This window comes from Ambystoma mexicanum, chromosome 7q (genome assembly GCF_040938575.1).
Source record: "Ambystoma mexicanum isolate Mex_15411 chromosome 7q, UKY_AmexF1_1, whole genome shotgun sequence".
Lineage (NCBI taxonomy): Eukaryota > Metazoa > Chordata > Amphibia > Caudata > Ambystomatidae > Ambystoma > Ambystoma mexicanum.
In genome coordinates, this window is record NC_090941.1 from 1,094,539,249 (window position 1) to 1,094,611,337 (window position 72,089).

Sequence of the window (72,089 nt, forward strand, 5' to 3'; positions counted from 1 at the left end):
TGCGGATTATTTGGTGCTGTTGTCTCGCACCCCGACAGGCCTTCAAAAACTATTAGATGGTTTGGCACAATATACGGATTTGAATCTTTTGTCTGTGAATCAGAAAAAAACTCAGATATTGGTGTGAAAAAGGAGACCTAAAAACCGATTCATGAAATATAATTGGCATATACATCAAAAGGTCCTGAAGATTGTCCCAGATTATAAGTATCTGGGCATGCATGTCCAAGATTCTGTATCCTATGTGAAACACCTGCACAGTCTCGATTGTAAAATAGCAACCTTGATTTCCCAAGCAAAAATCTTGGTTTACAAAGATGGCAAATTTTCTCACAAACATATACTGGTTTTCTATGAGCAAAACGTTGTGCCATGTTTGGTGTATGGAATGGAAGTATTGTTAGAAAATCAACATCCATTATGGCATGTTCTTGAAGCACGATTTTGGAAAAAGGTTTTGAGACTACCAATATGTACGCCAATGACAATTTTGCAGTATGAGCTGGGCTCATTGCCTTTGTCAGTATATGTTGTATGGAAAAAATGTGCCTTTTCATGCAAATGCTTATTGAGTTTACAACTAAATAACATCTTAGGGGCAGTAGCACACTATTTGATTACTTCTTCTCATGATTTTCTGTGATTATGGCATCAAGAGGTGTTTAATAACATGTCAGATGCTAGTATTACTCTGACATTTTTACTTGAAAATCCAATGCAAGCAAAAAGGAAATTATATCAGTAAAATTGGAGTTCCTACAGAGAGAAATGTATGTTACACAAGGATTTTACTCCCATGTTGTTTGGACACAAGAGACACCGCCAAATGTCTGATTACTTGGTTAAATGTCCTTCTGCACACATAAGAAATAAATATCTTAGATTCAGGTTAAACTTATGGCCTACTAATGACTTCTTGGCCAGGAGGAAACTGATCCCTAAATATTTGAATTTCTGCCGTTTCTATAACAACATCACGCAGAAAGAGACTTTAGAAAAATATTGTAGACTCTTGTCCGAATCTGGTAACAATGTGAAATGTATTTTTCTCAAAGATATTATGTATCTTCAAACCACTTGAGCATGAGGACTTATGGCGGCGTATCTTGTCCAGTACAAAAATATCTCTGAGGAAAGCAATTGTTCATTTTCTTGATCAGCTATTTCCTGATTCGTTCCCAAACTTTTATGAGAATAATGTGTATGATGTATTATTCAAAATCTATTGTAATTTTAATAATTTTTGTACAATTTATAAAAACTCTAAATGTTAATGAAATTCACATTTTTGTAAATATGAAGATATGAGACAGATGAGTATGTATGTAACACTTTTTGAAACCTTTGAAATAGACAAAGCTTAATATTTGAAAGGTTGATGTAATTCAGCGAAACAAATAAAAAATAAAAATAGTCCTAGTTGTTAAACCAGATCGGTTGTGCAGATTCTTTATTGACTTTTGCAAGCTAAACTCAATCTCCCGGAGAATTGAATACATCCCCATCATTGATCTAACAAAGGGCTATTGGCAGGTTCCTTTGGACCCCTCCAACAAGGAAAATATGGCTTTCATTACTCCCTGGGGGTTGTTTCAATTTCCCTTCAGGCTGCATGGGGCTCCCACTACCTTCCAGAGGTTGATGTATAAGGTATTGCAACTTTCCCCCCAGTTTTATTCTTCGATGAAATTCTGATCCATAGCTAGACTTGTGAAGAACATCTTTTCTACTTGTATGAGATTCCAAGAGCCCTAAGGAAGGTTGACTGACTGCCAACCCCAAGAAATGCCATCAGGCACAGACAACTGTTAAGTACCTTAGGCTTTTTGTAGAGAATAGTTTGGTGCAATCCCAGTTGGAAAAATTAAACGCCATCGAGGAAACATCTCCCACTAAAACAAAAAGGGAACTCTGAGCATTTCTGGGGCTCACAGGGTATTACTAGAAACCTTACTATAAAATCATGTCTAACTGACACATTTAAAAATTCAGAACCCCAGAAACCTTGGTGTGGTAAACAAGATCAGGATAGCTTTAATATGTTAACCATATATTGTGCAGCAAACCTGTCCTCCAGCTCTCTAATTTCAACCAGGAGTTTATCCTGTAGACAGATGCGTCCAAAGCAGGTCTTGGCGCTGTTCTTTCCCAAGAGTATGAAGGACTGATCATCACATTCTATATATTAGTAGGGAGCTTTTTCCTCCAGAGAATAACTATGCCGCTATTGAGTTAGAGGATTTAGCCATCAAATGGGCTATAACCTATTTAAAGTATAACCTTTCAGGTTGCAAATTCCAATTAGTGACTGATCACTCAACCTTTTATTTGACTAAGTTTAAGGAAATACACCTGTCCTGGGATCATGTGTTGGTTTTTAGATCTCCAAACATATTGCTTTTCTGTTGAACACAGAAAGGGAACGGAACAAGAGAACCTAGATGAGGGAGGCAATCTCATTAGGGGAAGGGTATGTGATGATTGATGGGATCTCGTCACTTCTCCCCAAAGGCAGGGAGGTGAGCGTGTTATGCAATATTCTCCCTAGCGGTGGCAGAAAGCGGGACTTCACAAACCTCCTCTCTTGGTGATAAGCACTCCTGTTCTGTGATGGAACTCCCTAACCATCTTACCCTTGAGACCATGAAATACCTACGGTCCCTAGAGAACCACCACAAAACACTAATGTTTGTTACTGTAATGTTCCCTCATTACCTCACATAAGACTTGACACCACTAAGATGAAGAAGGATGAAAGGAACATAGTAAGTGATAATAAGTAATCTCCCAAAAGTACTGAGAAGAGGAAGATTGCAGAAGTTATGCAAACTACTCCTTGTCCAGCTATAGACAGTTTTGGGAAGAGGTGGCCCTGAGGACTCATGATGAACACTCCATGGACACAAAAGAAAGACTGTAGCAATCCGCTGGGGAGGTCCCAGCTACAGGACATACAAATCAAGGAATGACTCCATGAAGGGTTAAGCCGGTGTGAAGCCTGTCAGGCCCGGGAAGTTATAACCTGTGAACGAAGAAGTCGGCGGAAGGAGCAAGTACTCAGTCATGAGGACACCAGGGAAAGACAGAGTAATCCTCAAGAGGGAGGCTTGACCTAAGCAGAAGCTGGAGAAAGGCTGATGGTGGTGTGACCTCAAGGAGGTGTACCATGTAGTCCTTCAACAATGCTGATACCGACAGGCCGGAGACCCTGCAGGGCCAAAGCAGTGCAGCAGGGAGCAGGGAAAGAGTCATGACGAATGCTCAGAGGGAACGAGTCAACCAACCTCCCAGAAATGTACCGGCGACATGGCCCCAGCAAACAGATTGTATCGGGATCTGCGGTAGACCCTGTACGGGCTTGGGGAAGAGTGAAAAGTGCATCAGGAGTAATCTCCGTCGACATAGTAACAGTGTTAAGGATACCAAGAGTGAAGAGTGCTTCGGGAGTAATCGCAGTCATCACAGTAACTGTGTTAAAGATACCAAAAGTGGAGAGTGGATCAGGAGTAATCTCCCCCGTCAGAATAATCACAAGGAAGAACTCAAGAGTGAAGAGTGCCTTGGGAGAAATCTCCCTTGTCACAATTAACACAAAAAAGACATTCAGAATAAAGAAAGTTACAAGAGTGGTCTCTCTAAGAATAGTGTTGGTAAGATTACTGGAAGAAGCCAACAACAACTCAGGAGTGTTCTCCCTTGTTTCATTAACCAGACAGAGTCCTGGAATATAAATAGTGCAAAGAAGGAAGTACTGTTGGACATTTGGTCAAGTAAGCACAAATGGTCTTTCCCCTTCTGTAATGGCTTGGCAGGCGAAGAACGATGGTCTGTAGGGTTGCCCAGAGCAATGCCAGAGGTTAAGATTCATTCTAAACTTTCCAGCCATCACCTCTTTTGTTTTGCTATTGTCACCCCGAGTGGGACGGTATGCCCAGACATGGGTCCCGTGCCTGCTGGGCCTAGAGACCCAAGCTACTCCTCACTGATGATGCTCAACAAGGCTGAAACATGTCTGGGGATGCTTGTGGTCTCGTGCAGGAGGGATGTGACCAAACAGTTTGGGCTGGACTACCCCTTTGGGGGTGGGACCAAGCCTGATTTGCATATGGTCTTTCCCCTTCTGTAATGGCTTGGCAGGCGGAGAACGATGGTCTGGAGGGTTGCCCAGAGCAATGCCAGAAGTTAAGATTCATTCTAAACCTTCATGCCATCACCTCTTTTGTTTTGCTATTGTCACCTCGAGTGGGATGAGCATGCCCAGACGTGGGTCCCATGCCTGCTGGGCCCAGAGACCCAAGCTACTCCTCACTGATGACGCTCAACAAGGCTGAAACATGTCTGGGGATGCTTGTGGTCTCGTGCAGGAGGGATGTGACCTAACAGTTCGGGCTGGACTACCCCTTTGGGGGTGGGACCAAGCCTGATTTACGTATTGGCTTTCCCTTTCTGTAATGACTTGGCAGGCGAAGAAGGATGGCCTGGAGGATTGCACAGAGCAATGCCAGAGGATAAGATTCATTCTAAACCTTCCAGCCATCACCTCTTTTGTTTTGCTAATGTCATCCCGAATGGGACGGTATGCCCAGACATGGGTCCCGTGCCTGCTGGGCCTAGAGACCCAAGCTACTCCTCACTGATGATGCTCAACAAGGCTGAAACATGTCTGGGGATGCTTGTGGTCTCGTGCCGGAGGGATATGACCTAACAGTTCAGGATGGACTACCCCTTTGGGGGTAGGACCAAGCCTGATTTGTATATGGTCTTTCCCCTTCTGTAATGGCTTGGCAGGTGAAGAACGATGGTCTGGAGGGTTGCCCAGATCAATGCCAGAGGTTAAGATTCATTCTAAACCTTTCAGCCATCACCTCTTTTGTTTTGCTATTTTCACCCCGAGTGGGACGGGAATGCCCAGACGTGGGTCTCGTGTCTGCTTGGCCTAGAAACCCAAGGTACACCTCACTGATGACGCTTAACAAGGTTGAAACATGTCTGGGGATGCTTGTGGTCTCGTGCAGGAGGGATGTGACCTAACAGTTCAGCCTAGATTACCCCTTTGGGGGTGGGACCAAGCCTGATTTGCATATGGTCTTTTCCTTTCTGTAATGGCTTGGCAGGTGAAGAACGATGGTCTGGAGGTTTGCCCAGAGCAATGCCAGAGGTTAGGATTCATTCTAAACCTTCCAGCCATCACCTCTTTTGTTTTGCTATTGTCACCCCGAGTGGTACGGGTATGCCCAGACGTGGGTCTCGTGTCTGCTTGGCCTAGAGACCGAAGCTACTCCTCACTGATGATGCTCAACAAGGCTGAAACATGTCTGGCGATGCTTGTGGTCTTCCACTAAAACAAAAAGGGAACTGTGAGCATTAATAGGGCTCACAGGGTATTACTAGATACCTTGCTGTAACATCATGTCTAACTGATACATTTAAAAATGCAGAGACCCAGAAACCTTGGTGTGGTAAACAAGATCAGGATAGCTTTAATATGTTAACCATATATTGTGCTGCAAACCTGTCCTCCAGCTCTCTAATTTCAACCAGGAGTTTATCCTGTAGACAGATGCGTCCAAAGTAGGTCTTGGCGCTGTTCTTTCCCAAGAGTATGAAGGACTGATCATCACATTCTATATATTAGTAGGGAGCTCTTTCCTCCAGAGAATAACTATGCCGCTATTGAGTTAGAGGCCTTAGCCATCAAATGGGCTATAACCTATTTAAAGTATAACCTTTCAGGTTGCAAATTCCAATTAGTGACTGATCACTCAACCTTTGATTTGACTAAGTTTAAGGAAATACACCTGTCCTGGGATCATGTGTTGGTTTTTAGATCTCCAAACATATTGCTTTTCTGTTGAACACAGAAAGGGAACGGAACAAGGGAACTTAGATGAGGGAGGCAATCTCATTAGGGGAAGGGCATGTGATGATTGATGGGATCTCGTCACTTCTCCCCAAAGGCTAGGAGGTGAGCCTGTTATGCAATATTCTCCCTAGCGGTGGCAGAAAGTGGGACTTCACAAACCTCCTCTCTTGGGGATAAGGACTCCTGTTCTGTGATGGAACTCCCTAACCATCTTACCCTTGAGACCATAAAATACCTACGGTCCCTAGAGAACCACCACAAAGCACTAATGTTTGTTACTGTAATGTTCCCTCATTACCTCACATAAGACTTGACACCACTAAGATGAAGAAGGATGAAAGGAACATACTAAGTGATAATAAGTAATCTCCCAAAAGTACTGAGAAGAGGAAGATTGAAGAAGTTATGCAAACTACTCCTTGTCCAGCTATAGACAGTTTTGGGCAGAGGTGGCCCTGAGGACTCATGAAGAACACTCCATGGACACAAAAGAAAGACTGTAGCAATCCGCTGGGGAGGTCCCAGCTACAGGACATACAAATCAAGGAATGACTCCATGAAGGAGTAAGCCGGCGTGAAGCCTGTCAGGCCTGGGAAGTTATGATCTGTGAACGAGGAAGTCGGCGGAAGGAGCAAGTACTCAGTCATAAGGGCACCAGGGAAAGACAGAGAAATCCTCCAGAGGGAGGCTTGACCTAAGCAGAAGCTGGAGAAAGGCTGATGGTGGTGTGACCTCATGGAGGTGTACCATGTAGTCCTTCAACAACACTGATACCGACAGGCCGGAGACCCTGCAGGGCCAAAGCAGTGCAGCAGGGAGAGAGTCATGACGAATACTCAAAGGGAACGAGTCAACCCACCCCCCTAGGATGTACCGGCGACGTGGCCCCAGCAAACAGAGTGTATCGGGATCTGAGGTAGACCCTGTACGGGCTTGGAGAAGAGTGAAAAGTGCATCAGGAGTAATCTCCGTCGACATAGTAACAGTGTTAAGGGTAACCAAGAGCGAAGAGTGCTTCGGGAGTAATCGCAGTCATCACAGTAACTGTGTTAAAGATACCAAAAGTGGAGAGTGGATCAGGAGTAATCTCCCCCGTCAGAATAATCACAAGGAAGAACTCAAGAGTGAAGAGTGCCTTGGGAGAAATCTCCCTTGTCACAATTAACACAAAAAAGACATTCAGAATAAAGAAAGTTACAAGAGTGGTCTCTCTAACAATAGTGTTGGTAAGATTACTGGAAGAAGCCAACGACAACTCAGGAGGGTCCTCCCTTGTTTCATTAACCAGACAAAGTCCTGGAATATAAACAGTGCAAAGAAGGAAGTACTGTTGGACATTTGGTCAAGTAAGCACAAATGGTCTTTCCCCTTCTGTAATGGCTTGGCAGGCGAAGAACGATGGTCTGAAGGGTTGCCCAGAGCAATGCCAGGGGTTAAGAATCATTCTAAACCTTCCAGCCATCCCCTCATTTGTTTTGCTATTGTCACCCCGAGTGGGACGGGTATGCCCAGACATGGGTCCCATATCTGCTGGGCCTAGAGACCCAAGCTACTCCTCACTAATGACGCTCAACAAGGCTGAAACATATCTGGGGATGCTTGTGGTCTCGTGCAGGAGGAATGAGACCTAACAGTTCAGGATGGACTACCCCTTTGGGGGTGGGACCAAGCCTGATTTGTATATGGTCTTTCCCCTCTGTAATGGCTTGGCACGTGAAGAACGATGGTCTCGAGGGTTGCCCAGAGCAATGCAAGAGGTTAAGATTCATTCTAAACCTTTCAGCCATCACCTCTTTTGTTTTGCTATTTTCACCCCGAGTGGGACGGGTATGCCCAGGCGTGGGTCTCGTGTCTGCATGGCCTAGAGACCCAAGCTACTCCTCACTGATGACGCTCAACAAGGTTGAAACATGTCTGGGGATGCCTGTGGTCTCGTGCAGGAGGGATGTGACCTAACAGTTCGGGCTGTACTACCCCTTCGGGGGTGGGACCAAGCCTGATTTGCATATGGTCTTTCCCCTTCTTTAATGGCTTGGAAGGTGAAGAACGATGGTCTGGAGGGTTGCGCAGAGGAATGCCAGAGGTTAAGATTCATTCTAAACCTTCCAGCCATCACCTCTTTTGTTTTTCTATTGTCACCCCGAGTGGGACGGCTATGCCCAGACATGGGTCCCGTGCCTGCTGGGCCTAGAGGCCCAAGCTACTCCTCACTGATGACGTTCAACAAGGCTGAAACATGTCTGGGGATGCTTGTGGTCTCGTGCAGGAGGGATGTGACCTAACAGTTCAGGATGGACTACCCCTTTGGGGGTGGGACCAAGCCTGATTTGCGTATGGTCTTTCCCCTGCTTTAATGGCTTGGAAGGTGAAGAACGATGGTCTGGAGGGTTGCGCAGAGCAATGCTAGAGGTTAAGATTCATTCTAAACCTTCCAGCCAACACCTCTTTTGGTTTGCTATTGTCACCCCGAGTGGGACGGGTATGCCCAGGCGTGGGTCTCGTGTCTGCATGGCCTAGATACCCAAGCTACTCCTCACTGATGACGCTCAACAAGGTTGAAACATGTCTGGCGATGCTTGTGGTCTCCCACTAAAACAAAAAGGGAACTGTGAGCATTAATGGGGCTCACAGGGTATTACTAGATACCTTACTATAACATCATGTCTAACTGATACATTTAAAAATGCAGAATCCCAGAAACCTTGGTGTGGTAAAGAAGATCAGGATAGCTTTAATATGTTAACCACATATTGTGCAGCAAACCTGTCCTCCAGCTCTCTAATTTCAACCAGGAGTTTATCCTGTAGACAGATGCGTCCAAAGCAGGTCTTGGCGCTGTTCTTTCCCAAGAGTATGAAAGAGTGATCATCACATTCTATATATTAGTAGGGAGCTTTTTCCTCCAGAGAATAACTATGCCGCTATTGAGTTAGAGGACTTAGCCATCAAATGGGCTATAACCTATTTAAAGTATAACCTTTCAGGTTACAAATTCCAATTAGTGATTGATCACTCAACCTTTGATTTGACTAAGTTTAAGGAAATACACCTGTCCTGGGATCATGTGTTGGTTTTTAGATCTCAAAACATATTGCTTTTCTGTTGAACACAGAAAGGGAACGGAACAAGGGAACCTAGATGAGGGCGGCAATCTCATTAGGGGAAGGGTATGTGATGATTGATGGGATCTCGTCACTTCTCCCCAAAGGCTAGGAGGTGAGTGTGTTATGCAATATTCTCCCTAGCGGTGGCAGAAAGCGGGACTTCACAAACCTCCTCTCTTGGGGATAAGGACTCCTGTTCTGTGATGGAACTCCCTAACCATCTTACCCTTGAGACCATGAAATACCTACGGTCCCTAGAGAACCACCACAAAGCACTAATGTTTGTTACTGTAATGTTCCCTCATTACCTCACATAAGACTTGACACCACTAAGATGAAGAAGGATGAAAGGAACATACTAAGTGATAATAAGCAATCTCCCAAGAGTACTGAGAAGAGGAAGATTGAAGAAGTTATGCAAACTACTCCTTGTCCAGCTATAGACAGTTTTGGGAAGAGGTGGCCCTGAGGACTCATGAAGAACACTCCATGGACACAAAAGAAAGACTGTAGCAATCCGCTGGGGAGGTCCCAGCTACAGGACATACAAATCAAGGAATGACTCCATGAAGGAGTAAACCGGCGTGAAGTCTGTCAGGCCTGGGAAGTTATAACCTGTGAACGAGGAAGTCAGCAGAAGGAGGAAGTACTTAGTCATGAGGACACCAGGGAAAGACAGAGAAATCCTCCAGAGGGAGGCTTGACCTAAGCAGAAGCTGGAGAAAGGCTGATGGTGGTGTGACCTCAAGGAGGTGTACCATGTAGTCCTTCAACAAGGCTGATACCGACAGGCTGGAGACCCTGCAGGGCCAAAGCAGTGCAGCAGGGAGAGAGTCATGACGAATACTCAAAGGGAACGAGTCAACCCACCCCCCTGGGATGTACCAGCGACGTGGCCCCAGCAAACAGATTGTATCGGGATCTGCGGTAGACCCTGTACGGGCTTGGGGAAGAGAGAAAAGTGCATCAGGAGTAATCTCCCTCGACATAGCAACAGTGTTAAGGGTAACCAAGAGTGAAGAGTGCTTCGGGAGTAATCACCCTCATCACAGTAACTGTGTTAAAGATACCAAAAGTGGAGAGTGGATCAGGAGTAATCTCCCCTGTCAGAATAATCACAAGGAAGAACTCAAGAGTGAAGAGTGCCTTGGGAGAAATCTCCCTTGTCACAATTAACACAAAAAAGACATTCAGAATAAAGAAAGTTACAAGAGTGGTCTCTCTAACAGTAGTGTTGGTAAGACTACAGGAAGAAGCCAACGACAACTCAGGAGGGTTCTCCCTTGTTTCATTAACCAGACAAAGTCCTGGAATATAAATAGTGCAAAGAAGGAAGTACTGTTGGACATTTGGTCAAGTAAGCACAAATGGTCTTTCCCCTTCTGTAATGGCTTGGCAGGCGAAGAACGATGGTCTGAAGGGTTGCCCAGAGCAATGCCAGGGGTTAAGAATCATTCTAAACCTTCCAGCCATCCCCTCATTTGTTTTGCTATTGTCACCCCGAGTGGGACGGGTATGCCCAGACATGGGTCCCGTGCCTGCTGGGCCTAGAGACCCAAGCTACTCCTCACTGATGACGCTCAACAAGGCTGAAACATGTCTGGGGATGCTTGTGGTCTTGTGCAGGAGGGATGTGACCAAACAGTTTGGGCTGGACTATCCCTTTGGGGGTGGGACCAAGCCTGAATTGCATATGGTCTTTCCCCTTCTGTAATGGCTTGGTAGGCGAAGGCGAAGAACGATGGGCTGGAGGGTTGCCCAGAGCAATGCCAGAGGTTAAGATTAATTCTAAACCTTCCTGCCATCACCTCTTTTGTTTTGCTATTGTCACCCCGAGTGGGACGGGTATGCCCCGAAGTGGGTCCCGTGCCTGCTGGGCCTAGAGACCCAAGCTACTCCTCACTGATGACGCTCAACAAGGCTGAAACATGTCTGGGGATGCTTGTGGTCTTGTGCAGGAGGGATGTGACCTAACAGTTCGGGCTGGACTACCCCTTTGGGGGTGGGACCAAGCCCGATTTACGTATGGTCTTTCCCTTTCTGTAATGGCTTGGCAGGCGAAGAACGATGGCCTGGACGATTGCACAGAGCAATGCCAGAGGATAAGATTCATTCTAAACCTTCCAGCCAACACCTCTTTTGTTTTGCTATTGTCATCCCGAATGGGACGGTATGCCCAGATATGGGTCCCGTGCCTGCTGGGCCTAGAGACCCAAGCTACTCCTCACTGATGACGCTCAACAAGGCTGAAACATGTCTGGGGATGCTTGTGGTCTCATGCAAGAGGGATGTGCCCTAACAGTTTGGGCTGAACTACCCCTCTGGGGGTGGGACCAAGCCTGATTTGTATATGGTTTTTCCCCTTCTGTAATGGCTTGGCAGGTGAAGAACGATGGTCTGGAGGGTTGCCCAGAGCAATGCCAGAGGTTAAGATTCGTTCTAAACCTTCCAGCTATCACCTCTTTTGTTTTGCTATTGTCACCCCGAGGGGGACGGGTATGCCCAGACATGGGTCCCGTGCCTGCTGGGCCTAGAGGCCCAAGCTACTCCTCACTGATGACGCTCAACAAGGCTGAAACATGTCTGGGGATGCTTGTGGTCTCGTGCAGGAGGGATGTGACCAAACAGTTTGGGCTGAACTACCCCTTTGGGGGTGGGACCAAGCCTGATTTGCATATGGTCTGTCCCCTTCTGTAATGGCTTGGCAGGTGAAGAACGATGGTCTGTGGGGTTGCCCAGAGCAATGCAAGAGGTGAAGATTCATTCTAAACCTTCCAGCTATCACCTCTTTTGTTTTGCTATTGTCACCCCGAGTGGGACGGGTATGCCCAGACGTGGGGCCCGTACCTGCTGGGCCTAGAGACCCCAAGCTACTCCTCACTGATGACGCTCAACAAGGCTGAAACATGTCTGGGGATGCTTGTGGTCTCGTGCAGGAGGGATGTGACGTAACAGTTTGGGCTGGACTACCCCTTTGGGGGTGGGACCAAGCCTGATTTGCGTATGGTCTTTCCCTTTCTGTAATGGCTTGTCAGGCGAAGAACGATGGCCTGGAGGTTTGCACAGAGCAATGCCAGAGGATAAGATTAATTCTAAACTTTCCAGCCATCACCTCTTTTGTTTTGCTATTGTCACCCTGAGTGGGACGGGTATGCCCAGACGTGGGTCTCGTGTCTGCTTGGCCTAGAGACCCAAGGTACTCCTCACTATTGACGCTCAACAAGGCTGAAACAGGAGGCCACCAGGGGACGTGCAGGTGATGGCTGCCTGAGCGTTGCTCTCCCGCCGTACGTGGCCAGTTGACAGGGATTGAGCCCCCCCCGGACGCAACACAGTGCGGGATTGGCAACCGGACTTCCCCCCCCGCAGCCCCTGCTCGAAAGAGCGGACTCCGGGGACTACGAGGAGCCGGAGAACGGACTTCGCGGTCCGAGACGAGGTAACGCCGAGGGGGCCTGGCGACTCCCTCGGCTGCGGCATCACAGGCGACAGGACGAGCTCTCCCTCCGGAGGGTGAGGCCCGCTCGGAGAGCCCTCAGCCCATCCCGCGGGAGGACGCGAGGACCAGGGACACAGGTCCCGAGCGGGACAAGGACGCGGGTGACCACGCCCCCGGGCAGACTCGAGCGCGGACGGGGAAGCCGCGGACGGCCCCCCCGCAGTGGCGGAACTCGGGCGAGTGCTCCGCCAACCCCCGCGGTGTGGAGTACGGGAGGCGCCGTGACAAGGGCGGACCCCGCTGCCCAGTGGAAGCCCAAAGCTGCCCGCCCAGGGCCAACACAGCACGGCAGGGCCGGAGACGCAGCGAGGCCCGGGGAAAACCCCTCCCCCCAGTGAAGTGCCCTCTGGTCCCCCCGAGGCCTGGAACCGAGGGAAAGACAGACGACGGCGGCGAGGCTCGAGGACCTGGAGGGCTTCTGACAACGGCCCTCCCCTCCCCCCCTGGATCCAGAGGTACAGCGCCGCCACGCCGACGGAACCATCTGATGCTCACCCCTGGTAGGTGGAGGCCCCTGCTTTAACTCGCAGGGCGTGTGCCCGCCAACAGCCCCCCAGGAGCCGACAGAACTAGGAAACGGACCCAGGTGTGAGGCCCCCACCTGGCCCTCGTGGGGCGTGTGCCCGCCTGAAGGTCCCCTTCAACCGCTCAGGCCCACCTGAGGGCCCGATTCCGGCCCCCACTGCTTGGGCCCGGAGGACAATCCCTTTGGCCCCGAGCTAGTGGTAGACAACGAAACAGGTGCGTGGAATGCCTGTATGAACTGGCGGGAGGCCTTGCAATCTTTTCGCTACAAAGGGGTTGGAAACAATAGCGAGAACCCCACAATCCACGGGGCCATGGCCCACCCGGAAACCCCAACGCATTCCGCCACGGCCATGGAGAAGGGATTTGCATCCATACTCCAGGAGATCCGGGATATGCGATCAGACATCGCGCAAAAGCTGGAAAAAATGGACAACAGGGTGGATAAGGTGGAGGACAGGCTCCTGCGGGTGGAGACCAACCAGTCGACCTCAGCCATGCAGGAAGTGCAAACGGAAATGCGACTGGCTGCCTTGGAAAAGAGGGACGAGGAAAGGCCCAGACAAATGGATGACTACGAAAATAGGGAAAGGAGGAACAACCTTAGATTTTTTGGGGTTCCGGAAGTGGAGGGGGAAACGGAGAGAGACTTAATCCGTGTGGTACGAGATATAATCACCCTTCTCTTTGCCAAAGAAATGACCACGGAATTGACATTCGACCGTGTGCACAGAGCGGGCGGCAGAGCGGGAAACCCCCGATCGATCCTTGCGCGATCCCACTACTATACAGACAAGGCTAAGGTCCTGGAGGAGGCAAGGAAAGCAGGGGTGATTTCTTATAACGGTGCAGAGATCTTGATATTCCAAGACCTCTCAGCCTACACCCTGGCGAAGCGGAGAATGTGCCGCCCCCTCACGCAATTACTGAAGGATAAAGGAGTGCGTTACAGGTGGGGGTACCCATTTTCCCTGACCTTTGAATACATGGGCCAACGGACGTCGCTAATCTCGGAAGAGGATATAAGAGGGGCCATTCAGGACTACGTGACTGAACCTACCACCAGAAGAGGCCCGGTGGGCCCGGCGAGATTGGGGGAGGGGCCTTCAGACCGTCCTGGGCCCAGGAGGAGGAAAACCGGCTCGAGGAAATACAGGAAGCTCAACACCCCTCCGGCTGCGAGGGATGGGGAGCGCAACGACACAGATGACTGAGAACAGGGGCGACTGGCCCACTGGAGACTCAGCGCAATGATGGTCCGGTTGAATAAATATTTCCCCAGGACAGCAAGTAAGGTGGGGGCGAAGGTGGGGGAAAAATGGGGGGGGGGGCTCACAACAATGAGCTTAGCTCAGCGTGCCCGGCCGGGTAGGGCAGACTGGTGGTCCGGCCTAATGCCAGGAATGGTGGAACTAAATGGCTGGACGCCGGGTAGGGGGGAGGTGGGGACGAAGTTACCAGAGGGTTGTTGGTGGGGGAAGGGGTTTGGGGAAAAGTTGAGGGAATGTCCGAATAATGTCCGACCAGTGCGACTACGGGAGCAAATAACGAACAGTGATGTTAAGCAGGTGTCCAACAGCATTGATGACTTAGATTATGGCTGACTGCCAACCGGCCCTGGGAGTGGGCACCCTGAACGTGCGGGGCTTGAACACACCTACCAAGAGGTCCCTGGTTTGTCGTGAATTCAGGAGGACGAAGCTGGACCTGCTGTTCTTACAAGAGACACATTGGGCGAGAGGGAAGGAACCCAAAATGAGAGGGGGAGGTATAGAGGAGGTCTTCCATGCATCCCATAAGGGGAAGAAAAGAGGGGTGGCTATCCTGGTCGCCAGGGGACTCCGCTTCACTAATGAGGCTACCATGCAGGACCCCGAGGGTCGCTTTCTATTGGTGAGGGGCACCCTACAAGGAGCCCCCCTGACACTGGCAGTGGTGTATGGTCCGAATGATGGCCAGGCCCAGTTCTGGGAAGAGGTAAAGGAGAAGCTTAAATTATTCGTAAGGGGCACGTTAGTGGTGGGAGGAGATTTTAACATGGTGATGGTCCCATCCATGGACAGGAAGAGGGTGGGCCCTCAGAACCCCAGACCCGCGGAGGAATCCACGGCGCGAACCTTCCGGAGAGTGAATGAGGAGCTGGGCCTGGTAGACTCAATCCCGTCCCCCAGAGCAGGTGTCCCCTCTTTTACGTACTACTCGGCCATCCATGCCTCGTTCTCGAGGATAGACTATATCTTGGTGGATGAAACCCTTCGCCCGTATGTTACGGGCTATAGGGTCGATCCTGTACCCTGGTCCGACCATGATATGGTAAGGGTGACAATATCGGGGGGATGGTGTGAAGAGCGCAGGGGTCGTTGGAGATGCAACGATGCCCTACTGAAGAACGAGGCTCATGCCCAGGAGATTGCAGACGCCATAACAGAATTTTTTGAGTTAAACGACAATGGGGAAGTGGGCACGCACACGCTCTGGGATGCTTTCAAGGCGACTCTTCGAGGTATCCTCATCCAAAAAGGTGCAAGGGTAAAAAGGGAGAGGGAGGCCCAGGAGAGGACCCTGCGGGAAAAAATTGCCCATCTCCAACCGAGGGGTTCCCCAGACCGGGTCCCGGACCGCGATCGAGTGGCCGCACTGGAGGATTACAGGCTCCAGTTGAAAGACTTACTTATCCACAAAACGGAGAGAAGTCTTCAGATGGTAAAGCAAAAGTATTACGAGAAAGGGGACAAAGCGGACAGGATCTTGGCATGGAAGTTGAGGGAAGTCCAGAGGAGCAGAATGGTGAGGGAAGTGAGGGACGCTCATGGAACTTTGGGTTGCGAGTCCTCCCATATCGGAGGGGCCTTTCGCCAATATTATAAGACCCTGTACTCATCCGAATACGACGAGGGAAATGCACCGATAGAGGATTTTTTGAGCTCCGTCCGGCTCCCAGCTCTGTCCAGGGAGATGTCCGAGGGGCTGGAAGGGCCAGTGACCGAAGATGAGGTGGACAAGGCCATAGGTGGGATGAAAGCGGGTACCTCCCCCGGGGACGATGGGTTTTCTGTCTATTTTTACAAAAAATTCCGATCTTCCTTAATCCCATACTTGGTGAGGGTTTTCAACTCGGTGCTAGAGGGGGGAGCCCTCCCCGACACCATGATGGGGGCTATCATTGCGGTATTACCTAAGGAGGGGAGAGACCCCACAGAATGTGCCTCCTACCGCCCCATATCACTGCTTAACACTGACGTTAAGATACTGGCCAAGGTGGTGGGGAGGCGGATAGAGGGAGTACTGCCGAAACTAGTCCATGGGGACCAGGTGGGGTTCATCAGTGGGAGACAGGGTTCGGATAACATACGCAAGACCATAGATCTATTCCACTTTGCGCAACAGTCGGAGCTTAACGCAAGTGTCCTCTCTCTGGACTCAGAGAAGGCGTTTGACAGAGTCGAGTGGCGGTACATGGATCTCCTCCTGAGGAAGATGGGTTTTGGGGCTCACATTATGAGCTGGGTAACGGCCCTTTACAGAGCTCCCACGGCAAGGGTCCAAGTGAATGGGGAGTTGACCGATGCTTTCCCCCTCTCCCGAGGGACAAGACAGGGGTGCCCTCTCTCCCCTCTGATATACGTCCTCACGATAGAAGCCCTGGCTATAGCCATCAGGGCGCACCCAGGAATTAAGGGGATTAGCAGGGGGGAGGTGGAATTTAAACTCTCCTTGTTCGCAGACGACATTCTGGTCTACCTGGTAGACCCTAGCTCCTCGCTCTCCCCCCTACTGGACCTGATAACTGAATTTGGACGCTTCTCGGGCCTGAAGATCAATGCCTCGAAATCGGTCCTGCTCCCTATGAGACTCCGGGACCCGGGGCTAGACCCCCTGGATAGACTTCACGGGATTGCAATGGGGAAGGTTGAAATTCGATACCTGGGGGTTCTCCTCACACGGGACTTAACTAAACTGGCCACCGCGAACTATGACCCCATAATAGAAGGGATCACATCAGACTTGAGGAGGTAGGGAGGGATGATCCTCTCTTGGTATGGCAGGATGATGGCGGTTAAAATGAATGTACTGCCACGGCTCTTATAGCTTTTCACGGCACTTCCAACCAATGTCCCACAGCAGACTTTCAGGGTGTTACAGAACTCCACCCAGGACTTCATATGGCAGGGGAAAACCCCGAGGACCAGGAGGACTACGCTGACGCTGCCCAGGGAGGAGGGAGGGTTTGGACTGCCGGACTTCTGCCTGTATTTTCGGGCTGCTCAGCTACGGGTCCTCCTGGAACACATGAAGGAGGGAATGGGGACGTACTGGTCGTATCTGGAGGATATGGATACCCACCCCCTGAAGGTTCGCGACCTCCTGTGGGCCCCACGGAGAATAATCCCGAGTCACTTGAAAGCCCACCCGACCTTGGGAGTCCTCTGGGACATTTGGAAGGAGGGCCCTCAGACGGCGCACCTCACTACATGGCCATCCCCGATGTCTTCCCTCTGGGGGCATCCCCTTAACCTGGTTAGCAAAGGGTTCAGGTTCTCCCAAGTCTGGTCGGACAAAGGATTGGAATGGGCGGGACAGCTTTTCAGGGAGGGTGAATTCCTGCCCTACGAAGAACTGAGAGACGCACTCGGCCAGGGATCCCTGTCCATCTTTGAGTACCTCCGTTTGAAGGGCATACTATGTGATCAATCGTGGGGCTCCAGTCTGAGTAGACAGCTAACTCCCTTTGAAAAGCTTATAGATGCAGCGACCTCGAGGAAAGGGGTGGTTTCTAGCATGTATAAAATTCTCAATACGTACGACCTCCAGGGAAGGAGAACCTTTCGCAAGTTCTGGGAGGAGCTGGCGGGAGAGGAGATTTCAGAGGACTCCTGGTCCAGAATATTCAAAATCGCCTTCCGTGGGAACCTCTTCACAGCCGATATGGAACACAATTTCAAGGTGCTGCAAGGGTGGCATAAGGACCCAGTGAAACTGTCTAAGATGTTTTCGGGGGTGTCCCCATTGTGCCCGAGGGGGTGTGGGCAAGCAGGCTCCAGGAGTCATATGTGGTGGCACTGTCCAAAGGCACAGGTATACTGGTGGTTGGTGAGGGGCTGGATGGCGGAAGTGATAGAGGAACTCTTACCTCTCAATCCTCTGACGATGCTGTTGGGCCTCCCCCCAGAGGAAATAGAAGTTCACCGGTACCCGAGGATGTGGGAGACAATGTTGCGGGTGGGCAGAGTAGCCCTTGCACAAAAATGGAAAAGCCCGGAGCCCCCCTCCAAGGAAGAGTGGATGAAAAAGGTTAAAAACATGTTTATAATGGATAAACTGACTGCCATGGTGAACAATGACACCAGCGCTTTCTTTACAAACTGGTATGGAATACAACAATCCTGGGGATGGGAGGTCCATTGAACCTTCCGGTGAGAGAACTCGGACCCAGTGGGGCGATCCAAGCGGAGAGCAGTACCTCAGTGGACGGGGATGCCCAGCACCCGGGGCGAGACGGCTCCAGGCCTAACGGCGTTAAGGGCACCAGCTGCATCACATTTGGAGGGAGAACACGCTGCGAGTCTCCCGGCACAACAGACTTGGCTTGGACACAGGACAGGGGGGGTGGGCACAAGTTGGGGTGGTGGGGGTGCGGGGTGGGGGAGACATGGGGAAACTGTTCTTTCTGTAAACCTGAATAAAAATTGAAGTTTAAAAAAAAAAAAACAATGCTGAAACATGTCTCGGGATGCTTGTGTTCTCGTGCAGGAGGGATGTGACCAAAAAGTTTGTGCTGGATTACCCCTTTGGGGGTGGAACCGAGCCTCATTTGCATATGGTCTTTCCCCTTCTGTAATGGCTTGGCAGGCGAAGAACGATGGTCTGAAGGGTTGCCCAGAGCAATGCCAGGGATTAAGATTCATTCTAAACCTTCCAGCCATCACCTCATTTGTTTTGCTATTGTCACCCCGAGTGGGACGGGTATGCCCAGATGTGGGGCCCGTGCCTGCTGGGCCTAGAGACCCAAGCTACTCTTCACTGATGACGCTCAACAAGGCTGAAACATGTCTGGGGATGCTTGTGGTCTCGTACAGGAGGGATGTGACCTAACAGTTCGGGCTGGACTACCCCTTTGGGGGTGGGACGAAGCCTGATTTGCGTATGGTCTTTCCCTTTCTGTAATGGCTTGGCAGGCGAAGAACGATGGCCTGGAGGATTGCACAGAGCAATGCCAGAGGATAAGATTCATTCTAAACCTTCCAGCCAACACCTCTTTTGTTTTGCTATTGTCATCCCGAATGGGACGGTATGCCCAGACATGGGTCCCGTGCCTGCTGGGCCTAGAGACCCAAGCTAATCCTCACTGATGACGCTCAACAAGGCTGAAACATGTCTGGGGATGCTTGTGGTCTCGTGCAAGAGGGATGTGATCTAACAGTTCGGGCTGGACTACCCCTTTGGGGGTGGGACCAAGCCTGATTTGCATATGGTCTTTCCCCTTCTGTAATGGCTTGGCAGGTGAAGAACGATGGTCTGGGGGGTTGCCCAGAGCAATGCCAGAGGTTAAGATTCGTTCTAAACCTTCCAGCCATCACCTCTTTTGTTTTGCTATTGTCACCTCGAGTGGGATGAGCATGCCCAGACGTGGGTCCCGTGCCTGCTGGGTTTAGAGACCCAAGCTTCTCCTCACTGATGACGCTCAACAAGGCTGAAACATGTCTGGGGATGCTTGTGGTCTTGTGCAGGAGGGATGTGACCAAACAGTTTGGGCTGGACTACCCCTTTGGGGGTGGGACCAAGCCTGATTTGCATATGGTCTTTCCCCTTCTGTAATGGCTTGGCAGGTGAAGATTGATGGTCTGGAGGGTTGCTCAGAGCAATGCCAGAGCCAGAGATGAAGATTCGTTCTAAACCTTCCAGCTATCACCTCTTTTGTTTTGCTATTGTCACCCGGAGTGGGACGGGTATGCCCAGACATGGGTCCCGTGCCTGCTGGGCCTAGAGGCCCAAGCTACTCCTCACTGATGATGCTCAACAAGGCTGAAATATGTCTGGGGATGCTTGTGGTCTTGTGCAGGAGGGATGTGACCTAACAGTTCAGGATGGACTACCCCTTTGGGGGTGGGACCAAGCCTGATTTGTATATGGTTTTTCCCCTTCTGTAATGGCTTGGCAGGTGAAGAACAATGGTCTGGACGATTGCACAGAGCAATGCCAGAGGATAAGATTCATTCTAAACCTCCCAGCCAACACCTCTTTTGTTTTGCTATTGTCATCCCGAATGGGACGGTATGCCCAGACATGGGTCCCGTGCCTGCTGGGCCTAGAGACCCAAGCTACTCCTCACTGATGACACTCAACAAGGCTGAAACATGTCTGGGGATGCTTGTGGTCTCATGCAAGAGGGATGTGCCCTAACAGTTTGGGCTGAACTACCCCTTTGGGGGTGGGACCAAGCCTGATTTGTATATGGTTTTTCCCCTTCTGTAATGGCTTGGCAGGTGAAGAACGATGGTCTGGAGGGTTGCCCAGAGCAATGCCAGAGGTTAAGATTCATTCTACACCTTTCAGCCATCACCTCTTTTGTTTTGCTATTTTCACCCCGAGTGGGACGGGAATAACCAGACGTGGGTCTCGTGTCTGCTTGGCCTAGAGACCCAAGGTACTCCTCACTAATTACGCTCAACAAGGTTGAAACATGTCTCGGGATGCTTGTGGTCTTGTGCAGGAGGGATGTGACCTAACAGTTCAGCCTGGATTACCCCTTTGGGGGTGGGACCAAGCCTGATTTTCATATGGTCTTTCCCCTTCTGTAATGGCTTGGCAGGTGAAGAGTGATGGTCTGGAGGGTTGCCCAGAGCAATGCCAGAGGTGAAGATTCATTCTAAACCTTCCAGCCATCACTTCATTTGTTTTGCTATTGTCACCCCGAGTGGGACGGGTATGCCCAGATGTGGGTCCCGTGCCTGCTGGCCTGCTTGGCCTAGAGACCCAAGCTACTCCTCACTGATGACGCTCAACAAGGCTGAAACATGTCTGGGGATGCTTGTGGTCTCGTGCAGAAGGGATGTGACCAAACAGTTTGGGACGAACTACCCCTTTGGGTGTGGGACCAAGCCTGATTTGCATATGGTCTGTCCCCTTCTGTAATGGCTTGGCAGGTGAAGAATGATGGTCTGTGGGGTTACCCAGAGCAATGCAAGAGGTGAAGATTCATTCTAAACCTTCCAGCCATCACCTCTTTTGTTTTGCTATTGTCACCCCGAGTGGGACGGGTATGCCCAGACGTGGGGCCCGTGCCTGCTGGGCCTAGAGACCCAAGCTACTCCTCACTGATGACGCTCAACAAGGCTGAAACATGTCTGGGGATGCCTGTGGTCTCGTGCAGGAGGGATGTGACCAAACAGTTTGGGCTGGACTACCCCTTTGGGGGTGGGACCAAGCCTGATTTGCATATGGTCTTTCCCCTTCTGTAATGGCTTGGCAGGTGAAGATTGATGGTCTGGAGGGTTGCTCAGAGCAATGCCAGAGGTGAAGATTCATTCTAAACGTTCCAGCCATCACCTCTTTTGTTTTGCTATTGTCACCCTGAGTGGGACGGGTATGCCCAGACGTGGGTCTCGTGTCTGCTTGGCCTAGAGACCCAAGGTACTCCTCACTGATGACGCTCAACAAGGCTGAAACATGTCTGGGGATGCTTGTGGTCTCGTACAGGAGGGATGTGACCTAACAGTTCGGGCTGGACTACCCCTTTGGGGGTGGGACGAAGCCTGATTTGCGTATGGTCTTTCCCTTTCTGTAATGGCTTGGCAGGCGAAGAACGATGGCCTGGAGGATTGCACAGAGCAATGCCAGAGGATAAGATTCATTCTAAACCTTCCAGCCAACACCTCTTTTGTTTTGCTATTGTCATCCCGAATGGGACGGTATGCCCAGACATGGGTCCCGTGCCTGCTGGGCCTAGAGACCCAAGCTAATCCTCACTGATGACGCTCAACAAGGCTGAAACATGTCTGGGGATGCTTGTGGTCTCGTGCAAGAGGGATGTGATCTAACAGTTCGGGCTGGACTACCCCTTTGGGGGTGGGACCAAGCCTGATTTGCATATGGTCTTTCCCCTTCTGTAATGGCTTGGCAGGTGAAGAACGATGGTCTGGGGGGTTGCCCAGAGCAATGCCAGAGGTTAAGATTCGTTCTAAACCTTCCAGCCATCACCTCTTTTGTTTTGCTATTGTCACCTCGAGTGGGATGAGCATGCCCAGACGTGGGTCCCGTGCCTGCTGGGTTTAGAGACCCAAGCTTCTCCTCACTGATGACGCTCAACAAGGCTGAAACATGTCTGGGGATGCTTGTGGTCTTGTGCAGGAGGGATGTGACCAAACAGTTTGGGCTGGACTACCCCTTTGGGGGTGGGACCAAGCCTGATTTGCATATGGTCTTTCCCCTTCTGTAATGGCTTGGCAGGTGAAGATTGATGGTCTGGAGGGTTGCTCAGAGCAATGCCAGAGCCAGAGATGAAGATTCGTTCTAAACCTTCCAGCTATCACCTCTTTTGTTTTGCTATTGTCACCCCGAGTGGGACGGGTATGCCCAGACATGGGTCCCGTGCCTGCTGGGCCTAGAGGCCCAAGCTACTCCTCACAGATGATGCTCAACAAGGCTGAAATATGTCTGGGGATGCTTGTGGTCTTGTGCAGGAGGGATGTGACCTAACAGTTCAGGATGGACTACCCCTTTGGGGGTGGGACCAAGCCTGATTTGTATATGGTTTTTCCCCTTCTGTAATGGCTTGGCAGGTGAAGAACAATGGTCTGGACGATTGCACAGAGCAATGCCAGAGGATAAGATTCATTCTAAACCTCCCAGCCAACACCTCTTTTGTTTTGCTATTGTCATCCCGAATGGGACGGTATGCCCAGACATGGGTCCCGTGCCTGCTGGGCCTAGAGACCCAAGCTACTCCTCACTGATGACACTCAACAAGGCTGAAACATGTCTGGGGATGCTTGTGGTCTCATGCAAGAGGGATGTGCCCTAACAGTTTGGGCTGAACTACCCCTTTGGGGGTGGGACCAAGCCTGATTTGTATATGGTTTTTCCCCTTCTGTAATGGCTTGGCAGGTGAAGAACGATGGTCTGGAGGGTTGCCCAGAGCAATGCCAGAGGTTAAGATTCATTCTACACCTTTCAGCCATCACCTCTTTTGTTTTGCTATTTTCACCCCGAGTGGGACGGGAATAACCAGACGTGGGTCTCGTGTCTGCTTGGCCTAGAGACCCAAGGTACTCCTCACTAATTACGCTCAACAAGGTTGAAACATGTCTCGGGATGCTTGTGGTCTTGTGCAGGAGGGATGTGACCTAACAGTTCAGCCTGGATTACCCCTTTGGGGGTGGGACCAAGCCTGATTTTCATATGGTCTTTCCCCTTCTGTAATGGCTTGGCAGGTGAAGAGTGATGGTCTGGAGGGTTGCCCAGAGCAATGCCAGAGGTGAAGATTCATTCTAAACCTTCCAGCCATCACTTCTTTTGTTTTGCTATTGTCACCCCGAGTGGGACGGGTATGCCCAGATGTGGGTCCCGTGCCTGCTGGCCTGCTGGGCCTAGAGACCCAAGCTACTCCTCACTGATGACGCTCAACAAGGCTGAAACATGTCTGGGGATGCTTGTGGTCTCGTGCAGAAGGGATGTGACCAAACAGTTTGGGACGAACTACCCCTTTGGGTGTGGGACCAAGCCTGATTTGCATATGGTCTGTCCCCTTCTGTAATGGCTTGGCAGGTGAAGAATGATGGTCTGTGGGGTTACCCAGAGCAATGCAAGAGGTGAAGATTCATTCTAAACCTTCCAGCCATCACCTCTTTTGTTTTGCTATTGTCACCCCGAGTGGGACGGGTATGCCCAGACGTGGGGCCCGTGCCTGCTGGGCCTAGAGACCCAAGCTACTCCTCACTGATGACGCTCAACAAGGCTGAAACATGTCTGGGGATGCCTGTGGTCTCGTGCAGGAGGGATGTGACCAAACAGTTTGGGCTGGACTACCCCTTTGGGGGTGGGACCAAGCCTGATTTGCATATGGTCTTTCCCCTTCTGTAATGGCTTGGCAGGTGAAGATTGATGGTCTGGAGGGTTGCTCAGAGCAATGCCAGAGGTGAAGATTCATTCTAAACGTTCCAGCCATCACCTCATTTGTTTTGCTATTGTCATCCCGAGTGGGACGGGTATGCCCAGATGTGGGGCCCGTGCCTGCTGGGCCTAGAGACCCAAGCTACTCCTCACTGATGACGCTCAACAAGGCTGAAACATGTCTGGGGATGCTTGTGGTCTCGTACAGGAGGGATGTGACCTAACAGTTCGGGCTGGACTACCCCTTTGGGGGTGGGACCAAGCCTGATTTGCGTATGGTCTTTCCCCTTCTGTAATGGCTTGGCAGGTGAAGATAGATTGATGGTCTGGAGGGTTGCTCAGAGCAATGCCAGAGCCAGAGATGAAGATTCATTCTAAACGTTCCAGCCATCACCTCTTTTGTTTTGCTATTGTCACCCCGAGTGGGACGGGTATGCCCAGACGTGGGTCTCGTGTCTGCTTGGCCTAGAGACCCAAGGTACTCCTCACTGATGACGCTCAACAAGGCTGAAACATGTCTCGGGATGCTTGTGGTCTCGTGCAGGAGGGATGTGACCAAACAGTTTGTGCCGGATTACCCCTTTGGGGGTGGAACCGAGCCTCATTTGCATATGGTCTTTCCCCTTCTGTAATGGCTTGGCAGGCGAAGAACGATGGTCTGAAGGGTTGCCCAGAGCAATGCCAGGGATTAAGATTCATTCTAAACCTTCCAGCCATCACCTCATTTGTTTTGCTATTGTCATCCCGAGTGGGACGGGTATGCCCAGATGTGGGGCCCGTGCCTGCTGGGCCTAGAGACCCAAGCTACTCCTCACTGATGACGCTCAACAAGGCTGAAACATGTCTGGGGATGCTTGTGGTCTCGTACAGGAGGGATGTGACCTAACAGTTCGGGCTGGACTACCCCTTTGGGGGTGGGACCAAGCCTGATTTGCGTATGGTCTTTCCCTTTCTGTAATGGCTTGGCAGGCGAAAAACGATGGCCTGGAGGATTGCACAGAGCAATGCCAGAGGATAAGATTCATTCTAAACCTTCCAGCCAACACCTCTTTTGTTTTGCTATTGTCATCCCGAATGGGACGGTATGCCCAGACATGGGTCCAGTGCCTGCTGGGCCTAGAGACCCAAGCTAATCCTCACTGATGACGCTCAACAAGGCTGAAACATGTCTGGGGATGCTTGTGGTCTTGTGCAAGAGGGATGTGATCTAACAGTTCGGGCTGGACTACCCCTTTGGCGGTGGGACCAAGCCTGATTTGCATTTGGTCTTTCCCCTTCTGTAATGGCTTGGCAGGTGAAGAACGATGGTCTGGGGGGTTGCCCAGAGCAATGCCAGAGGTTAAGATTCGTTCTAAACCTTCCAGCCATCACCTCTTTTGTTTTGCTATTGTCACCTCGAGTGGGATGAGCATGCCCAGACGTGGGTCCCGTGCCTGCTGGGTTTAGAGACCCAAGCTTCTCCTCACTGATGACGCTCAACAAGGCTGAAACATGTCTGGGGATGCTTGTGGTCTCGTGCAGGAGGGATGTGACCAAACAGTTTGGGCTGGACTACCCCTTTGGGGGTGGGACCAAGCCTGATTTGCATATGGTCTTTCCCCTTCTGTAATGGCTTGGCAGGTGAAGATTGATGGTCTGGAGGGTTGCTCAGAGCAATGCCAGAGCCAGAGATGAAGATTCATTCTAAACGTTCCAGCCATCACCTCTTTTGTTTTGCTATTGTCACCCCGAGTGGGACGGGTATGCCCAGACGTGGGTCTCGTGTCTGCTTGGCCTAGAGACCCAAGGTACTCCTCACTGATGACGCTCAACAAGGCTGAAACATGTCTGGGGATGATTGTGGTCTCGTGCAGGAGGGATGTGACCTAACAATTAGGGCTGGACTACCCCTTTGGGGTGGGACCAAGCCTGATTTGCGCATGGTCTTTCCCTTTCTGTAATGGCTTGGCAGGTGAGGAACGATGGCATGGAGGATTGCACAGAGCAATGCCAGAGGATAAGATTCATTCTAAACCTTCCAGCCATCACCTCTTTTGTTTTGCTATTGTCATCCCGAATGGGACGGTATGCCCAGACATGGGTCCCGTGCCTTCTGGGCCTAGAGACCCAAGCTACTCCTCACTGATGACACTCAACAAGGCTGAAACATGTCTGGGGATGCTTGTGGTCTCGTGCAAGAGGGATGTGATCTAACAGTTTGGGCTGGACTACCCCTTTGGGTGTGGGACCAAGCCTGATTTGCATATGGTCTTTCTCCTTCTGTAATGGCTTGGCAGGTGAAGAACGATGGTCTGGAGGGTTGCCCAGAGCAATGCCAGAGATTAAGATTCGTTCTAAACCTTCCAGCTATCACCTCTTTTGTTTTGCTATTGTCACCCCGAGTGGGAGGGGTATGCCCAGACATGGGTCCCGTGCCTGCTGGGCCTAGAGGCCCAAGCTACTCCTCACTGATGACGCTCAACAAGGCTGAAGCATGTCTGGGGATGCTTGTGGTCTTGTGCAGGAGGGATGTGACCTAACAGTTCAGGATGGACTACCCCTTTGGGGGTGGGACCAAGCCTGATTTGTATATGGTTTTTCCCCTTCTGTAATGGCTTGGCAGGTGAAGAACAATGGTCTGGAGGGTTGCCCAGAGCAATGCCAGAGGTTACGATTCATTCTAAACCTTTCAGCCATCACCTCTTTTGTTTTGCTATTTTCACCCCGAGTGGGACGGGAATGACCAGACGTTGGTCTCGTGTCTGCTTGGCCTAGAGACCCAATGTACTCCTCACTGATGACGCTCAACAAGGTTGAAACATGTCTCGGGATGCTTGTGGTCTCGTGCAGGAGGGATGTGACCTAACAGTTCAGCCTGGATTACCCCTTTGGGGGTGGGACCAAGCCTGATTTTCATATGGTCTTTCCCCTTCTGTAATGGCTTGGCAGGTGAAGAATGATGGTCTGGAGGGATGCCCGGAGCAATGCCAGAGGTGAAGCTTCATTCTAAACCTTCCAGCAATCACTTCTTTTGTTTTGCTATCGTCACCCCGAGTGGGACGGGTATGCCCAGACGTGGATCCCGTGCCTGCTGGGCCTAGAGACCCAAGCTACTCCTCACTGATGACGGTCAACAAGGCTGAAACATGTCTGGGGATGCTTGTGGTCTCGTGCAGGAGGGATGTGACCAAACAGTTTGGGCTGAACTACCCCTTTGGGTGTGGGACCAAGCCTGATTTGCATATGGTCTTTCCCCTTCTGTAATGGCTTGGCAGGTGAAGAACGATGGTCTGGGGGGTTGCCCAGAGCAATGCCAGAGGATAAGATTCATTCTAAACCTTCCAGCCATCACCTCTTTTGTTTTGCTATTGTCATCCCGAATGGGACGGTATGCCCAGACATGGGTCCCGTGCCTTCTGGGCCTAGAGACCCAAGCTACTCCTCACTGATGACACTCAACAAGGCTGAAACATGTCTGGGGATGCTTGTGGTCTCGTGCAAGAGGGATGTGATCTAACAGTTTGGGCTGGACTACCCCTTTGGGTGTGGGACCAAGCCTGATTTGCATATGGTCTTTCTCCTTCTGTAATGGCTTGGCAGGTGAAGAACGATGGTCTGGAGGGTTGCCCAGAGCAATGCCAGAGATTAAGATTCGTTCTAAACCTTCCAGCTATCACCTCTTTTGTTTTGCTATTGTCACCCCGAGTGGGAGGGGTATGCCCAGACATGGGTCCCGTGCCTGCTGGGCCTAGAGGCCCAAGCTACTCCTCACTGATGACGCTCAACAAGGCTGAAGCATGTCTGGGGATGCTTGTGGTCTTGTGCAGGAGGGATGTGACCTAACAGTTCAGGATGGACTACCCCTTTGGGGGTGGGACCAAGCCTGATTTGTATATGGTTTTTCCCCTTCTGTAATGGCTTGGCAGGTGAAGAACAATGGTCTGGAGGGTTGCCCAGAGCAATGCCAGAGGTTACGATTCATTCTAAACCTTTCAGCCATCACCTCTTTTGTTTTGCTATTTTCACCCCGAGTGGGACGGGAATGACCAGACGTTGGTCTCGTGTCTGCTTGGCCTAGAGACCCAATGTACTCCTCACTGATGACGCTCAACAAGGTTGAAACATGTCTCGGGATGCTTGTGGTCTCGTGCAGGAGGGATGTGACCTAACAGTTCAGCCTGGATTACCCCTTTGGGGGTGGGACCAAGCCTGATTTTCATATGGTCTTTCCCCTTCTGTAATGGCTTGGCAGGTGAAGAATGATGGTCTGGAGGGTTGCCCAGAGCAATGCCAGAGGTGAAGCTTCATTCTAAACCTTCCAGCAATCACTTCTTTTGTTTTGCTATCGTCACCCCGAGTGGGACGGGTATGCCCAGACGTGGATCCCGTGCCTGCTGGGCCTAGAGACCCAAGCTACTCCTCACTGATGACGGTCAACAAGGCTGAAACATGTCTGGGGATGCTTGTGGTCTCGTGCAGGAGGGATGTGACCAAACAGTTTGGGCTGAACTACCCCTTTGGGTGTGGGACAAAGCCTGATTTGCATATGGTCTTTCCCCTTCTGTAATGGCTTGGCAGGTGAAGAACGATGGTCTGGGGGGTTGCCCAGAGCAATGCCAGAGGTGAAGATTCATTCTAAACCTTCCAGCCATCACTTCTTTTGTTTTGCTATTGTCACCCCGAGTTGGACGGATATGCCCAGACGTGGGTCCCGTGCCTGCTGGGCTTAGAGACCCAAACTACTCCTCACTGATGACGCTCAACAAGGCTGAAACATGTCTGGGGATGCTTGTGGTCTCCTGCAGGAGGGATGTGACCTAACAGTTCAGCCTGGATTACCCCTTTGGGGGTGGGACCAAGCCTGATGTTCATATGGTCTTTCCCCTTCTGTAATGGCTTGGCAGGTGAAGAATGATGGTCTGGAGGGTTGCCCAGAGCAATGCCAGAGGTGAAGCTTCATTCTAAACCTTCCAGCAATCACTTCTTTTGTTTTGCTATCGTCACCCCGAGTGGGACGGGTATGCCCAGACGTGGATCCCGTGCCTGCTGGGCCTAGAGACCCAAGCTACTCCTCACTGATGACGGTCAACAAGGCTGAAACATGTCTGGGGATGCTTGTGGTCTCGTGCAGGAGGGATGTGACCAAACAGTTTGGGCTGAACTACCCCTTTGGGTGTGGGACCAAGCCTGATTTGCATATGGTCTTTCCCCTTCTGTAATGGCTTGGCAGGTGAAGAACGATGGTCTGGGGGGTTGCCCAGAGCAATGCAAGAGGTGAAGATTCATTCTAAACCTTGAAGCCATCACCTCTTTTGTTTTGCTATTGTCACCCCGAGTGGGACGGGTATGCCCAGACGTGGAGCCCGTGCCTGCTGGGCCTAGAGACCCAAGCTACTCCTCACTGATGACGCTCAGCAAGGCTGAAACATGTCTGGGGATGCTTGTGGTCTCGTGCAGGAGGGATGTGACCTAACAGTTTGGGCTGGACTACCCCTTTGGGGGTGGGACCAAGCCTGATTTGCGTATGGTCTTTCCCTTTCTGTAATGGCTTGGCAGGCGAAGAACGATGGCCTGGAGGTTTGCACAGAGCAATGCCAGAGGATAAGATTAATTCTAAACCTTCCAGCCATCACCTCTTTTGTTTTGCTATTGTCACCCCGAGTGGGACGGTTATGCCCAGATGTAGGTGCCGTGCCTGCTGGGCCTAGAGACCCAAGCTACTCCTCACTGATGACGCTCAACAAGGCTGAAACATGTCTAGGGATGCTTGTGGTCTCGTGCAGGAGGGATGTGACCAATCAGTTTGGGCTGGACTACCCCTTTTGGGGTGGGACCAAGCCTGATTTGCATATGGTCTTTCCCCTTCTGTAATGGCTTGGCAGGCGAAGAACGATGGTCTGAAGGGTTGCCCAGAGCAATGCCAGGGATTAAGATTCATTCTAAACCTTCCAGCCATCACCTCTTTTGTTTTGCTATTGTCACCCCGAGTGGGACGGTTATGCCCAGATGTAGGTGCCGTGCCTGCTGGGCCTAGAGACCCAAGCTACTCCTCACTGATGACGCTCAACAAGGCTGAAACATGTCTGGGGATGCTTGTGGTCTCGTGCAGGAGGGATGTGACCTAACAGTTTGGGCTGGACTACCCCTTTGGGGGTGGGACCAAGCCTGATTTGCGTATGGTCTTTCCCTTTCTGTAATGGCTTGGCAGGCGAAGAACGATGGCCTGGAGGTTTGCACAGAGCAATGCCAGAGGATAAGATTAATTCTAAACCTTCCAGCCATCACCTCTTTTGTTTTGCTATTGTCACCCCGAGTGGGACGGTTATGCCCAGATGTAGGTGCCGTGCCTGCTGGGCCTAGAGACCCAAGCTACTCCTCACTGATGACGCTCAACAAGGCTGAAACATGTCTGGGGATGCTTGTGGTCTCGTGCAAGAGGGATGTAACCTAACAGTTCGATCTGGACTACCCCTTTGGGTGTGAGACCAAGCCTGATTTGCATATGGCCTTTCCTCTTCTGTAATGGCTTGGCAGGTGAAGAACGATGGTCTGGAGGGTTGCCCAGAGCAATGCCAGAGGTTAAGATTTGTTCTAAACCTTCCAGCCATCACCTCTTTTGTTTTGCTATTGTCACCCCGAGTGGGACGGGTATGCCCAGACATGGGTCCCGTGCCTGCTGGGCCTAGAGACTCAAGCTACTCCTCACTGATGACGCTCAACAAGGCTGAAACATGTCTGGGGATGCTTGTGGTCTCGTGCAGGAGGGATGTGACCAAACAGTTTGGGCTGGACTACCCCTTTGGGGGTGGGACCAAGCCTGATTTGCATATGGCCTTTCCCCTTCTGTAATGGCTTGGCAGGCGAAGAACGATGGTCTGGAGGGTTGCCCAGAGCAATGCCAGAGGTTAAGATTAATTCTAAACCTTCATGCCATCACCTCTTTTGTTTTGCTATTGTCACCTCGAGTGGGATGAGCATGCCCAGACGTGGGTCCCGTGCCTTCTGGGCCTAGAGACCCAAGCTACTCCTCACTGATGACGCTCAACAAGGCTGAAACATGTCTGGGGATGCTTGTGGTCTCGTGCAAGAGGGATGTGACCTAACAGTTCGGGCTGGACTACCCCTTTGGGTGTGGGACCAAGCCTGATTTGCATATGGTCTTTCTCCTTCTGTAATGGCTTGGCAGGTGAAGAACGATGGTCTGGAGGGTTGCCCAGAGCAATGCCAGAGGTTAAGATTCATTCTAAACCTTCCAGCCATCACCTCTTTCGTTTTGCTATTGTCACCCCGAGTGGGACGCGTATGCCCAGACATGGGTCCCGTGCCTGCTGGGCCTAGAGGCCCAAGCTACTCCTCACTGATGACGCTCAACAAGGCTGAAACATGTCTGGGGATGCTTGTGGTCTTGTGCAGGAGGGATGTGACCTAACAGTTCAGGATGGACTACCCCTTTGGGGGTGGGACCAAGCCTGATTTGTATATGGTTTTTCCCCTTCTGTAATGGCTTGGCAGGTGAAGAACAATGGTCTGGAGGGTTGCCCAGAGCAATGCCAGAGGTTACGATTCATTCTAAACCTTTCAGCCATCACCTCTTTTGTTTTGCTATTTTCACCCCGAGTGGGACGGGAATGACCAGACGTGGGTCTCGTGTCTGCTTGGCCTAGAGACCCAAGCTACTCCTCACTGATGACGCTCAACAAGGCTGAAACATGTCTGGGGATGCTTGTGGTCTCGTGCAGGAGGGATGTGACCAAACAGTTTGGGCTGGACTACCCCTTTGGGGGTGGGACCAAGCCTGATTTGCATATGGCCTTTCCCCTTCTGTAATGGCTTGGCAGGCGAAGAACGATGGTCTGGAGGGTTGCCCAGAGCAATGCCAGAGGTTAAGATTAATTCTAAACCTTCATGCCATCACCTCTTTTGTTTTGCTATTGTCACCTCGAGTGGGATGAGCATGCCCAGACGTGGGTCCCGTGCCTTCTGGGCCTAGAGACCCAAGCTACTCCTCACTGATGACGCTCAACAAGGCTGAAACATGTCTGGGGATGCTTGTGGTCTCGTGCAAGAGGGATGTGACCTAACAGTTCGGGCTGGACTACCCCTTTGGGTGTGGGACCAAGCCTGATTTGCATATGGTCTTTCTCCTTCTGTAATGGCTTGGCAGGTGAAGAACGATGGTCTGGAGGGTTGCCCAGAGCAATGCCAGAGGTTAAGATTCATTCTAAACCTTCCAGCCATCACCTCTTTCGTTTTGCTATTGTCACCCCGAGTGGGACGCGTATGCCCAGACATGGGTCCCGTGCCTGCTGGGCCTAGAGGCCCAAGCTACTCCTCACTGATGACGCTCAACAAGGCTGAAACATGTCTGGGGATGCTTGTGGTCTTGTGCAGGAGGGATGTGACCTAACAGTTCAGGATGGACTACCCCTTTGGGGGTGGGACCAAGCCTGATTTGTATATGGTTTTTCCCCTTCTGTAATGGCTTGGCAGGTGAAGAACAATGGTCTGGAGGGTTGCCCAGAGCAATGCCAGAGGTTACGATTCATTCTAAACCTTTCAGCCATCACCTCTTTTGTTTTGCTATTTTCACCCCGAGTGGGACGGGAATGACCAGACGTGGGTCTCGTGTCTGCTTGGCCTAGAGACCCAAGCTACTCCTCACTGATGACGCTCAACAAGGCTGAAACATGTCTGGGGATGCTTGTGGTCTCGTGCAGGAGGGATGTGACCAAACAGTTTGGGCTGGACTACCCCTTTGGGGGTGGGACCAAGCCTGATTTGCATATGGCCTTTCCCCTTCTGTAATGGCTTGGCAGGCGAAGAACGATGGTCTGGAGGGTTGCCCAGAGCAATGCCAGAGGTTAAGATTAATTCTAAACCTTCATGCCATCACCTCTTTTGTTTTGCTATTGTCACCTCGAGTGGGATGAGCATGCCCAGACGTGGGTCCCGTGCCTTCTGGGCCTAGAGACCCAAGCTACTCCTCACTGATGACGCTCAACAAGGCTGAAACATGTCTGGGGATGCTTGTGGTCTCGTGCAAGAGGGATGTGACCTAACAGTTCGGGCTGGACTACCCCTTTGGGTGTGGGACCAAGCCTGATTTGCATATGGTCTTTCTCCTTCTGTAATGGCTTGGCAGGTGAAGAACGATGGTCTGGAGGGTTGCCAGAGCAATGCCAGAGGTTAAGATTCATTCTAAACCTTCCAGCCATCACCTCTTTCGTTTTGCTATTGTCACCCCGAGTGGGACGCGTATGCCCAGACATGGGTCCCGTGCCTGCTGGGCCTAGAGGCCCAAGCTACTCCTCACTGATGACGCTCAACAAGGCTGAAACATGTCTGGGGATGCTTGTGGTCTTGTGCAGGAGGGATATGATATGATATGATATGATATGGTATTTGTAACGCGCCTATACACAAGTGTTTCAAGGCGCGACGAGGCAGGGAGGGAGGGAAACAAGGGGAAAACAGACAAACGATCCTACTAGGCCAGGTGACATTCAGATCGCGCAAGTGCAGAGGTAAGGGGAAAAGGAGGAAGTGCAGGGGGGAGGAGGTGGGGGGGGAAGTGCAGTACAAGGTAAGTAGCGTAGAAAATAATAATAAATAATAAATAGAAAGGGCCAGCTGGTGGCAAGTGCGAGGTAAGTGCAGAGCAAGTGCTGGGAAAGGGGCTGTAGGGATACAGTGACAGTCCCACAGTGCAGGGGGAGCCGGGGAGGCAGTGCAAGTGGAGAGTGGCTGGGCCCTGGACCGAGGTTGCTGAGAGTGGCCCAGATGCAGGTTTAGTGCTGAATTCAGTGGGGAGTTAAGCAGGATTAGCAGGGGAGAGGGAGAGAGAAGGCAGAAGCGAAGAGGAAGGTTTTGAGGTGCTTCCGGAACCGGAGATGGTTCTCCTCAAGTTTCAGGGAGGCAGGAAGGCTGTTCCAGAGGGAGGCCCCAGCTGCGGAGAGAGATCTACCCCCAGCTCGTTGCTTCGAGAAGCGGCTGACCATGAGGGAGTTGGAGACGGATGAGCGAAGGGCTCGTGAAGGAAGATATTTAGGAAGAGAGAGTTGGAGGTATTTAGGTCCCAGGCCCCAGAAGGCCTTGTGGACAATGCAGAGGGTTTTGAACTTAATCCTCGCAGCCACTGGGAGCCAGTGAAGAGATTTCAGTCCTGGAGAGATACGGTCCCTGGGCTTGAGGCCAAGGACAAGTCTCGCAGTTCTGTTCTGGATAAGTTGCAGAGGGCGGAGAGTGGAGGCAGGCAGATTAAGATAGAGGCTGTTACAGTAGTCCAGCCTTGAGAGAACCAGGGCTCGAGAGACAGTGAGCTTCTGGGGGAAGGAGAGGAAGGGAAGAATACCTCTGAGGAGGTGCAGCTGGTAGTGTGACTTCTTAGAGACGTCAGATATATGAGGAGAGAAGGAGAGTGTGGAGTCGAAGATGACCCCGAGGTTTTTAGCCTTGCAGGTAGGGGCAGGAAGGGGGCCAAGGGAGGCCGGCCAGAGAGCTGCAGGGAAGGAGGGAGTGGGTGTGCCGATGAGCAGAATCTCAGTCTTACTGGCGTTGAGGCAGAGGTCATTGGCGGCGCACCATTCATGGATAGCAGACAGACAGTCGGAGATGAGGGAAGGAGAGGAGGAGGCTGAGGGTAGCCTGAAAATGAGCTGGGTATCGTCTGCATAGCACTGGAAGTGGGGGCAGAGAGCGGCGATGCGGTGGGCAAGGAGTGCCAGATACTGGTTGAAAAGCCAGGGAGAGAGGTTGGATCCCTGGGGGACACCACAGGTGGAGAAAAAGATGTCAGAGAGGAAGGAGCCCATTTGGACCTGGGAGGGTCGATCGGAGAGGAAAGAAGTCAGCCAGGCCAGAGCCTGACCAGTGATACCCAGGTTATCACGGAGACAGTTGAGCAGGATGGCATGGTTGACAGTGTCAAAGGCAGAGGAGAGATCGAGCAGAATGAGAACACAGGGAGTGTTGGTATCGAGGTTCAGGAGCAGGTCCTCACGGATGTTCAGGAGAGCAGTTTCCGTGCTTCTGGCAGCTCTGAAGCCAGATTGATGGTCATGAAGATTACCAACAGAGTCAGCATGGGGGTTAAGCTGGGAGATGGCCAGTTTCTCCAGGAGCTTACCCAGGAAGGGAGTAATGGAGATTGGGCGATAATTGGCCGGGCAGGAGGGGTCGGCAGAGGGTTTCTTGAGGAGGGGGTGCACAAGGGAGTGCTTGAGGGGGGATGGGAAGACTCCAGAGGCGAATGAGTGGTTGCAGAAGTCAGCCAGGACAGGAGCCAGGGAGTCGATGTGGTCCTTGATGGTTTTGGAGGAACAGGGGTGAACCTGTTTAGACGAGGCTTTCATAGATCGGACTTGTCTGGAGACCTCATCAGCAGAAAAAGGTGGGAAAGCAGAGAAGGAGGGTGGAGGGGTGGCTGCAAGAGAGCAAGAGGAAGAGCTGGGAAGAGAGGGAGGGAGGAGAGAGGAGGAGAGCGAGGACAGGATGTCCTGAGTTTTTGAGGTGAAGTGCGAGGCCAGTGCAGTGCAGAGGGCCTGGGAGGGGACAGGAGAGGTAGAGACTGCAGCAGGGTTGGCCAGCTCCTTGCAGATTTTAAAGAGTTCGGCCGAGTTGTTTGATGCCTCAGAGATGCGGGCTTGGATAAGGGCTCTCTTCTTGGTGAGAACGGAGAGCCGGTATTGCCTTTGGAGCAGGCGACAGGCCAGTTTGTCAGAGGATGAACATGAAGCACGCCATTTCCTCTCTGCCACCCTACACTTGCGTTTTAGGGTGACGAGATCCGAGTCATACCAGGAGTTACATTTGGCTTTGGGCTTCAGGCGGATTCTCATGACAGGGGCAAGGATATCGAGAGTATCAGATATAGAGGAATAGAGCATGGAGAGGGCTGTGTCAGGGTGGGAGTCAGCCGAGGGGGGAGGAGGGGGCGAGAAGGTAGCAGCAAAAGCCTCAACTGACACGCGCTTCATGGGTCGGATGTGACCTAACAGTTCAGGATGGACTACCCCTTTGGGGGTGGGACCAAGCCTGATTTGTATATGGTTTTTCCCCTTCTGTAATGGCTTGGCAGGTGAAGAACAATGGTCTGGAGGGTTGCCCAGAGCAATGCCAGAGGTTACGATTCATTCTAAACCTTTCAGCCATCACCTCTTTTGTTTTGCTATTTTCACCCCGAGTGGGACGGGAATGACCAGACGTGGGTCTCGTGTCTGCTTGGCCTAGAGACCCAAGCTACTCCTCACTGATGACGCTCAACAAGGCTGAAACATGTCTGGGGATGCTTGTGGTCTCGTGCAGGAGGGATGTGACCAAACAGTTTGGGCTGAACTACCCCTTTGGGTGTGGGACCAAGCCTGATTTGCATATGGTCTTTCCCCTTCTGTAATGGCTTGGCAGGTGAAGAACGATGGTCTGGGGGGTTGCCCAGAGCAATGCAAGAGGTGAAGATTCATTCTAAACCTTGAAGCCATCACCTCTTTTGTTTTGCTATTGTCACCCCGAGTGGGAAGGGTATGCCCAGACGTGGGGCCCGTGCCTGCTGGGCCTAGAGACCCAAGCTACTCCTCACTGATGACGCTCAACAAGGCTGAAACATGTCTGGGGATGCTTGTGGTCTCGTGCAGGAGGGATGTGACCTAACAGTTCGGGCTGGACTACCCCTTTGGGGGTGGGACCAAGCCTGATTTGCGTATTGTCTTTCCCTTTCTGTAATGGCTTGGCAGGCGAAGAACGATGGCCTGGAGGTTTGCACAGAGCAATGCCAGAGGATAAGATTAATTCTAAACCTTCCAGCCATCACCTCTTTTGTTTTGCTATTGTCACCCCGAGTGGGACGGGTATGCCCAGATGTAGGTGCCGTGCCTGTTGGGCCTAGAGACCCAAGCTACTCCTCACTGATGACGCTCAACAAGGCTGAAACATGTCTGGGGATGCTTGTGGTCTCGTGCAGGAGGGATGTGACCAATCAGTTTGAGCTGGACTACCCCTTTGGGGGTGGGACCAAGCCTGATTTGCATATGGTCTTTCCCCTTCTGTAATGGCTTGGCAGGCGAAGAACGATGGTCTGAAGGGTTGCCCAGAGCAATGCCAGGGATTAAGATTCATTCTAAACCTTCCAGCCATCACCTCATTTGTTTTGCTATTGTCACCCCGAGTGGGACGGGTATGCCCGGATGTGGGGCCCGTGCCTGCTGGGCCTAGAGACCCAAGCTACTCCTCACTGATGACGCTCAACAAGGCTGCAACATGTCTGGGGATGCTTGTGGTCTCGTGCAAGAGGGATGTGACCTAACAGTTCGGGCTGGACTACCCCTTTGGGGGTGGGACCAAGCCTGATTTGCGTATGGTCTTTCCCTTTCTGTAATGGCTTGGCAGGCGAAGAACGATGGCCTGGAGGTTTGCACAGAGCAATGCCAGAGGATAAGATTAATTCTAAACCTTCCAGCCATCACCTCTTTTGTTTTGCTATTGTCACCCCGAGTGGGACGGGTATGCCCAGATGTAGGTGCCGTGCCTGTTGGGCCTAGAGACCCAAGCTACTCCTCACTGATGACGCTCAACAATGCTGAAACATGTCTGGGGATGCTTGTGGTCTCGTGCAGGAGGGATGTGACCAATCAGTTTGGGCTGGACTACCCCTTTGGGGGTGGGACCAAACCTGATTTGCATATGGTCTTTCCCCTTCTGTAATGGCTTGGCAGGCGAAGAACGATGGTCTGAAGGGTTGCCCAGAGCAATGCCAGGGATTAAGATTCATTCTAAACCTTCCAGCCATCACCTCATTTGTTTTGCTATTGTCACCCCGAGTGGGACGGGTATGCCCAGACATGGGTCCCGTGCCTGCTGGGCCTAGAGACCCAAGCTACTCCTCACTGATGACGCTCAACAAGGCTGAAACATGTCTGGGGATGCTTGTGGTCTCGTGCAGGAGGGATGTGACCAAACAATTTGGGCTGGACTACCCCTTTGGGGGTGGGACCAAGCCTGATTTGCATATGGCCTTTCCCCTTCTGTAATGGCTTGGCAGGCGAAGAACGATGGTCTGGAGGGTTGCCCAGAGCAATGCCAGAGGTTAAGATTAATTCTAAACCTTCATGCCATCACCTCTTTTGTTTTGCTATTGTCACCTCGAGTGGGATGAGCATGCCCAGACGTGGGTCCCGTGCCTGCTGGGCCTAGAGACCCAAGCTACTCCTCACTGATGACGCTCAACAAGGCTGAAACATGTCTGGGGATGCTTGTGGTCTCGTGCAGGAGGGATGTGACCTAACAGTTCGGGCTGGACTACCCCTTTGGGGGTGGGACCAAGCCTGATTTACGTATTGGCTTTCCCTTTCTGTAATGACTTGGCAGGCGAAGAAGGATGGCCTGGAGGATTGCACAGAGCAATGCCAGAGCATAAGATTCATTCTAAACCTTCCAGCCATCACCTCTTTTGTTTTGCTAATGTCATCCCGAATGGGACGGTATGCCCAGACATGGGTCCCGTGCCTGCTGGGCCTAGAGACCCAAGCTACTCCTCACTGATGATGCTCAACAAGGCTGAAACATGTCTGGGGATGCTTGTGGTCTCGTGCCGGAGGGATATGACCTAACAGTTCAGGATGGACTACCCCTTTGGGGGTGGGACCAAGCCTGATTTGTATATGGTCTTTCCACTTCTGTAATGGCTTGGCAGGTGAAGAACGATGGTCTGGAGGGTAGCCCAGATCAATGCCAGAGGTTAAGATTCATTCTAAACCTTTCAGCCATCACCTCTTTTGTTTTGCTATTTTCACCCCGAGTGGGACGGGAATGCCCAGACGTGGGTCTCGTGTCTGCTTGGCCTAGAGACCCAAGGTACTCCTCACTGTTGACGCTTAACAAGGTTGAAACATGTCTGGGGATGCTTGTGGTCTCGTGCAGGAGGGATGTGACCTAACAGTTCAGCCTAGATTACCCCTTTGGGGGTGGGACCAAGCCTGATTTGATTATGGTCTTTCTCTTTCTGTAATGGGTTGGCAGGAGAAGAACGATGGCCTGGAGGGTTGCCCAGAGCAATGCCAGAGGTTAAGATTCATTCTAAACCTTCCAGCCATCACCTCTTTTGTTTTGCTATTGTCACCCCGAGTGGGACGGGTATGCCCAGACGTGGGTCTCGTGTCTGCTTGGCCTAGAGACCGAAGCTACTCCTCACTGATGACGCTCAACAAGACTGAAACATGTCTGGCGATGCTTGTGGTCTTCCACTAAAACAAAAAGGGAACTGTGAGCATTAATAGGGCTCACAGGGTATTACTAGATACCTTGCTATAACATCATGTCTAACTGATACATTTAAAAATGCAGAATCCCAGAAACCTTGGTGTGGTAAAGAAGATCAGGATAGCTTTAATATGTTAACCACATATTGTGCAGCAAACCTGTCCTCCAGCTCTCTAATTTCAACCAGGAGTTTATCCTGTAGACAGATGCGTCCAAAGCAGGTCTTGGCGCTGTTCTTTCCCAAGAGTATGAAGGACTGATCATCACATTCTATGTATTAGTAGGGAGCTCTTTCCTCCAGAAAATAACTATGCCGCTATTGAGTTAGAGGACTTAGCCATCAAATGGGCTATAACCTATTTAAAATATAACCTTTCAGGTTACAAATTCCAATTAGTGACTGATCACTTAACCTTTGATTTGACTAAGTTTAAGGAAATACACCTGTCCTGGGATCATGTGTTGGTTTTTAGATCTCCAAACATATTGCTTTTCTGTTGAACACAGAAAGGGAACGGAACAAGGGAACCTAGATGAGGGAGGCAATCTCATTAGGGGAAGGGTATGTGATGATTGATGGGATCTCGTCACTTCTCCCCAAAGGCTAGGAGGTGAGCGTGTTATGCAATATTCTCCCTAGTGGTGGCAGAAAGCGGGACTTCACAAACCTCCTCTCTTGGGGATAAGGACTCCTGTTCTGTGATGGAACTCCCTAACCATCTTACCCTTGAGACCATGAAATACCTACGGTCCCTAGAAAACCACCACAAAGCACTAATGTTTGTTACTGTAATGTTCCCTCATTACCTCACATAAGACTTGACACCACTAAGATGAAGAAGGATGAAAGGAACATACTAAGTGATAATAAGCAATCTCCCAAGAGTACTGAGAAGAGGAAGATTGAAGAAGTTATGCAAACTACTCCTTGTCCAGCTATAGACAGTTTTGGGCAGAGGTGGCCCTGAGGACTCATGAAGAACACTCCATGGACACAAAAGAAAGACTGTAGCAATCCGCTGGGGAGGTCCCAGCTACAGGACATACAAATCAAGGAATGACTCCATGAAGGAGTAAGCCGGCGTGAAGCCTGTCAGGCCTGGGAAGTTATGATCTGTGAACGAGGAGGTCGGCGGAAGGAGCAAGTACTCAGTCATAAGGGCACCAGGGAAAGACAGAGAAATCCTCCAGAGGGAGGCTTGACCTAAGCAGAAGCTGGAGAAAGGTTGATGGTGGTGTGACCTCATGGAGGTGTACCATGTAGTCCTTCAACAACACTGATACCGACAGGCCGGAGACCCTGCAGGGCCAAAGCAGTGCAGCAGGGAGCAGGGAAAGAGTCATGACGAATACTCAAAGGGAACGAGTCAACCCACCCCCCTGGGATGTACCAACGACGTGGCCTTGTACGGGCTTGGAGAAGAGTGAAAAGTGCATCAGGAGTAATCTCCGTCGACATAGTAACAGTGTTAAGGATACCAAGAGTGAAGAGTTCTTCGGGAGTAATCGCCCTCATCACAGTAACTGTGTTAAAGATACCAAAAGTGGAGAGTGGATCAGGAGTAATCTCCCCCGTCAGAATAATCACAAGGAAGAACTCAAGAGTGAAGAGTGCCTTGGGAGAAATCTCCCTTGTCACAATTAACACAAAAAAGACATTCAGAATAAAGAAAGTTACAAGAGTGGTCTCTCTAACAATAGTGTTTCTAAGATTAGTGGAAGAAGCCAACAACAACTCAGGAGTGTTCTCCCTTGTTTCATTAACCAGACAAAGTCCTGGAATATATATAGTGCAAAGAAGGAAGTATTGTTGGACATTTGGTCAAGTAAGCACAAATGGTCTTTCCCCTTCTGTAATGGCTTGGCAGGCGAAGAACGATGGTCTGAAGGGTTGCCCAGAGCAATGCCAGAGGTTAAGATTCATTCTAAACCTTCCAGCCATCACCTCTTTTGTTTTGCTATTGTCACGCCGAGTGGGACGGGTATGCCCAGCTGTGGGTCCCGTGCCTGCTGGGCCTAGAGACCCAAGCTACTCCTCACTGATGATGCTCAACAAGGCTGAAACTTGTCTGGGGATGCATGTGGTCTCGTGCAGGAGGGATGTGACCTAACAGTTCGGGCTGGAATACCCGTTTGGGGGTGGGCCAAGCCTGATTTGCATATGGTCTTTCCCCTTCTGTAATGGCTCAGCAGCCGAAGAACGATGGCCTGGAGGGTTGTCCAGAGCAATGCCAGAGGTTAAGATTCATTCTAAACCTTCCAGCCATCACCTCTTTTGTTTTGCTATTGTCACCCCGAGTGGGACGGTTATTTCCAGACGTGGGTCCCCTGCCTGCTGGGCCTAGAGACCCAAGCTACTCCTCACTGATGACGCTCAACAAGGCTGAAACATGTTCGGGGGATTGCTTGTGGTCTCGTGCAGGAGGGATGTGACCTAACAGTTCGGGTTGGACTACCCCTTTGGGTGTGGGACCAAGCCTGATTTGCGTATGGTCTTTCACTTTCTGTAATGGCTTGGCAGGCGAAGAGCGATGGCCCGAAGGATTGACCAGAGCAATGCCAGAGGTTAAGATTCATTCTAAACCTTCCAGCCATCACCTCTTTTGTTTTGCTATTGTCACCCCGAGTGGGACGGCTATGCCCAGACGTGGGTCTCGTGTCTGCTTGGCCTATAGACCCAAGGTACTCCTCTCTGATGACGCTCAACAAGGCTGAAACATGTCTCGGGATGCTTGTGGTCTCGTGCAGGAGGGATGTGACCAAACAGTTTGGGCTGGATTACCCCTTTGGGGGTGGGACCAAAAGAGATTTGCGTATGGTCTTTCCTCTTCTGTAATGGCTTGGCAGGCGAAGAACGATGGTCTGAAGGGTTGCCCAGAGCAATGCCAGGGATTAAGATTCATTCTAAACCTTCCAGCCATCACCTCATTTGTTTTGCTATTGTCACCCCGAGTGGGACGGGTATGCCCAGACATGGGTCCCGTGCCTGCTGGGCCTAGAGACCCAAGCTACTCCTCACTGATGACGCTCAACAAGGCTGAAACATGTCTGGGGATGCTTGTGGTCTCATGCAGGAGGGATGTGACCAAACAGTTTGGGCTGGACTACCCCTTTGGGGGTGGGACCAAGCCTGATTTGCATATGGTCTTTCCCCTTCTGTAATGGCTTGGCAGGCGAAGAACGATGGTCTGGAGGGTTGCCCAGAGCAATGCCAGAGGTTAAGATTAATTCTAAACCTTCATGCCATCACCTCTTTTGTTTTGCTATTGTCACCTCGAGTTGGATGAGCATGCCCAGACGTGGGTCCCGTGCCTGCTGGGCCTAGAGACCCAAGCTACTCCTCACTGATGACGCTCAACAAGGCTGAAAAATGTCTGGGGATGCTTGTGGTCTCGTGCAGGAGACATGTGACCTAACAGTTCGGGCTGGACTACCCCTTTGGGGGTGGGACCAAGCCTGATTTACGTATTGGCTTTCCCTTTCTGTAATGACTTGGCGGGCGAAGAAGGATGGCCTGGAGGATTGCACAGAGCAATGCCAGAGGATAAGATTAATTCTAAACCTTCCAGCCATCACCTCTTTTGTTTTGCTAATGTCATCCCGAATGGGACGGTATGCCCAGACATGGGTCCCGTGCCTGCTGGGCCTAGAGACCCAAGCTACTCCTCACTGATGATGCTCAACAAGGCTGAAACATGTCTGGGGATGCTTGTGGTCTCGTGCAGGAGGGATATGACCTAACAGTTCAGGATGGACTACCCCTTTGGGGGTGGGACCAAGCCAGATTTGTATATGGTCTTTCCCCTTCTGTAATGGCTTGGCAGGTGAAGAACGATGGTCTGGAGGGTTGCCCAGATCAATGCCAGAGGTTAAGATTCATTCTAAACCTTTCAGCCATCACCTCTTTTGTTTTGCTATTTTCACCCCGAGTGGGACGGGAATGCCCAGACGTGGGTCTCGTGTCTTCTTGGACTTGAGACCCAAGGTACTCCTCACTGATGACGCTTAACAAGGTTGAAACATGTCTGGGGATGCTTGTGGTCTCGTGCAGGAGGGATGTGACCTAACAGTTCAGCCTAGATTACCCCTTAGGGGGTGGGACCAAGCCTGATTTGCATATGGTCTTTCCCCTTCTGTAATGGCTCAGCAGGCGAAGAACGATGGCCTGGAGGCTTGCCCAGAGCAATGCCAGAGGTTAAGATTCATTCTAAACCTTCCAGCCATCACCTCTTTTGTTTTTCTATTGTCACCCCGAGTGGGACGGGTATGCCCAGACGTGGGTCTCGTGCCTGCTTGGCCTAGAGACCCAAGCTACTCCTCACTGATGACGCTTAACAAGGCTGAAACATGTTTGGGGATGCTTGTGGTCTCATGCAGGAGGGATGTGACCCAACAGTTCGGGCTGGACTACCCATTTGGGGGTGGGCCAAGCCTGATTTGCATATGGTCTTTCCCCTTCTGTAATGGCTCAGCAGGTGAAGAACGATGGCCTGGAGGGTTGCCCAGAGCAATGCCAGAGGTTAAGATTCATTCCAAACCTTCCAGCCATCACCTCTTTTGTTTTGCTATTGTCACCCGAGTGGGACGGGTATTGCCAGACGTGGGTCCCGTGCCTGCTGGGCCTAAAGACCCAATATACTCCTCACTGATGACGCTCAACAACAAGGCTGAAACATGTCTGGGGATGCTTGTGGTCTCATGCAGGAGGGATGTGACCTAACAGTTAGGGCTGGACTACCCGTTTGGGTGTGGGACCAAGCCTGATTTGCATATGGTCTTTCCCTTTCTGTAATGGCTTGGCAGGCGAAGAGCGATGACCTGGAGGGTTGCACAGAGCAATGCCAGAGGTTAAGATTCTTTCTAAACTTTCCAGCCATCACCTCTTTTGTTTTGCTATTGTCATCCCGAGTGGGACGGGTATGCCCCGACATGGGTTCCGTGCCTGCTGGGCCTAGAGACCCAAGCTACTCCTCATTGCTGACGCTCAACAAGGCTGAAACATGTCTGGGGATGCTTGTGGTCTCGTGCAGGAGGGATGTGACCTAAGAGTTCAGCCTGGATTGCCCCTTTGAGGGTGGGAGCAAGCCTGATTTGCATATGGTATTTCCCCTTCTGTTGTTGAAAGGTGAGAAGATGGTTGATACTATGCCATTAAATAGGAATAAACTGGTTTCAAATAAAATAGAGTCCAGACAACAAGCATGGACGAAAACATCTTTATTGCTTCCTCTGACAATGTTGCTGGTTATTACAAGCGCCAGTCAATACAATTTAAAACAATGAGATACAGAATCATGATATCCAGGCATTAAGGTATTTCTTGGCTGGTCACATTGAAAAACATATAGTTATAATTTTACTATACTTAGTATGTACTTAGTATGTACTTAGTTTTGTCTAAAAGAAGACATTGCACTTCATAACAAAAGCCAACACTTTGCAAAGATACAGATTGCCTTTTCAAAAATGCTGAGCCAGATATTTGCATTCCAACAACCCACTGTAGCAAGGCTGAGTACCAAACACAAAATGCAATACAAGGATGCTAGACGACCACCGAACACCCAAGAATCAACGTGCAGATGTATCCACTTTTCTTTCATAATGCCCAAGCATGAATATATTACACATTTCTTTCTTTACATGCAACAAGGCACAGAGTACTGGAGAAATCAATAACAGAATATTGGGTGTTATTAGCTCTCAGATTATTCTGTGATTCTTTAATAACAAAGCCTGCATCACTCAAAGCTTGGCTCACACATTCCTTGTCTAGGCATAAAAGGGGGAACTTGAATGTGCCAATCATGATGAAGGTGCACCCAAGGAGTACATTCAGGAGAAGGTGGCCACCTATTTTTAACTGGGATGACATATTTGTCAGAGTCTTGCGGAAAACATCTACTCGTGGGGAAAGGAATTCCAAGAAATGTATCACGAGAATGCAGTCAACTTGAGTTGGAAGACTTGGCAGAACTAGACAACCTTCTTTGGCTTTACACTTTAGAATCTGTGTCATCTTTCTTCTCAGTGTCTCTTCTTTCTCAGTCCACGTTTCTCTATGGATACAAAAAGAGCAAATAATTCAACAGACCGTACTTTGTGCAATATGCAGACAAGTAGATGTTTACTTTAGATGATGGTTCATTGGCTTGCACCAAGAGAACATTTATTGGGTCAACACTTTCTGCTACATTACATTTATGTAACAATCACTACTATGGTAATCCAGCAGTAGAAGCTACCACTGCACCAGGCACATTTCACTCCCCAGGTTAAACATCTACCGCTACAATATATCAAACCCTGTGTGTTACCTGTGTATGGGTGTGTGTGTGTATGCTGTGCTCATGGGAACTCCTCCTGACTGTGGGAATCAGACCAATAAATGATTCAGAAGCAATTGTACCTCGTTTTGTCAAAATGGAAATTTAGGTTCAGGCAGCTTATCATGTCCAGAAGACAATCCCTGTTACAAATCCTGTTAACAACCCCATCTGACAGAGAATTGATGAACAATATCCAACTTTCCACAAAACCTAAACTCTACTATTCCCAAAAAAGAGGTGCACCAAGGCTCCCTCTGGTATCCTTTGCTTTTCATTCAGTCATTTTGTTTAGCTCAAGGCTTCAACCTGCAAAAGCAACAGAGGCTGCCAGAATGAAGAACACAATGCAAAATTATTAAGAAAAAATGTAGGGCCCAATTGCGGAAAAGATAGTCGTCATGCGTGCAACTACTGTATCACTAAACGTGTGTGTGAGTGTAATTCCAAAAAAAACCATGAAAAGCGAAGTCCAAACCATACACATACACGTTCATGAGGTTCAGAGACCAGCATCTATCACCTCATCACCATAACGAAACTCACAAACTACAGTGAGTGAATGGACATGGACCACCACACACTTACAATCCCAGGCACCAAACTCTGATCATGCCCAAAGCATATTCACCAAACTAACACACACACAGACACAACCCAACTGACAGAGACAAATGCAGAACTCACTCAATGAACACAACACAAAAGCAATGAGCAATACAAATGCTTTAATACAAGAGGGAATACATGCATTAGTAGGAGGGAATACATTGGCATGTCAAGCCAATAGTGCACATCTTGGATTAACTCAAGGAAATGTTAAAACAGTGACCATGACCATGTCTGATTCAGTCCATCAACATGTTAGAGGAAATCCACAACAGGACTGTCAAGACATCAGGAATCCCCTCACCTGATGCTTATACAACCGAAACTCCTGCAGGAAAGAGCTGAGCTACTCAAGGAATAACCCCCCCACTCCAATCCCCAGCCAGCTCAGTAAAAAATGTACTAAATCATCCAGCCACCAACTAATGTGTAGCCGACATCACCATGTTCAACTCTCAGCAAACCACACAAGCAGGTACAGAAGGACTCAATGCAGCTGTGTTCTTCTGTTACACTATTCAGGACTGCTAGCCTTGCAGAAAATACTTGTATGAAACACCCAATGGAGAAACAGCAGCTTAGCAAGGGCCTCCAGAAAAACTGAAAGAACACCAATTTTCCTGTCCTATGTAGACAACACATGCTCAACAATGGTGCATATCCTCATATCACTGGCTATTATCAAGGGGTGCTATGGTAAGCATCATGTATCCCTTCAACTAATATGATAGCCCTGGCTCTGTAAAGTGAAAGGGACCTGGACCATCAGTTCCAATGCCTAATGTGAGTGAAGGTGACTGAAGTGCAGGTGCGCCAGTTGTGGGTGTAGATATCTCTGATATGGACGAAATGGATCATCGATGTGTTTGAGTCACAACTTCAAGGCATTGAGTTCTGTACTCCACTGTTGCAGATGGAGGATGTTCCTCCTGACTACCCAAGGGACAGGAATGGCACCTATGTACCCATATATGGTTTCCAACATACATACAAGAATTGTGTGGTGTCGGGAGGATAGCTCAGGAGCAATGTGCTCGCCTTACAAGCAAGACGGTACAGAGCAACACAGGTTCAATCCCCGGGTCCGCGCTTAGAAACCTCTGGGTATTAAGCACGTTATAAATAACATATCATATCATATAATTTCTGTATACAATAAGTGCCACACATCTTCCAACACAAGCGAATTTTGCCTCTATGCAAATAAGTGGCACATGGCCAATGCATTGGTTGTCACAGTGTGTATTATTAACATGTTTTTTCAATGGGCTCTGTATTGTTCTGCCATCGCTTGCCCTGACATTGCCTCATTAGCTCATAATGTCAGTATCACTTTCCTTGCCTCACAACCCAACAGCAATGCTCTCTACATGAAAAGTGCTCTGACCTCCTTAGGCCAAAACATTGCCTGGCATATCAAGATGGACGAGGTTAGCAATGTTGGCAGCATCCCCATATACCAAAGACGTTCCCATTGTCTCAGGTTTAGTCTCCACACTTTGAGTGACTCCTCTACCCGTCCATTCTGACTTCTACCTAATCTGAGTTGCTGGTCGAGTGTCACAGGGACACCTCTCCCTTGGGTCTGGATGCATGCTGCAGTGAAATGTGTGGGGTTTCCGCTCTGCTTTGCAGATCTTCCATATTCATGTGGGACACCAGGGCCTCTCCTATGGCCAAGTGAGTATATGTGGCCCACATTCTTAATGCTGAAAATGAATGTACGATTCGTAAAGGACCAAAATAATGGGCAAGTAATGAAACATTTCTTCTGATATAATGTGTGTCAGAGGCAGCAAGTAATGTGGCAGTCAAGGTGGTGTGGGTGATACTCTGGGGAATGTTGCTCTAATAGAACATGTTGATGTGTTAAGTGGTTGTACGGGCACATATTCCATGCTGCAGAAAGTGCTCTCTGAACTTGCATGGAAGGTCCCGCATAAATACACATGGATTCAGGGCAGCAATGCATGAAGCTCATGATAAAGTCTGTCCCTGACCTCCCCCTTCCCTCTTTCCTCTGCACACAGCACCACAATATGTATTGGTTCTTTCTTGGTGTCAAAGGCGTGAAATTAGTATTTGCATCTTACCATTCAATTCTATGTAGAAGCTGCACAAAGACATTTAAAGAGTCAATTAATGTTAAAAGTATTTATTAATATTTTGTTTCTCAACACCCCTAGAGACCTGGGTCTTTACACATAAGGGCTTGGAGATCTATTCACTGGTCTCATTTTGTTGCATACGATTGGTGTTTCCTCTGAGATACAGCAAAGTGGCAGGTCTCTGTATTTGCCAGTAACAGCCACGATTTCTGCCAATTTCCAAACCATAAACAAGGTGATGCAAGCAAGTAGTGTGTCTCAAAATGATTACAGGGTGGGATGCTGTCAGAGGTGTCTTTTGGGGCAGTTGTACATGTTGTGTCTCTTGTACGTGCTTTCTCACAAATTGGATTGGTTGATGGTCCAGTTTGTTTGGTGTCATTAGCAGGCTGAAGGGGTTTTTGGTGTGGTCTTCCTCTGTTAATATCATTTCCACACAGGTCCTCCAATTCACCACTTCCAGTGAGCTACTGTCAGGGTGGAATGATCTCTTCAGCAAGAATGTTCATCGTGTCTCTAATGGTACATGAAATGCTGGCCTGGATCAGGGATGGGATACACAACATGGAGCTCTTTTGTGTGGGTACCCTTGTTGTTTGATCCACTTGTCCTCTTCCATCTCTCCTCATCCCCAACATTCCTTTCTGTGTTTAACTATTTTTTTATGCCAAGATTATAACCAATATGCCTTCAAATGCATTATGGGGATGTACGTTTTGTGGGAGAACCCCCAAACTCAAACCTATGAGTAAAATGGGGCCCTTTTGAAAAAACCTTTCCAGGACCACTTTTGGTTTGATTGACATTGTCAATGTGTATGTTTTGGGCCATTTTCAGAGCATTAGGAGTCAAAGTGATGGTTTCCCAATGATACTGGATACTGTCTTCACAACTGATCAATAGGTTGGGTTTAGTGCTTTTACACAGATCTCTTTGGTGGACAGGGGTTCGGAAGTTGGACCTTATCAAAAGTCAAGTGTGGGAATGCATGAGTGTGTTTGTGTGCAGTCCAATGTTTATTGGCACATACTGGGCATCTGATGGTGCAATAGTTTTATGGTGGCTTGGGTAGGATGCACACCATATACACGCACCCAAAGTGATGTGTGCATATGGTTCTGTGCTCTCTAGAGGGCCAAGCTGATAGTTAATGTTGGATTGATGAACTTGCTCCATAGTGTTAATGAAAATTGGAAGGGAATTCTTAAAAGGTGCAAGTATAGAACACAACAGTATGCCCTGATGGGTGAGGTTGTGCCTGGAAACAGAATAAAATACATAATTAAAGAATAAAAGAGATACCAAGAAGTTTACAATTTAAATTTGGAGCCCATAAAACCAGAACCCATCGATATATTATTGGGATCAACAAAAGCTAGAGTTCTAAAAATAACTTTCTGCTTGATAGGGAGCCTGGGGATTTTAACATCGAAATACAAGTAAATTGGCACTGACGTAATGGTGAGCAACAAGTCCAAGATAGAGTGAATTAGCGTAATGTAGCTGGGGATGGATACGTGCCAACGCAGCTCAGGTATGTGATGAAATAGAAATGGACAAGGCTGATGAAGATTGTGACAGAAGTAGTGAAATTAAAAAGTGTCCTCATTAAGGTGATGGGTTAAAGAGAAGACATTGTCAAGCTTGAAACTAGACCTTTTGCAGAGGGAAATGGAGTCAGATAATTGCTGGAGATAGTGAGAACAGCAGAAGAGAAAGAAGGTATAAATGACATCACATGTATGTGGGCAATGAAACTAATTCAATCACATACATGAAGTTGAACCAGATGAATTGAGTGGTCAGCAGTGTCAAAGGCCACTGATACGTTCAGAAGGATGAGGCCTATCGACCTTCCCTCAACAATGGCCAAATACATGCCCTGGAGCTAAAAAGAACAGAGTCAGAACTGCTGTGACCAGAGTAATAACTTGCATCAAAAAAATGGAGAATCCCACTTTGTTCAGTGAGGTAGAAAGAAACTGTAGTGGAATACTTATATATGGTCACATCCATACAGCACTCAAAACCTGCAAGAACATGCACATTACAGAAGCCACTGTGAAGCACCAGAATTCATACTTCAATTAGGCCCCAATACACATACACAGCCATGAAGCAAAGCAGCTCATTTAGAGTAAATCATTGCATGCAGGCCTAATATAGCCTGGCAAGTACCTTTTTAGCCAAACACATGTATATTTAACCTAAACCTGCCATAGTTTGTACCAGCTTAAGAAATATAGAAGAGGTTTTCAGAATAATAGAGGGCAGGAGTGCTGCTCGTTTACATTAGCTAAGCACATTACATGAGAGCTCCAAATGTAATCAGCTTTTCTCAGAGAGAAACACTCCCCAACTCTAAGCATGAAATAACAGGCAGGCCGGTATGGAAACTAGCACACACAATATATACATAATCATGTGTTTTTAGCTTGATTAGCATCGTATCATTTTAGCAAGAAAAGTCTATAGGAAGATCATTCATTATTACACTTTAGCTAAATGCAACACTCACAGGTCAGAGTTGAGTCAATTTCTCTTCAAGAACACAATCCTTCTCTCAGAGCAAGATACTAGACAAGTAATTCCAGAGGTTGCAATATTGCACAGATAAGCTTAATGTTGCACAGGAATTGGCAGCACAAACACAGCCCTTTCTCACAGCTGTTTAGCTTCCAGCAGTGAATTATAAATACAACTTTAAAAACAGAGTCACCCCAGAGGCGAGGCCAGGACATGGCGCGCTGATTAGCTGAGATGACTCAAACTTATCAAGTCACACAACCAAATGTTAGATGAACTATAGCAAATTGTGTTCTCAGGCTAAAAACCTGAAGACTGTGTTCTGGCAGAAAAAGAGAATGGCCAGACATGTTCATAGGGATAGAATGAGCACAGTACCACACCACCATCTTTGGACTAAATAAGCATGTGCAGGAGATCTTTTTCTAACAAAGTGTTATGCAGAAACCATTAGAAAGCAGCACAGGCTTTCAAGAGATAGTGGGAATCACAGATACATCCATTTGAATGCTGTATTAATAAAAGACAACCTGCAATGTCACACCATACAAAATTAATTAACCAAGAGCCTAAGGGCAATGCAGTAATTAACACTTCAGACACGTTGTTTGAATGCATTAGGAAAAATAAAGCCATTTTGTGTTAATGTGCACTGGACTAGCACATTCGTATGTGTATGACTGAGCCAAGTTCACTGGCAGCTAAGCCCTGCATGTATGGTCAGAGACAGGACAAAGATGACTCATGGGAATAGGAAAAACAGCGTGCAAGTAAAGTTTCCATCAAGCAGAGTTACAAAATGTAACATGGACCATAATGTCAGAGAATAGTGTTTTTTCGTGCCAATCTAAAGAGGAGTCCAGAAGAAACTAAAATGTTTTATTTTATGTATCACATGGGTTATTTCACATGCAGATAATTGGTTCTAATAATTGTTTTCATACCTCTCCACTCTTATGCCTACTAAGGCAAGCAATGGAAATTACTATTCAATTAGTTACATGTGTCTAATGTTTTTCAACCAATCCTAACTTGTGTGAAACAAAATGACTTTGAGATGGACTAACCTGTACATCTGATTGTACCACATGTTTCGAACAGGCCAATGAAAATCTATAAGGAGTAGAACCATTTATATAATTACTAATGCCAACCAATCAAGAAGGCGTAAAGCTCAAAATTCTTGCTTTTTTGCTTTCTGTAAAACTTAATACAAGCTTGTACTCAAATCGTTACACGTTGAATGTCTGTGGAGATTTCCCTGCTTAAGCAGTTTGCAATATATTTTTTATTTTTCTTGTATCCAATGCATTGCATCTTTTTGGTTCCTGTGGTACCTTTATTGACAGAAGAAGGGGCCTTTGCCATACAAAACAATTGCTACAACACATTTTCCAGAAGTTGGAAGCAGTGAGAGTGGTCAATAATTTGCAGGGACAAGATGCCCTCAAGAAGGTTTTTTGTGTAAGTGATTAACAATTGCAAATTCTGCTTAAAAAAGGAGTCCTACAGAAGTAGGGGATGCCTCTAGGATGGTTAGTAAATCATCTCAGGTAGGCAGGTAGCAGATCTGCATTTCATAAACAGGAGAGGGATCATAAGGGGAGCCAGATTTAAATGTATAAAGACTGGTAGACAAGTATTTGACAGACAAGGACATTAATGTGTGTTTCATCAGGAATACAGTGGAGGTGTGAATCAGAATAGAGGCAAAGCCAGAAGCATCAGAAACAGAATAAGCGATTGAAGGCCAAACTGTGTCTGCATGGATAAACAAAATTGAAAAACTCAGACGATGGGTTACCTTAGTAGGCCAAGGCTGATGTAAGATGAAGTTCATTTAAATTTGAGAAATCCTCCCATTGAGGAATGGAAGCTGTTTCAATGTGGGCAGATAAAAAGAGGGTTTAGACAACTGTATAGTAAGTGAGAAGAATAAAGCGAGTCTTATATAAAATTCTACTAGTAGTATCATAATCAGGGCACCAACATCTCTGAGGAGCCCTAGCATCCTATTTCCAATCTACAAGATCTAAACTGAACCCTTTCAGAAGTGAATGTTTAGCAGGCCAAGAAAAAAGTCTAAAAGGAGGGAGTAAAGGAAGTCAGTCCTAGAGAGGCTTATGCAGATGTGGAAGGCAAATGTTTAAGCACATGCCTGGATTAGGTTGGCTTGGATAAGAGAAGGAAATACTCCAGGAAGGTGTAGAGATATAGAAAAGAGTATAAATGAATAATCAGCCCACAGAGTAGGATGATGAGGAGAAAAGACACCAACAGCAGAAAAAAGGGTTATTAAGAGTATGGCTGCTGAGATTTCAGCAGATGGTGAAGGGGAATTAGAAGAAATAACTAAGTGGGAAGTTCAAAATAAACAGCAAGATATCTTCTATCAAATAGCAACAATCCACACCAAGAATTGTACAATCAGAGGGACATGTGACCCAAATGGTAAGGCCAGATGACTGACAAATCCAGGATTTAGTCAGGAATAGCAAAACATGCTTGTGGAGAGATATAAATTCATATAGTTCATCAGCGTGATTTGTTGAGAGTGGGGAGTCAAAGGATAAACCTGAATAAGAGGAGAAGCTAAACTTGCAGGGTAACTGTGATGAAGTGCATGGATAGTGGCATGCAGATGCAGGAAGATATTCCATATTTGTAAAAGTGGGAATAGAGATTAGGAAAAATAGTGTGGATTGAAGAAGGATGAGGAACACACCACAAAGCGGGCATTATGGGATGGGAAACATACACAATATATATTATTATTTATTTATTATTTATTGTGTATTGGTTTTAAATTATAATATCTCACATTCATTAAATATCAACATTATAAATTTGCATGAAATCATTTCACTTACATATAAAACATCAATTAAAAAAGAACACAAGAATTATCCCACACACACATTTTTCAAATGTATACACACCACAGCCTCTGCACCATTCACTCCCGTAAACCTAAAGGTAATTTTGTTTGAATGCACCCTATTAAATCAAAAAACACTTTTAAAAATGCTATAAGAGCAATGGATAAGGATAGGTGGTTTGTGCACATCACATATCTCCACATATTCTCAGAGAATAAGGCTGTGGTTGAATATACCTCCTTCGATGTACAAAGCCTACAAGTCCTATTAACATATGCAAGTCTTATTTGTGGTCCCACTATCTCTAATGTGTGGGAACAATTTAGTCTAAATCATAACAGCCATGACCGGAAGGCAGGTGAAGGCGCCTTAACCATATTGGGTTGAGGGACATATCCAAGGAAGGAGCCATCAACATTATGTAAGAACTCTTTAGAGAGCTTCAACTTGCCCAAACTACTCAAATGTTCTATGTGATCCCATTCTCTTAATGTTTTCTTTATTCTGATAACTCTGAATCAATAGCAGCCTCAAATAAAATGTTTTACACACATGCATCAAATATTTCAAAGCTATATCTGAATCCCCTCAAAATATTGCTCCTAGTTTAGAAACCAGATTGAAGCTTCCCTCACCTTTAATTCTGACATACATGTGAAGTTTGTTCCATTTATATAAGTACCTCCAAGAGCTGAGTCCCAGCTCAAGACGAATAGCTCCTCGTGGGAGAGATGGGGGAAAATCCAGTGCTGCATACCAAATTATCCTCTCAAAACTATTTACCCATTACTTATGTCTTTCGGGAGCAGCTCAAATCCATATATAAACGATGGCACAACTTTCGCTTTATGGAATTCAATTCACGGGCACTAGCGAGTTAAAACTAACAGGTCCTCTGGATTTATTTCATTTGAATAATAAACGTCTCAATATTTTCGCCTCCAATTTTTCCTTCATAAAATGTAGCACTTCTTAGTGGCCAAAATTTAACCCAAATATAATAAGTTATCAACCACATCAATCTGATTTCTGTTGATAAAACATTCAAAGTTTCTACTCTTTACCTTTTTATTATAAATCATTATATGGAATTTTACCATGTTAACCAACACATTATTTTCCAAGGTGTAAGCCCCAAAGTTATCCCACCACTTTTGAAGCCCAATAGGAGTTGCATCTAGTGGAATAAAGTAGTGGGAGTATGCAAGCCATCCAACTTCCAACTACTGTATTCTCGGAGTAGAGATGTTACCTTTTGGAAGGCAAGAGGCAAATCTGATACATATAAATTAATAAGGGAAAGGCCAGAACACACCCCTGGGTTAAACCGATCTCTACTGAAATATTACTCGATAGCAGACCTTCCGGATTCAACCTCACCCTCAATTTATTATTGAAGTAGAACATCAGAAGCAGATTTAATAGGCCAATTGGTTTACCCCAGACAATATATACATATACATGTCATTAACGATATTTCAAAGGTCGAGTCAGCAGTTGAGATGAATTGCCACCTGGCAAGGGTGTGAAAGCCCTGTTTTATGGGGTATTTTGATTAATTAATACAATGATGCAGGTAATTCCAACTCTGAAATGGTAATCTTCAGATCAGATTCCCCTTTCATAAATTCCATGTTAAAGGCATAGTGTGTGCCTGTGCCCTGCTGACTCAACATCTTGATCTGCAGGGCCTGCTCTCCCAGTGGCACAAGCAGGTTCAGAGGCCACAGGTGCCCATTTGGCAGCTGCAGTGACAGCCAAGTCTCTGCTGTGAAAGGGCTGCTTTTAAGCTATGCAACCCTGTACCAAAACTATGCTGGTGGCAGTGGAAACTATGCCTATGTTAGGGCCTGGTACATGGCACTGCTGAAAATCATTGCAACCACATCATCAAATTGATATCACACATGTGTCCACCCTGTGGACAATGCTCAGCTGTAGAAGGGTTATGTGTATTCTCCCCTGACAGGTTGGGCCTTTTCCTACTTGCAGGAATGTAGCATGGTGGGGTTTCCTCTCTTTGTTCTTTGGTAAGGGCAGGTAACACCCTTTTTCAGTGACAGCCACTCCACAGGAAGCTAGTGAAACAGGAGCAAAGGTCACACCAATTAACAAAAGGTTTGGCCTCACACCCGGTTGCCGCATATCTTAAGTCATTTGATGCTATTGAAAAGGGAAGGGTTAGTGTAGACAGGGAGAGCTCTGCATAGTTGAGGGAGGCTTCCACCATCTTGTTTTCTCTCTGCCCCTCCTTCCTGTCCCCTCCACTTCCTCTAGCACAAGGCACTTTGGGTGTGATGTCACAAGGGCAAAATACACTTCTCTCAATAATTGGGATTGCTAGCTTTAATCCAATGTGACCATGTACCTTTAAGAGAAGGGGTCTCACAACATCGTTTTCACCTCAAACCATGAAGAAGATTTTATTTGGACCATGCTGGAAGAGCAGTCCTTTACAGAGTCCTCCAGTTGTGCGGTGACGGCAGGTGTTTCAAGGCAGATGTGAACTCTGTCCCCTAACCATCCCCAGGAACCATTGGGGGTGAATCTGCAGCTTGAACAACATTTACCTCTCTGCCAGTCTTATCAGTACACAAAATCTCACAGTGTTGGAAAACCCCTGAAGTTGTGTGCAAGCCTCCCTTTTGCTGGGAGCCTGAGAATGAGGACCCATCTTGTCTTTGAGTCCCTGGAGTGGGACCTCAGGAGTTACCTGCTGCTTGAGCAAAACCTGCCTTTCTGACAACCATAATGGCACTCACAGAACCATGTCATCCAAGACAGCTGCGCTCCTAGTATTTTAACCTTTGAATTGCTTTGGGGCATGCTTCAAAACCTGTTCGACAAGCCTAAACAACGAAGACCCTCCATTGCTGTCTTTTGCATTCTCTAGACCTACCAATGGCTCACACAGTGCCAGGAAGTCTGGTTTGGAGCTGCCAGACCACAAAAACTGCCAATGGGTACTACTGACTGCTAACTGCCCCATTGGTCCATTTTTGGGCCTGAGTGACTGGTTATGTGATATGATATGATATTATATGGCATTTGTAACGCGCCTATACACAAGTGTTTCAAGGCGCGACGAGGCAGGGAGGGGGGAACAAGGGGAAGACAGACAACGATCCTACTAGGCCAGGTGTCATTCAGACCGCGCAAGTGCAGGGGTAGTTTTTACACCAGAATGTATCCTTTTAGAGAACATTGTGGTTATTACTTGCCTCACTCCCCTCATTCATGAATCAGAGTGCTGCATCTTTCCTTTATGATTGGGTTGGTTCTTGGTTTGTAGGCGTGTGAGGGTGTTTTATTCTATGCTGATCCAGTGCAGAATTCAATACATCACAGAAGTATTTTGCAAAGTGTCAGCCAAATTACACAAACAAGATAAAAAGCCCTATAAGGCATGCAATCCCCATCCATATTGATGTCAGTACCATGCATTGCCCGCCCACACCCTAATTTGAAGCTAGGAGGGGTTTATTCAGTCTAGGGAAGTACTTTTATTTTGGTGTAAGACTAATGTTGGGAATGGTGTTTATGGTGTGAGGCATGCATGTTGAGCGTTGGTCGATATGGCACATATTTACCTTCCTCAGGGGAAGAAGGAACCAAACTTGCCCACTTAAAAGTTACTAACCCTATAGGTGATCCCTTTACAGCATTTCCCCAATCTATTTGAAACACGATTTTCTAGGATGATCAACCAGGCATTTTTTCTACCATTCCTAAATATGCCTTGATATGCCCTCTACTGAAAGATCCCTCTTAAGACCCAGCTGGTATGGATAATTATAGACCTTTTCCTAATTTACCTTTAATTACCAAACCTTTAAAGACAATCACTGCATTCCAGATCCATAAATTAATTTCATATAACATCCTTTATATATTTAAATCTTGGCTTTCGTTCCAGTACAATGGATAGCTTCCTTCTTAGAAGATCAGTGCTAGGATATTGTCCTAGACAATTTATGTTCCAGCCCTAAATCACTTTTTGGAGAGTTCCCAGGAGAAACCTCATACCATCATTATCCAATATCCATGTTAGACCTTTCTTTTTCATTATCAAACAATTTGATACTGCTTTTCAATTCTACTCTGATGACACATAACTTGTCATCAAGATTAAAGATATTCCTGATCAGTTAAATCAACTTGGCCTGCGATTGGAGGCCCTCAGATTTGGATTAAGTAAAACTATCTGAAACTAAAGAAGGTACAAACCAAGACTCTTCTTCTCAACTCTCCTTCCAATATTGTCCTTTTCTTCCACTCACCTTTGATATCCCAATATCTACTACCCTGCTCATAACCTAAGCTTTTATGGAGTTTACAATATCTTTGAATCCGTAGATTTTAAAAAATATGACTTTCAACTAAGCTCTCTTAAACACATTCTCACCATCTCCTGATTAACCTATTTGATTTTTATTAGATATATGTATAGCTAGTCTAGCTTTGTATAACACATGACATAATACACAAGAAAATACAGTTTGCTCATCAATCTGAGAGTTAAAACACTTTCAAGCTAAAACCATCTAAAATACTATTCAAGGCATCTTAAAGTCTCCACAATCTTCAAATAACATGATACAATAAAATAAATAAAATTAATATTAATACCCCTCATAAATATTCCCAATAGATCCATTATTTCATTCAAATCGATATTGTTATTGTAGTATTTAAAATACTTATATTGCAGTGTCGTCAAACTATCACAATCATTTATTAAATGGTGCAACGACTCAATGACCTCATTCCCGCATAGACAACAGTTACACAACTCATAATGTAAATCCAACCTATCTCCTTTTGTCTCGAGTGTCTCTGAGGTGATGAATTTCATTAATCGATGTATACGAAACATTGTTACACTTGAATATGCTATGCTATAATTAGGGATATCGGTCCGGGTTAGCCGTTCTTGACAAAATATCCCACTATGTACCTTAGTAGCCAAATTTATCATATGTTGGTCGTAGCTAAAATCTTGAAATTTCTTTTTGTGCCAATATTTCAATCCCTGTGTTTCTGAAAGGGTTTGATTATAGCACTTTGCAGTCCATTTCTTATGAATTGTTTTTAGATTTCCAATAATACCAACCATCTCATTGCCTTCTCACCTCAAAAACACCTTTACAAAGGGTACTATTATTGTGTCAGTATTCATTTTACATATATTTTCAAAACACATTACACATTGGTTTATTTATGCATACATGACTCTCTTTATGTCAAACTCAAGATAGAGGTATTCCACACTCACCTTCTGAGGTAGCCGCAATAGTTTTCGAAGCATTTTGGCCTTGAAAGCCACTAGTCCCTGTCCATATTTGTGTCCACATATCGCCACAGCATACAATAAGATAGCCCTTATTTTCGAACTGTAAATTGTCAGAACAGTGAAGGAGGAGTATCCTCCATTCCTCCCAATAAAAATACTTAGTACGTTCACTGATATTAGACACTGTGATTTCAGTGAAGTCCAATGGGACACCCAATTTAACTTCTCATCAATCAGGATTCCAAGGTATTTGTAAGTGGTAACTTGTTCTATCGTCTTTTTACTCAGTATCCACAAAAATGTCTTAGGTCTTTTTGTTTCTGAGAAGACCATCACTTTACTTTTTTCTATATTGATAGTTAGACCATTTACATTTGAATATACCACCAATGTGTCAAGCATACGCTGTACACCTGTGGGAGTATAGTCTAGGATTAACAGATCATTGGCATATGGTAACCAACCGAGAACCACTGTATTAATCTTCACTGGGTTGGAATCTGTTAGGCCAAATGCTTCCTGTATATCTGCCAGATATAGATTAAATAAAGTGGCCACCACCATGCAGCCTTGCTTTACACCACTGCTAGTAGCCATCAATGCTGAGAGTCTACCCATTGCATTCAGACCTATACGGATGTGAGTATCGAAGTATAATAACATGAGCATTCTTAATAATCCCTGCGGGATGTTCCAAGAGTTTAATTTCTGCCAAAGACGATTTCTGAACACTGTATCAAATGCCGCAGAGAAATCGATGAAGGCACAGTAGACATTCAGTTTTCGTTTTTTCCACGCATGGTCAATTGCAGATGTTAGCATTAACAGGTTGTGTGTATTACTAGATTTCTCTCTAAACCCAATTTGGTTGGGCGGCAGGATTTTCTTCTCTGCTATCTATTCATTCAGTTCACAAAGTAATACACGTGTAAATATTTTGGACGAGATGTCTAGCATAGCTAACATTCAGATGTTTTCTGGTTTATCCCATGCATCCTTTTTATGTACTGTCAAAATGTGACTAACATGTCCCGGTTTTGGAATAACCCCTAATTAACCTATTTGAGTGAAAAATAGGTGGAGAGCGGCTGCCCAGCGATGAGGTTGCTTTTTGATGTGTTCATTACAGACCCCTTCGGGTCCAGCAGCAGGAGAGTTATTGAGATTTTCGATTATCACAATAATATCTAGTATGGACACTTTGCAGACCCAGCTAGTTCTAGGCATTGGAAAGATATCCTCCCTTGGTTCCTCTCTACCCACAGTAGCGTGTATATCTTCACTCCATTTCTCTTCAGGAATGAAATTAATCGTCAGTTCTCTTTTTTTGCTGTTACATAGTAACTGCCATATACCCGTGGAGTTATTAGAGAGTGCTAGGTTTACAATTCCTTTCCAAAGCTTAGACTCGCATTCCTTCTTGTGATTTTTCAACCAACGTCTATAGTTCTTTTTCGTAGATTTAATGCGACAACTGAATTATCAATACCCACTGTGTGTTGCTGTGTTAAAATTCTCTTAATCTCTTGGCGCATGTTCTTTTTAGCTTCATTTATCAACTTATCATATCCTTTCTGCAAGCAAAACGTTTTATTCAATCTTTCAGATGAAGATTTGTAAGATCTTTTTGCTGCTACCTGAGTTTGTATTGATTGCATCATTTTCGTGAATCTTTAATTCATTAGTATTCTCATCAGTGGTTCCCTCAACTATAAAACTGGGTAACAGTGCAGTGGCTATCTTATTGGCATATTTAAGAATGTGTTGGTGCCATAGTACCCGATTTTGACCCTCATTTAAATATAATTGCCCATTATCATCATGGTCTATGCTTTCTTTCATTGGTGTTGGAAATTCCAACAAATAGGCATAGTGGGAGATGATCGCTCTCCTTACATTCCACTATGCTCATATTGTTGATATATTGGAGACCCCTTATGTTAAAGAAAATGTAATCTAGAGTCGCTGCAGGTCTTCCCTCAACTCTAGTGAATACGGTCTGAGCATCACTTGGAGTGAGTCCATTCAGTTTAACTAGCTCATGTGCGGCTAAAAGGGTGTACCATATTTGCCCTTGATTATTAGATCTCTTATTATTGTAATCTGATGACAAATTACCAAGAGTGCTATTCTTGTTCAAAGGTCACCAATCTTTGCATTGAAGTCACCCACCAACCAAAGAAGAAGACGATGGTTAAACAGCTGTAAAATGGTGCCAAGGGCCTTCAAATTTTCTTTTGTCATTACCATGTTCGGGGCGGTCATAAATATTTATAACTATTATTACAAATGTCAAGAAAGAGTTCTTGGTGACCAGTACATTCTGTGTCGATTCAATCAGTTTCTGTATGTTCCATGGTGATTTAACAGTAACTAGCAAACCCCCTTTTGGTCTCGATTTAGGGCCTCGAGTTGCTACTTGATGTACCGTACATCTGTCATGGAGTTGTAGTTTCTTGTAGTGCCACTATCTTGAATGTCTCCATATTAGCCACCAGGCCCTCCTCTTCAAAGAGATGTGCACACCCTCTAGTATTCCATGTATACAACATTTCCATGTTAGCATGTCATAGCCGTTCTGCAGTAAAATATGCCTTAAATGTCATTGGTAGCCACTGCCAACACCCGTCTGGCATTTCTCCTTTACTATCTCTTGCTGTACTACATGAGATATATTGAATTCTCTATTTGCTGGTTGTTGTGAATGGGTCTTTACTATCAGAATCTCTACTCTTGAGGCACTATAACCCAACCGCCGTAGGTCTCGAAGCCCATAATATAATTTAGGGTAGACTCTGCCTCGAAACATATATTGGTTATGTATTGGTTCACAATTTCTACCTGATCTACTAGTCGTATATCTTTTGTTGTTATCACTCTGAATGGTACAATTGACTGGAAAATACATATCACTGCCTTCCAATTACGTGGAAGTCTAGGATTCAATTGATGTATTTGTTTAAGTTGCAGGGCTTTCATTGCACTAGTTTTCTCGACCCCTTTCTCGATACATTAAGGGTTCTGAATTTGCCTCTTAACCGCGATTTTGAATCGCCCATACCACAGGGAGAGTGGATTGTGTTTGTTTCATGGTGCTCCCTGGGGTACGCTTGTGCCCTTCATTTGAAAGCTTGTTGGGGTTGGTCAACTTAACCAGTTCTATCGCAGGAACTCTGTCTTTTTCTACCTCATTTACATCATTTATATTCTTAAATATTGGCTGGTTTGCCACCACTGAGTACTGTCGGAGGGGAGTTCCGCAGTTACAAATTTTACAGTCTTCACAGTTAGCTTTGATTTTATCATAGCATGTTGTCTATATTTCGATTAAGGGGGTAATTCATAGAATTCGGCGCACAAGTGGCGCACGCGGCTGGCGCACAGAGTGCGCGTGCGGCAGTCTGCGCCAAGCCGCGTGCGCCAAAACCCATTCAGGCGCACAGCATATTCATGGATTAATACATCCATAAGCAGCTGTGGTGCAGAGTGGCGCAACGAACCTGCAGCAGCGCCAGTTATGCCCACAACCCCGCCCTGTGCGCCAAAAACATTGCACAAATCCAGTACATGGCGCAAAGGCCAGTGGACCAGCATACAGCCCCCCAACCATGAAAACATGTGTAAAACTCCCCGCACACGCCCCAGAATACACGTACTCCGCTCGTGCCAGGCCCATCGCGTGTAAAACTCCCCGCGCATCCCTCGGAATACACGTACCCCGCTCGCACCAGGCTTATCGCATGTAAAGCTCCCCACGCACCCCTCGGAATACACGTACCCCACTCGCGCCATGCCTATCGTGTGTAAAACTCCCCGTGCACCCCTCGGAATACATGTACCCCGCTCGCGCCAGGTAAATTGCGTGGAAATAGTCCCCCCTCTGGTGTGGGCTGCCTGTGGGGCATGGCCAGGGTGGATGGGCTGCCTGTGGGGCATGGGCAGGGTGCATCGGCAGCCTGCATGAATTTCAGGGGTGCGTGGGAAGTTTCACACGCGATAGGCCTTGGGCGAGAGCGGTGTATGCGTATTTGGGGGGTACGCAGGGAGTTTGACACACGATAGACCCTGTGCAAGCGGGGTACGTGTATTTGGGGGGTACGCAGGGAGTTTCACACGCGATAGGCCCTGTGCGAGGGGTGTACGTGTTTTGGGGGGTACGCAGGGAGTTTCACACGCGATTGGCCTTGGGCGAGCGTGGTGCGTGTATTTCGGGGGTGAGCGGGAAGTTTCACACACGATACTCCAGGCGAGAGCAGGGTACGTGCATTTGGGGTGTACGCGGGGAGTTTCACATGTGATTTGGCCTTGTGGGCCCTCCCCGGTGTGCGGTTTCACCCCTCCCCATGCCCTGCAGCTAGCCCACATGGCACCATGCACTTGTGAGCACACTTGTGAGCCCCGACTCATGTCCCCCACCCATCCACCCACCCCCAGTGACGGGCATCTGCCAGCAGCCCCCAACTCATGTCCCCCTGCACACCCACCCACCCAGCAGTGACTGGCACCTGCCAGCAGGCCCCGACTCATGTCCCCCCACTCACCCACCCACCATTGACGGGCACCTGCCAGCAGGCCCTGAATCATGTCCCCCTGCACCCCCACCCAGCCAGCAGTGATGGGCACCTGCCAGCAGGCCCCGACTCATGTCCCCCCACCCACTCACCCACCCACCATTGACAGGCACCTGTCAGCAGGCCCCGACTCATGTCCCCCTGCACCTGCACCCACCCAGCAGTGATGGGCACCTGCCAGCAGGCCCCGACTCATGCCCCCCCACCCATTTTGATGGGTACCTGCCAGCAGGCCCTGACTCATGTCCCTATGCACCCCCACCCACCCAGCAGTGTAAAACTCCCCGCGCACCCCTCTGAATACACGTACCCCGCTCGCACCAGGCCTATTGCATGTAAAACTCCCTGCGGACCCCTCAGAATAAACGTACCCCGCTCGCGCCAGGTAAATTGCATGGAAAATGTCCCCCTCTGGTGTGGGCTGCCTGTGGGACATGGCCAGGGTAGATCGGCTGCCTGTGGGGCATGGGGAGGGGGCATGGGCAGCCTGCGTGAATTTTGGGGGTGCGTGGGAAGTTTCACACGCGATATACCTTGGGCGAGAGCGGGGTACGTGTATTTGGGGGGTACGTGGGGAGTTTCACACACGACAGGCCCTGTGCGAGCAGGGTAAGTGTATTTGGGGGTACGCGGGGAGTTGCACACGCGATAGGCCCTGTGTGAGTGGGGTACATGTATTTGGGGGGTACGCAGGGAGTTTCACACGAGATAGGCCTTGGGCGAGTGTGGTACGTGTATTTCGGGGGTGCACGGGAAGTTTTACACGCAATACTCCAGGCGAGAGCGAGGTACGTGTATTTGGGAGGTACGCGGGGAGTTTCACACGCGATAGGCCCTGTGCGAGCATGGTACATGTGTTTCGGCGGTGCGCGGGAATTTCACACGCGATACTCCAGGCGAGAGTGGGGTACATGTATTTGGGGGGTTATCGGGGAGTTTCATATGCGATAGGTCCTGTGCGAGTGGGGTACATGTATTTGGGGGGTATGCGGGGAGTTTCACATGCGATAGGCCCTGTGCGAGCGGGGTACATGTATTTGGGTGGTACGCAGGGAGTTTCACACGCGATAAGCCCAGTGCGAGCGGGGTACGTGTATTTGGGGGATACGCGGGGAGTTGCACATACGATAGGCCCTGTGGAGTGGTGTACGTGTATTTGGGGGGTACGCGGGGAGTTTGACACACGATAGACCCTGTGCAAGCGGGGTACGTGTATTTGGGGGGTACGCAGGGAGTTTCACACGCGATAGGCCCTGTGCGAGGGGTGTACGTGTTTTGGGGGGTACGCAGGGAGTTTCACACGCGATTGGCCTTGGGCGAGCGTGGTGCGTGTATTTCGGGGGTGAGCGGGAAGTTTCACACACGATACTCCAGGCGAGAGCAGGATACGTGCATTTGGGGTGTACGCGGGGAGTTTCACATGTGATTTGGCCTTGTGGGCCCTCCCCGGTGTGCGGTTTCACCCCTCCCCATGCCCTGCAGCTAGCCCACATGGCACCATACACTTGTGAGCACACTTGTGAGCCCCGACTCATGTCCCCCACCCATCCACCCACCCCCAGTGACGGGCATCTGCCAGCAGCCCCCAACTCATGTCCCCCTGCACACCCACCCACCCAGCAGTGACTGGCACCTGCCAGCAGGCCCCGACTCATGTCCCCCCACTCACCCACCCACCATTGACGGGCACCTGCCAGCAGGCCCTGAATCATGTCCCCCTGCACCCCCACCCAGCCAGCAGTGATGGGCACCTGCCAGCAGGCCCCGACTCATGTCCCCCCACCCACTCACCCACCCACCATTGACAGGCACCTGTCAGCAGGCCCCGACTCATGTCCCCCTGCACCTGCACCCACCCAGCAGTGATGGGCACCTGCCAGCAGGCCCCGACTCATGCCCCCCCACCCATTTTGATGGGTACCTGCCAGCAGGCCCTGACTCATGTCCCTATGCACCCCCACCCACCCAGCAGTGTAAAACTCCCCGCGCACCCCTCTGAATACACGTACCCCGCTCGCACCAGGCCTATTGCATGTAAAACTCCCTGCGGACCCCTCAGAATACACGTACCCCGCTCGCGCCAGGTAAATTGCATGGAAAATGTCCCCCTCTGGTGTGGGCTGCCTGTGGGACATGGCCAGGGTAGATCGGCTGCCTGTGGGGCATGGGGAGGGGGCATGGGCAGCCTGCGTGAATTTTGGGGGTGCGTGGGAAGTTTCACACGCGATATGCCTTGGGCGAGAGCGGGGTACGTGTATTTGGGGGGTACGTGGGGAGTTTCACACACGACAGGCCCTGTGCGAGCAGGGTAAGTGTATTTGGGGGTACGCGGGGAGTTGCACACGCGATAGGCCCTGTGCGAGTGGGGTACATGTATTTGGGGGTACGCAGGGAGTTTCACACGAGATAGGCCTTGGGCGAGTGTGGTACGTGTATTTCGGGGGTGCACGGGAAGTTTTACACGCAATACTCCAGGCGAGAGCGAGGTACGTGTATTTGGGAGGTACGCGGGGAGTTTCACACGCGATAGGCCCTGTGCGAGCGTGGTACATGTGTTTCGGCGGTGCGCGGGAATTTCACACGCGATACTCCAGGCGAGAGTGGGGTACATGTATTTGGGGGGTTATCGGGGAGTTTCATATGCGATAGGTCCTGTGCGAGTGGGGTACATGTATTTGGGGGGTATGCGGGGAGTTTCACATGCGATAGGCCCTGTGCGAGCGGGGTACATGTATTTGGGTGGTACGCAGGGAGTTTCACACGCGATAAGCCCAGTGCGAGCGGGGTACGTGTATTTGGGGGATACGCGGGGAGTTGCACATACGATAAGTCCTGTGGAGTGGTGTACGTGTATTTGGGGGGTACGCGGGGAGTTTCACACGCATACTCCAGGCGAGAGCGGGGTACGTGTATTTGGGGTGTACGCGTGGAGTTTCACATGTGATTTGGCATCGTGGGCCCTCCCAGGTGTGCGTTTACCCCCCTCCCCATGCCCTGCAGGCAGCCCACACCACAGGGGACTACCCTACAACCCTCACCATGCCCTGCAGGCAGCCCACATGGCACCATGCACGTGTGAGCACACTTGTGAGCCCCGACTCATATCCCCCACCCATCCACCCACCTCCAGTGACGGGCACCTGCCAGCAGGCCCCAACTCGTGTCCCCCCACCCACTCACCCACCCACCATTGACGGGCACCTGCCAGCAGGCCCTGACTCATGTCCCCCTGCACCTTCACCCAGCCAGCAGTGACCCACCGACACGTCATCACACTCCAGACCCATGGGCCTTATGGCCACCCAAATCCCACCCCAGGCCACCCCAGCAGTCCAAACACCCCACATTGAATTCCCAAAGTCATGATAGAAAATACATAACCAGCATGCCCATGAATACATGTCCCTCAGACCCACACAATGGTGACACATGACTGAAAAACAACATTGTGACATGCACAAAACAAATGATAGAAGATCACACAAGTAAAGTATAGAAAGAAAGTGTATTGAAGAATCAACAAAATGAATAAAATAAAATCACACAATAATGAAAAGAAATAATCCAAGTCCGGAACTCCAAAATTGATAAAAAATAAATAAATGCTGCAACCAATAAAATCCAAAGGAAAAAGGCTCCTATGGGTCTGTCCATAAAAAAAAAATCACAGTTCAAAAAAAGCAAAGTATTCCACCATGGGTCCAAGAAAATGAAATCCACATCGAAAACTATTTACTAAAGAACATCCAAGGGTCCATGAACCCAACAATTCAAAGGAAACCTACAAAAAACCCTACCTAATAAATAACTATATACAAAAAGGTGGGCATAGTCCATGCCCCCCAAATGAAAGAAAAATAGAAAGGAAACTTACACCTACAGAACTATTTACAAAGGCGGCGGGCAAGTCCAACTGCTCACTTGTTGATGTCCCAGGCCAGGGCATCATCAAACTCCTCTTCAATGTCCTGGAGGTGGGCCTGTTCCCTAGCCCCGAGGTCTCGCAGGGGTAAAGCCATGTCCACCTCCAACTCCCTGCAAATTTCCTCGAGGCACTCAGCCTGCCTCAAAGCCCTGCGCATGGAGTTCTCCGCCCTGACCCAAACGCTGCCACATGGAAGACACTCCCAATCCTGGGTCCTCCTGCCCTCCGACCGATGCCTGCCCCTCTGATGTTGATGGCCCCGAGCCATGATCGCTCCCACCTTGAGCCTGCTGCTGCCGTGCACGTGCCCTGCCTGTTGATGCCTAGATGTCCTCCTCCTACTGTGGTCCAGTTGGTGGGGTGGCCACCCCTGCTGGACCTCTGACTCCCGACTGTGGCAGGGATGTGTTCTCCACCAGCCTGGCCGCTGGCTCAGAGGCAGCTCCACAGGGTGCCCAGGTTATACTTGGGCAGGAAGATGGCACAGAGGACGACTGACGCGTAGGGGGTTCAGTTGAGGAGAGGGTCGGTAGAAGGTCCAGCACACGGAGGAACCCAGCACTGGTGACCCGTCCTAGTAGGTCAACGCGGTCAATGAGGCATCCGGAATAATGTGCAGAGTCCTCACGAGAACCCTGCACGTCATACCGGATTCCATGTTGATGCAACGCCACCCCAGCCAGGACAGGCTCAACACAGTCCTGGATTGCCTTGTCCGCAGGGAGAGGAAGGCCAGTTGTTGTTTGCACATCCCCTCGCTGAAAACGGGTCTGGACGAAGGCATCCCTGCTGGTGCGGGATGATGCAGTCACAGGATCGGGGAGAGGCTTACACACAGGCACCTCCGCAGCCACATGTGCTGCCTCCTCTCCCTGCCCTGGACTGCACCACTAGCACCAGTGGAATCCCCCCTCCAGACCCCATGTATGACCCTTCCAAACCCTCCACCAACCTGGATGACTCGGTGCCATCTTCCTCCATAGGCCCCTGTGGGGTCTCAACTGCCCCTTTGGATGCAGCTCCAGACTCCTCACTCCCCGACGAGATGACAACATAGGAAGGGAGCTGGGCTTTGCGTCTCCGGCTTGCAGTGGGATCCCTGCCGCTGTGCTCCACAGCACCGTCTCCTTCCTCTTCATCAGTTGACGCTGCAGACAGGGAGAGACAGTACACATGCATCAGGGCACTGTACAATGGTCTGATACACACATGACAGTTGCACATGAGTGGCAGTGTCAAACTTTACACATAGCATCAAAATCCCCAACACAACTATCATTTGAACCCACACAAATGCGCAAATTAACAGGAATGTTGCAGCAGGCAGCACCATCCATACACATACAACAGCATGAGCATCCGAAGGTTAGCCTGACATCACATGCAACACAGGGAGTGCAGAACACATGCACACACTCCACCAGACATACATGCATCTGTACATCTCCACCACCTGTCACAGTTAAATCATTGGCATCCATGTCACATCTCCCAATCAGCCTCCTACATGTCGGTGTCACATGCATCCATGGTGTATCACAGTGGCACACATGTCAAATACACACACATGCACATGTACATTGTGCACATACATGAAGGTGGAACCAGCATCCATGTGTCAGACCACAACCATGCCACAGTACATACACATAATTTTAAACATGTGTGTACCGACACATGCATTTGGGCACCATGCATTTGAACACATACACCATTGATGTGCCTCACACATGACTGGACTCACATGAGGCTCTCATGTCCCTATACATACACATCCATACATGGGCCTTCCAAGACATATGTCCAACCTGCACACTCCTGCCACACCTTGACATGCACAGCGTCCAATCAGTACGCATGGTGACTTACCGCTTGACTCCAGACGGGTCTACCTCTGAAGGATCTGGTGGTGGAGCCTGGGTTTATGCGTTCCAGGACCCTCACCTGGAAGTTGGTAAGGCGGACCCGGCACCCCTCTGCATGCTTTGCTTTCACGAGGCGCTGGGCCTTGCTGAGGGTCCTGGGCCTGAAGTCCTCCCAGCGCTTCTGGACGTGTTGCATGTCACGGGCTGCCACCCCCTCCACGTTGATGGCAGCCACAATGTACTTCCAGATCCTATTCCGTCCTTCATTGTCGTTGCGTGAACTTCCAAAGAGGGCATCATAATGCCCCAGGACTTGCTCCACCAGGATGCCAACTTCATTGGCATTGAAGCTGGCAGCCCTCTGCCTCTCTGCTGGGGGGTTGTCACCAGTGCCAGATGGTGGTGTGTCGGATATGGCAACCTAAGGCAGGTATGGGTGGGCAACTGGATCCTGGGGCTGGGCTGTGGAGTGATGGAATACCAATCGGGAGTCTTCTGTTCCAGCAGGGGTGGTCACAGCAACTGGACCCCTGCAGATGGCTGACGTGCAGGCACCAAATAGCAGGGCACGTGGCCAGCAGGTAGGCAGGCAGCAGCAGATGACAGGTTGGAGCATGCTCGGGGCTCTGGGGGGCAGGAAAATGGCCTTCTGGGCAGGAGAGTGGTCATCCATTTGTTGTCGGGTGGCCAGCTTGATACGAAGTGATTTGGCACGTGAAAAAAGTGCACATCAGCGTGTAATTCGAGGAAAGGCCCTTAGCGCGTAAGCATGTATGTAACATGATACGCGCAGGTGTTTCCCTCAGCAGAGGTGCATCCGCACGTGCAAAAAAATCATGTACGCATCCCGGTTGTGAGTCTACTATCCAGGACAGTCCTGGTCAATGACCCTGGCACAGCGGATGTTGCTGCGCAGGGTTAATTCCAGGGCACCCAGCAGCCACTGACACAAGTCAGGGCTTCCGTCCTCGTTCCACCTGCCACTCCCTCAGTTCAACCCACCAGCGCCACAGCCCATACTGATAAGGGTGGCATTTGCCCGCAAGGGTCTGGAAGGTTGCACCTGCAGTAGAGGCTGGGACCCCAGACAAAGCTCCGGCCTCTGGCACATCGAGGAAGAAGCCTTTCTGCGTGCAGGAACTGGACTTCCTTGTGGACTTTGTGCGGGACCACAACTGTGATATGCTAATGGGGCCGAATTGTCAAACTACGGCTGCCCATCGTATGTTCCACTGGAAGCAAGGTGCGGATTGTGTGAGGGCATTCGGCCATGAGGTGCGCACAGCTCAAGAGTGCAAAAAAGTGTTGGGATGACCTCAAATGCAGTACTAAGGCGAAGCGTGCCTCTAATTACAACATGACTCTGGTGACTGGCAGTGGGCCACCACCTGAGGAGGAAGACCTCACTTTGCACGAGTCAGTCGCTGCAGAGCTCATACCGGCAGGAATGGTCGAAGGAGTGGGAGAGATGCTGGCCTTTGATGCCCCATCCAGTGAGTGTTGTTGCGTATTTGTCGAGGCCATGTGTTGTTTGCTTGTGTGATTTGTTGTGCTTGACTGCCACTACATGTCATGTGTATATGGTTCTCATGTGCAAGTCATGCAATGCTTCATTAATGAGTGCCTGGATGCTGGACATGTAGAGTAGACGGGGACTGTCCTCATCACCACACTTGCACCCTACTCACATGCTACTCACCCGGCTGCTCTACTGGTCCATGTTCCATCTCACTGGCCCTTCTGCATGTAGCCTGGGGTGTCTTTCCTCTCAGCACTGGGACTATGTCATTGCATGACTGACGTGCATGTGTCTTCTGCCTGCATGCGGGTACTCCACGTAGGCATGCTCCCTTGCCCCTCCACCCCCCCTGCACCCCAATTTAACCATGGCACTGGTGTGCATCATGTTGGCGTACTGCAATGGCCTGTTCAAGGCTCCTGTGTACATGCAAACTTCCACCAGCCAAACTGGCAGACACATACAGTGGGGTACATCCTCTGTCCTTGATGCAGGGTGTCTCACTTGGACTGTGCAGATGGCAGATGCTCCGCAGGGACATGAGTGCCCATTCACGCTCCATGTGCATTCCATGCATGCCCCTATGTGTCCTTGACAGGATGATCATTGTAGTACGTGTCCAGGATGACCTACATTTCATGGCATTTGATCATCCATTCCATGCCCACTCTGGCTCAGTCCAGCATCACACACAGGTTTAGGGTGTCACAGTCTGTGTGGGGCACAGGCCTCCCCCTGATTCAGGCCCACTGACTCTGTTCAACTGGTGTAGTGGTTTCTGCACACATGGGTGTACTATTGAGGGTTCATCATGTTACCTGCTTACTGTGGCATCATCATCTGCTGTGTTGTCAGTTGACTCAGATGATGCAATTGACGCTAGTCAACACTGTCTGCCAATACACAGGTCTCTGGTCACCCTTTTGCTGACATGCAATGCCTCCCTACATTTTCACTTAGAGGAGTTGGGGGTTTGCTTGTAGCCATGCAACCCATTGCATGCACATTGCATGTGATGCCTGAACTTGCCCTTGCACTGCCTTCACGTGTAAAATCAAAAAGAGAATATCGAGGCTGAGCACCATAAAAGGAAATACACCAAACACTGGCTTACACAGATACACAGATCTTTATTCTAC